This window comes from Magallana gigas, chromosome 7 (genome assembly GCF_963853765.1).
Source record: "Magallana gigas chromosome 7, xbMagGiga1.1, whole genome shotgun sequence".
In the NCBI taxonomy this organism is placed as follows: domain Eukaryota; kingdom Metazoa; phylum Mollusca; class Bivalvia; order Ostreida; family Ostreidae; genus Magallana; species Magallana gigas.
In genome coordinates this window covers 36477443-36549531 of record NC_088859.1, presented here as the reverse complement: position 1 = coordinate 36549531, position 72089 = coordinate 36477443, and the positions used below count along the sequence as shown (strand labels likewise).

General features: G+C 32.6%; 6 protein-coding genes, 1 long non-coding RNA gene and 1 other non-coding gene across 13 annotated transcripts in view; 5 read left to right on the top strand and 3 right to left on the bottom strand.

Moving 5' to 3' along the window:
* Positions 1–15891, top strand: part of LOC105325425 (substance-K receptor) — a 17976-nt gene extending 2085 nt beyond the window's left edge. The window contains exons 2-4 of one of the 3 annotated variants that reach the window (XM_066066704.1): positions 4088–4476; positions 14839–15042; positions 15494–15891. In XM_066066704.1, the coding sequence (XP_065922776.1) occupies positions 4088–4476; positions 14839–15042; positions 15494–15799 (899 nt within the window). In that variant the 3' untranslated portion in view covers positions 15800–15891. Of the gene's footprint in view, positions 1–2881; positions 4477–9643; positions 9830–14838; positions 15043–15493 lie in introns of those variants that run through there. The other 2 variants (XM_011424983.4, XM_066066705.1) reach the window with 2 other exon arrangements.
* A 2167-nt stretch (positions 15892–18058) lies between these two features.
* Positions 18059–21145, bottom strand: LOC105325423 (uncharacterized). 2 transcript variants are annotated; one of them, XM_011424978.4, is made up of 4 exons: positions 20883–21145; positions 19293–19973; positions 18436–18494; positions 18059–18308 (listed from the first exon to the last, which is right to left on the bottom strand). In XM_011424978.4, the coding sequence occupies exons 1-3, from the start codon at positions 20950–20952 to the stop codon at positions 18478–18480; spliced, it is 768 nt and encodes a 255-aa protein (XP_011423280.3). In that variant the 5' UTR covers positions 20953–21145; the 3' UTR covers positions 18059–18308; positions 18436–18477. The 2 variants fall into 2 exon arrangements, with proteins under 2 accessions (XP_011423280.3, XP_011423281.3); XM_011424979.4 differs by having other exon boundaries at positions 19293–19970; positions 20883–21144.
* A 20-nt stretch (positions 21146–21165) lies between these two features.
* Positions 21166–24543, top strand: LOC105325424 (ATP synthase mitochondrial F1 complex assembly factor 1). 2 transcript variants are annotated; one of them, XM_011424980.4, is made up of 9 exons: positions 21166–21290; positions 21946–22243; positions 22395–22560; positions 22654–22716; positions 23114–23164; positions 23442–23489; positions 23794–23956; positions 24137–24177; positions 24327–24543. In XM_011424980.4, exons 2-9 carry the CDS (start codon positions 21963–21965, stop codon positions 24501–24503), a joined length of 990 nt encoding a protein of 329 aa, XP_011423282.2. In that variant the 5' UTR covers positions 21166–21290; positions 21946–21962; the 3' UTR covers positions 24504–24543. The 2 variants fall into 2 exon arrangements, with proteins under 2 accessions (XP_011423282.2, XP_065921337.1); XM_066065265.1 differs by lacking the exon at positions 21166–21290 and adding an exon at positions 21510–21530.
* Positions 24544–26077: 1534 nt separating this feature from the next.
* LOC105325422 (voltage-gated purine nucleotide uniporter SLC17A9) lies at positions 26078–38107 on the top strand. The gene is made up of 12 exons (XM_011424977.4): positions 26078–26233; positions 28606–28732; positions 29395–29614; positions 31253–31352; positions 32456–32529; positions 32986–33160; positions 33342–33438; positions 33670–33757; positions 33940–33974; positions 34279–34450; positions 34865–34894; positions 35226–38107. Exons 1-12 carry the CDS (start codon positions 26151–26153, stop codon positions 35363–35365), a joined length of 1341 nt encoding a protein of 446 aa, XP_011423279.2. The 5' UTR covers positions 26078–26150; the 3' UTR covers positions 35366–38107.
* A 112-nt stretch (positions 38108–38219) lies between these two features.
* LOC105325421 (uncharacterized) lies at positions 38220–40034 on the top strand. The gene is made up of 3 exons (XM_011424974.4): positions 38220–38483; positions 38895–39084; positions 39807–40034. Exons 2-3 carry the CDS (start codon positions 38903–38905, stop codon positions 40000–40002), a joined length of 378 nt encoding a protein of 125 aa, XP_011423276.1. The 5' UTR covers positions 38220–38483; positions 38895–38902; the 3' UTR covers positions 40003–40034.
* A 2763-nt stretch (positions 40035–42797) lies between these two features.
* On the bottom strand, positions 42798–42869 carry Trnae-uuc (transfer RNA glutamic acid (anticodon UUC)). The gene has a single exon. It is a non-coding gene; the product is annotated as a tRNA-Glu (tRNA).
* On the top strand, positions 42864–44745 carry LOC105325420 (uncharacterized). Of its 2 annotated transcripts, none has more exons than XM_011424973.4 (3): positions 42864–43005; positions 43657–43842; positions 44101–44745. In XM_011424973.4, exons 2-3 carry the CDS (start codon positions 43661–43663, stop codon positions 44297–44299), a joined length of 381 nt encoding a protein of 126 aa, XP_011423275.1. In that variant the 5' UTR covers positions 42864–43005; positions 43657–43660; the 3' UTR covers positions 44300–44745. The 2 variants fall into 2 exon arrangements, with proteins under 2 accessions (XP_011423275.1, XP_034314116.1); XM_034458225.2 differs by lacking the exon at positions 42864–43005 and adding an exon at positions 43072–43213.
* A 25208-nt stretch (positions 44746–69953) lies between these two features.
* The window catches only part of LOC105325418 (uncharacterized), a 4388-nt gene continuing 2252 nt past the window's right edge, over positions 69954–72089 (bottom strand). Inside the window, exons 2-3 of the long non-coding RNA XR_899712.4 lie at positions 71870–72089; positions 69954–70862 (exon numbers count right to left, since the gene is read on the bottom strand). The exon at positions 71870–72089 is cut by the window's right edge and continues 135 nt beyond it. This is a non-coding gene — a long non-coding RNA (uncharacterized lncRNA). The remainder of the gene's footprint in view (positions 70863–71869) is intronic.

The window sequence follows — 72089 nt, the reverse complement described above, 5'->3', positions numbered from 1 at the left end:
GTAGTACATTGCGAAGGCTTCAGCTACACCTTCAGGGTCTTTGAAAATAGCACCATCGTCTCCGTGAATTTCGGGATACGTGCGTGAAGTTCTCTTTTTCTGCTTCTTCACCAGTTTCCAGAAGAGGCGTATATCGCACTTGGCTGCTGTGTCCAAGTCGCGATGTACGCCTTTCATATGGTTCTCGAATTCCATGTCTAGGACAGTCCGAAAGTGTCTCTTAGCGCGTTTATAATTGCGGTATGATTCGTGTATCATCCCCCTAGGCCTACCCTCTGATATCCAGATTTGGCGCAATTGTCTTTCTTTAGTGTGTAGTTCTTTGACATCTCTAGTCCAGCCCGGACGCGATTGATTGATTGATTGATTAATTGATTGGTTGGTTGGTTGATTTATTGAATATAGATATCATTTGAAAGGTATCGAGAAAGCAGGCGATGGTGGCGATAACAACAGCCGCCAGATAAAATACCGACTCAAGCCCTTGGATCAGGTTAGCTAAATAAATACACTGTGATTCATAATTTGGGTACTACATGCGGAATTAGAGGAACTTCAAAATAAATCGTCGTAGAAATGCAGCCTTGTTTTATTACAGTACGTTCTATAGATGAAATAAGAATGAGAGAAGCAATTTCCGCGATTACAATAGATGACGTCATGTTGTAATTATATGCCCGCTGTAACCTGTCCGATCCAATCACAAACTATCCTGTTCATGACAGATGAGGCGCAGTTACAAGATGAACAATTCAATTCATCTGAGGTTTTTTTTAAAGTCTCCACGTTTTCATGATAAATTAACTCGCTTTCTAAAAATGAGGTGTCGTAGATCTTGACCATTTAAGAATAAATGTACTGTCAACAACGGAGCAGTAAATATATAACTGTTCTAATGATAAACATGCAAAATCTCTTTTTAAAAACATTTAATTGTAAATTGAGTATTTTCTTTCCATTATTTTTTGACGTGAAATTTTATTAAAAGTGTTTCAAAACCGTGTAATTTGTTCAAGGTTCTTTCAATGCCGCATTTTTTTTTCTAGCAGCCAATGCCGCATTTTTTCTAGCAGTTAGTTTTAAAATTCGAAGTCACACTTTACTAAAGGTAGTTTGGCCTAACAATTGGCGTATTCAAGCTCAATTATGTAACGGAATGCAGTTAACACAAATTCTTTGAAGTGTGCAGTTGCGTTGAAATATCTTAGCTGCTTTTCATAGGTGCACGTGCTCACAAACGAATCAGGTATTAAAAAGCCGATACAAAAAGTATGAGTTTGAGATATATTTCCCACGTGTTGGTCATAAGTTCTGAGCAACACACTCGTGCTTTTATACTTTGATATTATTGTAATATATATACTGTGGTAATTATATATACATGTAGAAATCTTAGGGGTAAAATTATTTCATGAACCTAACGTTAGTACTAGTATGCGAAAGGTTTGTTCCTAAAATTCATTGTCAAATATGATTGAATTAACAGCTCTTGGTGCGTTAAAATCTCAAATCTTTACCGTGCTTTGGATATTGTTACGCGTGTATAAAACCTCTAATGAAAATTATCCAGCTTAAATGAAATAAAGATATCTTAGCACAAACTGGTGTAAAAACACCAAGAATACAATACGTTTGTTGGAGGGAAAACGTCACGCATCGAGAGAAAACAGCACTGTTTGCCATAACGCTGGCAATGCTAACAAAGAATTCCACCTCCATTGTTTATCAAAGTATGAAAGTCGATTGTTTAGTTTTTTCAGAAACCATTAGCTGGTATTTTTGTTCCGTACAACAAATGAACGAACTCGCAGAGATTAAGATGAAATCGTTGAATGTCTCATTTATAATTCAACAAATCAGTGAGAGATTGTTTTATATAGTGAGTATAACTTGTTGGAGGTGTTCGAAGGAGCGAGAGGCCGCAGGGATTAATGGGGATTTTAATGTTTGTTTTTCAGTTATCTTGTAGCGTGAAAATAGAATAGGGATTCCAAAGCAGCCTCAAATTTCACACAGTCATACAAAGTAAATTAAATCCACCGTGGTACATCAAAATTAAGTTTTCTACCTCTAGTGACCATACATGTATTCAGCTTGAAAAAAATAGAAATTTTGAATGGTTTTTTTTCCTTCGGGATATCGTTCTTTTTGAAATTGTTAAATAATTCCATTTTATCATTTTCAAAAGTGTTATATTTAACATGTTCTAACAAACTGAAAAGTCTTTATATGGATTATCTTATTTTAAAATCTTGTTGTTTTGTTTAATTATTTTCCGTGGAGGATAGGTATCAAACCAAAGGGAGGACATCGCAGACAGCCTTAATACGTTGGGTTGGCACGACATTTGAATCGATACTAAAACATACTGGCAGTGAGACTTCTATCAGGGAAGGCAAACGCATCAAGGTTTTATAGCGCTTTCGGAAGTTAGTCATAAATGTTCCAGTCACATTGCTTTCAATTTGGAACTTGTGGATTGTTCGAAAATTAATCTACTTTGTAATCCAGCGAGGAAAGACATTTTTAAAGGAAAAATTTATCACATTCATTTCTGATTATTAAAGTGATTGGTTTTACATGTTTCATTTAATTACTTTGGTTTCAAAAATATTCTTTAGCGAGAGAATGGTTTCCAATTTCTCTCTCATCTGAAATTGTGTATGGGTTGATAAACAGGTATAAAGGAAAATTGTTCGTGCACGCTATTCAGTTTTCAATGTTTTTGGCCCTTGGTCGTTTTTTTTCTCCCCAAGCGCATTGATTTTATATCTTACATAATGCTGAGGAATAAAGCAAATTGGCTACAAATAGTTTTAAACATTACTTGCACGACATGTTTATACTAAATAACTAATAAGCAATTTTTCGTGGAGAGTCTTAAAAAGCTTGTGAATCCATATCTGATATTGTTTATGTACAGTGTAATACCCTTACTACAGATGTCTACATGGTAATGGGGTTGTCAACACATTCAAGAGAACAAATACTTGTAGCAAACTCTTGAGATGGTCAGAGATGATATGAAGTCCACTGACGCGGCTAGCTCAATAGAGCAATCGCCCAATATCTCGTTGCTTGTAAAGCTATAGCGCACTCTTGGGATAATATTTTAATTACTTCGCGATGAATAGAATTGCTGGTGAACACTGAGTATGAACCCATTGGTATTAATTATGTTTTACGCGGCAACACAAAAAGCTAAATAATGTTGAACTATTGTTCGGCAGGTTTTAATCAAATTAAAAATATGTTTTCTTGGAACCCGAAGCACCATTACGCCTTTGCAGTTGTATAACCATGAAGAGTTTAATGTAAGAGTTATTGGAGAATATCTTGACGCTTGTTTATATTGCAGAGATAACAGGTTCTATATGCCGTGGATAAACGCTACCAAAGGCTAAGATCACTTACAATGAGTGACGGCATCTTCATCATCACCAGTCGTCTGCGTTAAACGTTGGCGGGAGATCGCCATGCCTTGCTTTATAGAGAGCACACTTTGCTCTTATGACAATATTGGTGATAACGTCGATGCGGCGGACAGGTTTATTTAAATCCCTGTTCAATTTGACGAGCCGATCAGTCGCTTAGCTTGCCAATTGAAGCCAATCACACTGGCGCTGTGCTCCTTATGTTTCACTACAAGGTATGAGGAAGGCTGAGGAATTCGTTCCATTTTATCGATGTGTGAAATTTGATTGGTCAACCTAACTTTAAGAAAGTCCAAAAATGGCTTCCTCTCGCTACCAATTCTATGAAATTTGGAACAACAGTCTTGAAAACAAGACAAATAAGTCAGAGCAGACCAATTTGAATTTATCGGGAGAAACTTTCATTGGTCTTACAGTTTTGTATGCATTTACGACTTTTTTAGCCATAGTCGGCAACCTTTTCGTGATCGTGGTTTTTATAAGAGGAAAGAGGTCAAGGACGGACTTGCGTCATTTTCTTATTAATTTAGCTATTGCAGATTTATTAATGGGATTATTCTGTATGCCTTTTACCTTTGCAGATGCTATACACAACATGTGGATTTTTTCTGAGCCTGTATGTCCCATAGTTTTATCTATTCAGATTATTTCAGTTGCAGCAAGCGTTTTTACAAATATGGCCATAGCAGTGGACCGCTTTCTCGTGGTAACATATCCACTGAAACATCGCTTTACACAAGAACGTTCTAAGTACGTCATTCTCGTGATATGGACAGCAGCGACGGCTTTGTCTTCTGTACAGTTCTTTGTGGGGCGTGCCCACATAGACGTGGACAGCGGACACCTTGTGTGTGACGAGATATGGCCGTCTAAAAGGTCCAGAAAGATTTACACCATCACTGTGTTACTGTGTACCTACATCGTGCCGTTACTGATCATTTCAGTGGCGTACGTTGTGGTGAGTTTCTTACTATGGAAGAGGACACCGCCTGGGAATAAGGACCACTTCAGAGACTTCCTACAGTGGAGATCGAAAATAAAGGTAAATGTATGGTAATGAACAAACAGATTCACTTTGAAACGAAGCAACTAAACGTAAAAATATCAACCTATGATTAAAAAAAACTTGAATGTAAACCACTTATCTGAATGAAAAATATATTAAGGTTTACAATAAATATCAACACAGGTAATATTATATAATAGATGCATGAAAATCACTTCAGAATATTATGTTTTTTATCCAAGTTGACTATTGTCTATTCTTTTTACACTTCTACTCATTCCATTTCAAAATTATAAATTACCAATAATAACTTAAATAATATTTAGGATGCCTGAGATAAGAAAATCAGTTTAGCATTATTTCTTGATACAAAATATATTGATATTTTTCAGTTTATATTACTCAACTTACAATATTCAATAAGGTCAAATAACTTAATGTTATAAAGCATATTGACTGAAATACGGTTTGTTTTTTATTTTCAAAGTTATAAACTTGTAACATTAGAACTATTGCCACCATAATTATTATTAACTTACATTTTTTAAACTTTGTAAATGAAGTATTTCAATGGAAAATGAATTAACGCTGTTTCATGTTTAAGGCCATTGTCCAAAAACAAGTTCAATACTCTTTAATAGTTTCACTCGGCTTCTGCCTTCTCCAATTACAGTCTTAACTCTGTCCCGAGTTTTTGCTTCCTCCACTTTTTGCTTGATATTTCAATAATAGTAAATACCTTTGTGCTCAAACTACGTTCATCCACTAATATGAAAAATTTCCAGATTATCTGTTTTGAAACACTCCCTCTACCGCTTCAGGTTTCAATACACATCCCAAAATTTAAAGTCTACGGAGATTTTGCATTGCATCAGCCATTACTAAGCCCGGATGATAACGTTAAAAAATTACGCGATGTATTCCGAGTGTATTCCGAATGGAGAAACGATGTAAACATTTCCCGTTATAAATCTCCGTAAGAAAATTGTTTTCGTTCCTGTGAAATTTTATGAGTGAAAAGGGATAATTGTTCAATGAAGATATCTTGGATATATTCCCTTTCATCGAAAATGTATTTCTTTCACAGGTATGTATATTTTTATTAAAAATCATCAAATAGTGATGGAAGCAATAACTTGGGACAGACTTTAGTGTAGTTGTGGAAGGTCTAACAATACACATGTATTTATTACATGACGTGTCTCATAAATAACCTGTAGTTCCATGCAGACATACTGTAAACGTATTACATTTGGTTGTGCATTCTATTTAGCGTTTTTGACGGAAAACGGCGTCCGCTAAATCAAGTATATCGATCGCCAAATGCGAAATATGCAAGTAGATAAACAAGTACATGTACATTCAGAAATGCGCTAAAACAAATCCACGCTAACTTGTTGAAAAATCAAATTCCGCCAAATATCGCAATATAGTACGTTTACAGCACGATAGGCACGACCCTTTTTGGAAGTCCACCCCTTCCCCAGCCTTCAGTCCGTCATTCATAATTTTGCATACATCTCCGCTTCCCTTTCAATTCCCCATACATTTGAGATAAGTAATACTAGTATAACTTAGTTAAACACCTGAAAACCATCGTAAATAGATATACACAGCCTCTAGAGAGATAACACTTTACCATCCAGAGATCTAAAGAACGGATACCCTTAAGGTAGTATTATCCTTTTTTAAGTCCCAAAGTAAGATGTATGCCGATGATGTACTTTAGAATAGCCTACGTTGTCTTCCGGAATACGTATAAATAATGCTTGTGAATTTGAGTACAAGAATTTATTTCGTAGATTTATTATTTGCTATCATGCAAAGAAACGTCACATATACAAGCTAAGTGAATCAGTTTAATTTCAGAATCTCATGATCAACATATTAATTAATAAAGATTAACGAAAGAGAGTTCAATTAACCTTTCTATCACTTCTCACTTTTGAATAGTCAAAGAAAAATCAATGATAGATATGAAATCTAGCTGTTTTAATTTTATCGCGCCGATGGCATAAAATAGCACTCAAACTCAGGAAGTGCGCACTAACTCAGGTTGACACTTATCAGTTTCAAAATTATATCACACTACTCCAAATATACGCTTACCTGCATTCACAAATCTTTTGGCTTGACTGGCTTGGTATATAGAATTTAAAATTATGAATTTATTTCAGGTCCGAGTTCTTGGCGTTAACATTTACATTTTGTCTCAAACGTGATGTTCAATACCTGACCATCGAAGTAAATTTTTTTAACGAGAATTAAGACGTTACTATTGTCTAGATATCAGTGGTCTCATACAAATAAATACTCTAGATATCACTTAAAGAATTCACTGAGACTGAATTGAAAAGGCTTCCATTGAAAGGGCAAGAATGTGTTTCCACGGTTTATATCTTTTCAATTTGTAATATGATATAAAACTTATACATACTGATTACATTAATAAATTAAAAAAGCATTCAATCATACGCATAATGTCTTAAACAAAATTGTTCCGCGACATCAGAGAAAGATAAGCTGTTGAGATCTAACAAACAAAAATGCAATTTTTCATGGTAATGAGGCATGCAGGAAACAAATGTTCAAGGGATTTGAAGGACTTGGATACCAATCATCCTTTGTAATCTACATACAAACTCAATTCATTCTCAGACGGCTCACTTCCGGAAAGAACCAAGCTAAGATTCCGGGCGGGAATTATTGTAGTTCCAGTGACCATTTGATGTGTATCGACATGGTCAATCATGAAATCGGTCTTTGCTGTTTTTGAGTTGACCGATCGATAAATCTTTGCAATCACTTTAAACTTTGAAAAAATAACCAAGGTAAATACTTTCAAGGTTTGTGAAAGAATTTTTTAGAGAGTAGAAAAAATTTCCTTGTGCAGGAGAATCCTGTTTCTTTGAATATCGCTTAAGGTCTCAATGAAAGAACATAGTCAGGTTTTATTCTTACTAAACGATGAGAGAGAGACTGCATATGTAATGCATAAAATTCCGATTAACCAAATTATTTAGCCACAATTTATTACCGCACAACAATTACTGAAATATTTTGCCAAGAACAGAAAAACTTTTATGATCTGATAACAATATATGTCATCTGTATCTCGTATCAATTACCATAGAAATCTGGAAAAAAATTCAAACTGTTAATGCAATTCCATGTGTATTTAGACATTTTCATTGCAATGATTATATACCTCTTTGAGTTGGATATTCTTACTTGAAGTTGCTAACAGTTTAATGATAAACACATACATTTTCATTATGCAGACGTGTATCTAAGACCTTGCTTTGATTACATGCCTTCATATCTTCCACTTTACAGGAAAGCACTTATTGTCATTGAAAACGGTGACAAAGTTGGTTTACTAATAAATGACAATCATAGATTTGTTCAAAGCCAACGAATCTATGAAACCTATGAAACTAATACAAACTCCACATCAGGAGAATACATACAACATGTCGCCTTACGTTTCCCAACATGGGATTCCCGCACAAATGGAAATAAATGAAGTCGTGTCCCTTTTATCTTCTTCCCCGCGCAAGTTTAATTTTCTATCGGAAGCCCCTTTCATTTATGAATTGATTACTATGACGCTCCTGGCAACGCTTAAGGTTCACTGTCCCTTGTGTCTAAAAATAATTCGGTGTAAATTACTTTTATGCCATTATATCAAACATAATAAAATCGTTTTATATTTGGCCCCGTAGTATTTTAAATTCTAAGACAAAACAATATTTGTTCAATTCGACGTATATTTTTTTAATGTTGTTTTGTTTAAGCTGTTAATTAAAGAGAATCACCGCAAGGTTATTCAGGTCATGAACGTCGACGAGAAAAAACTATAGGGACACGGGTTTAGTATATCTAATAATGTTAAACAATTTCAGAGCTCCTTTTTAAAACCCAAAGAATCATAGTGCCTACGTTGTGTAAAAAAAAAACTGAGCAGCATTATATAAATAGTGCCTGTTTGGGAGGGTAACATTTGAAATTGACACTCCGAGAACACCATTGTCAACCGACGCGAAGCGGAGGTTGACAATGGTTTACGAGGGGTGTCAATTTCAACTGCTATCCTCCCAAACAGAGCACTATTTATTTTATTATACCGAATATCTAAATATCAGAGAAAATTTTACTGCTTTTATATAAAAATGACGTGAATTCTACGGCGAACCGTACGCGCATAATTTACGCGCATGTAACAATTCGTCGTGTTACCCGTTGCCAAGTGTGTTGCTAACGTTGAGGGTAATAGAACGGATTATCAACTGCATCTAAACCAATCAGATATCTAACATGAAAATATAATAATATAAAATGTTAATTTATAACTGACGTCAGAGCTGGTCAGTGGAAAAACATATTCACACCCACCCCAAAAATAACCCTTGAGTGAAATGCTACACATTTCTTACTTAATTCTTTCTTGTAACGTTGAATCAATGTTTATACAGGCTGTTAGGGATGCTGAGCACAAAGTCGTTTTGTATCTTTAATAGTTATGCATTTGTTAAGGTTCTTTCTCTAGCGTCCAAACAAAGACCATCCGGCGTACAAAGCCTGATCCAGAAACACCTTTCATCTCAAACTGTTAAACTGTTTATCAATCCTCATTTTGCAATTTTGGAGCCATCTTTTTTTTCTACTATGAACGATCTGTTATGAAGGGAGCGAAACTGCATGCAGTACCTCTGAGTCGGTGATCATTCACTCAAACACTCAGAGAGAGAGAGAGAGAGAGAGAGAGAGAGAGAGAGAGAGAGAGAGAGAGAGAGAGATATTTGCTTGCATCTTGCAAAATGAAAACATGTTCAATTATCCAATACAATCCAATAACTCTGTCCATATCTTGGTTGAAGACAGGGAACATAAATGAGATAATTAATTGAGTTTCAGTATTGTAAATATTTGATCAGTTTGTTACGTTTTAATTAGTCTACTTTGTGAATCGATTGTATTCCATCAGTTGGTTTTGGGGGGTTCATTGTCCTGTGTGATGACAATTTACTCAAACTCTTTTATACGAAAATAACAGAGTCAAAATAATACACGAATATGTAAAGATAAGTTAATGTTAAATATGAAACTCTCTCAGATTTTAAAGTTAAAATTTACCCACTGCAGGCAATTATGAAATTTATCATTGGATTTTCCATTAAGCTGTACAATTTTTTCCTATCAGAATATGGAAATTTGCACGACCGTGCATATCTTTGATCAAAGACACGACCAGACGCATGCAAACAGACCATTAAAGCAGGCTACACTTGATGTGGAAATGTGATTATACGTTGCCAACGTTATTGACGATATCAAAATTATTGTCGATATCTGTTCATATTTATTCAACTCGTTATCTATAGGGAAATATTTAGTCATTTCCCTTTGTGACTGAAACTGTAACCTTTACTATGACACCTTTTGAAGTTATTAAAAATTCCACATCATTTATATATATAAATATACTGTGAGACTGAAGTAGCGCTCTCATTTATCCTATAACTCATTGACGTTAAAACTATAACTCATTGACGTTAAAACGTCAAATTTTACTTTTCAGTTAATTTCGATAAAATAATGATGAGCTATAGAATTTTATTAAATCAGCCGATATAGGACCGTATGCCATTTTAAGTTTTTTAAAGCTTTATAAATACATAACATGATTTCCGAAGGTTTAAGAAAATTTACATTTTGAACTATACATTCAACTGAAAACCTTTTGAAATCAAGAGGTTAAAATCGAAAAGTTGAAAGAAAATTCTTAAATACATGTACATGTACACAATCTTATGGAAATTTTTATTAAGGAATGGAGCTTGTCAAAATACTAAGACATTTCTTAATTTAAATAAATTGCATCATTAACCAAAAAAATTCTTTTTGGCGATTCATAAGACGCAATTACCTTAAAAGAGTCTCGGTAAGATGAAGACGACCCTATTTAACGACCCTATCGCCCTACTTTTCCTCCCCCAGACTCGATCTGTCCCCTTCATTAATATCCTTTAAGAAATCGCTAAGCATCAGACAGCTTTACGATTCGAGGCTCTGTCGTAAAAGAAAAAAAGTAATCATTCACTAAAAAGAAACTTTGGCCAGCGACCCCGTATACTTGATAATTAACTTTCTTTACTTGGTTTATGTTCTTTTTTGACAAGTAAGTTCATATTTTACGGGTGATCATAAAGAGAGCTTGTGTTGAACCCGTATAATTCTAAGGACAGTGGACAGGAAAATGAAACTACTGCAGCGAGATACGGCAGATAAAAATTATTTCCAGGGGTATGGTACCAATATATCGATCAAAAACATTTTTGAATTGTTCATAATAACAAGTAAATGAAAACAATGCCGAAGTGAAAATTACTAAGAGATTTATAAACACCTGTAAATGAACTTTTTATTATAAAACCGATATGCAATCATATATTTCACTCAATTCGAACTTGGTATTCAGTTTTATGAATAAGGCAAACAGCTTCATGCTGATGAACAATGATGCTTAATTACAACATTGTCTGTCTATTTAAAAGGCACAATGTGGATTTGATTGCACATACGTCACGTGTAATGAATATGAAAACTAAACTTTTCACCGTTTGTGAATTCTGATAAATGTTCAACGGCATTCAACTACAAATATCCATGATAGTTTCAATAATTTGAACGAAACATGACGATTCAACACTGCTGCACCTGAGCGAGGGGAGAACAGCAGGGGAACAAGTGTGTTAGCATTCTTTTCTCTACGATATTTTTGATGAGATGATCATTCAATAAATACACTTGAAAACAATCTTTGAATGTTGTTGATAATCCATTGTTAGAATCACGTGAACAATTATAGGCAGAGTTATATCTTAAAGAATTTATTTTGTTTTTTCGAGTCGGAAAAAAAATTGTAAAGCGGTCAAGTTCAAATGTGTAATTGGTTGAAATTAAAGGTCTATCTTTACGTATGTAATGAAATGATATAAAGTATTTTGATCGTGAAAGATATGCTATACATATCACCCATTAGAGAACTACTCTGGAAAGGCGTTACACTTATTTGCAATATATAGTTCGATTCGGTCAATTTAAATTAAATAACGTGTACATGTATCTCTATAAAATTAAAAACAGTTTTTCTTGATGCAACTTTGTAACACCTTACCTATTTAAGAATCTCGATCATACGGAAGACCCCTTTCCACGTCAATTTGGAAGGATTATATCTTAATCTCTCATGTAAATATCGATTCAGAAATCATTAGCTAACTGAAGGTTTTGTAAATTAAATACATAATTTATAAAGTCATTTTGGTTTCTCGTTTTTTTCCCTAATAGTTCAGAAAATTCGATCGGTAAAACTCAACATTAAGCTTCTCTCCTATCCTTTTCTTCTACGCTTACCGATAGATTTGTAACTTTCTCCCATTTACTGGTTTAAAAAGGCACAAGTCGCCAATAAATTGAAATCTTAGAGAAGGCAATCCTATAGTTGATGTACGAAGGATGTACGAGACAAGCACTGATTGCTGATACCGTGTCCTAATTAACTTGTCATCGATTCCGTTCTCACTAGCCTCAAACACCATAGTTTATACTCAGCGCTATATTCCCAATTATCCTAGAATACATGTGCAAACAATTTCAGAAATCTATTTTGGCTTTCAATTAATCGAAAGCACTCGTCAAAGATGCGGGGGTATATTGAATAACTGTGTTGTTGTTTACAGAATGATGACTATACTTGTTGGTCCTAGTCGTGTTATTAGTGGGATCAAATTAGATATTTGTTGGGAAACAATTTAAAAAGGACACAATCATATAGATCACCTTTATAAACAATATCGAAATGGTGAAAATAAACATACCGGAGACAGTCTAACATTGAGATAGTCAGTAACCTTGTGATCAATATTAGAATATCAATTCGAGAACTTCAAGAAAACGTTTAATTCATGTTGTACAATTAATGGATATGTACGAACATGAAAATTTACTGTAAAGTTGTTTGAACTGTAACTTAACGTATTGCGAAAGTAAAGGAATGCTTTCCCAAAAGTGTTGCAAATAGGGACTGGTGAATCAATATAGACTCATTTTCTTGACAAGGTTGCAAGTTAGGTCATTCGTAGACTGGCTATGATGATGTTACACAATTCTGTTCTTCGGAGAGATATATGATGGGAATTTGATCAGATTTGATAGCAATAGAACGACTCGCTGATCTGCTGATAAATTCACCCATTCCTAAAGCAAATAACGCTTTTTGGGACACTTTAATGCATTTCCATCAACGTCAACTCGGAACGCGTTCCAGTCAGCAAACCATGAAGATTATTTGCTGCAGATTTTGGTAGAAGTACGCTGTCAGGCTCAGCAATGATAAATGGAATATGTCTGCGATTTAGCATACTATTTTATTGTTTGCTTCTGTGTAGACAAAGCTGTTTGTTGATATATGGTCCAATTTCCCAATAATTCACATAATAAGATGAATATATATGAGTGACCCTGTAGCTGTTTTAGAAAATTGGTCTATCTACATAACTAAAATATTTTTTTTATTTGAAAATTTTAAAAAAAACGAAACAAGGAAAATGTCAAGCTATCCTTTAAGTGAATGTATCGTTCGTTTAATCTAATTCAAGTTCTATTTATTTGAGGTGCATAAAACGTTGATTTACCCCCCCCCCTCTCTCTCTCTCTCTCTCTCTCTCTCTCTCTCTCTCTCTCTCTGAAACGTTGAACTGTATCAAGAAGAGTCCAACCATGAATATCATAAAGAATTTTAAGGGAAATATGAATCATCGAAAGTTTGTGTATATTAGGGCTATTTTCTTTGTTCATTATGCATTTAATGTTCGGTATTTCCGCCGAAACAATTTTCGAGCTGTTCAAAAGGATCATCTCTTTCAGGGGGAATTCTAGAAAAATTAGATCAAGGCCGTGGATCAATATGCGGTAACCCAATTTTTATAAGAAGATTACAAAACCTTTACGACTAGATTTCATCGAATAATTTATGTGGCGAATTTGAAAGCTATCGGAAATTCCCGACAGGGTGTGGCATCGATTAATCAATGTGTATATGAAAAATATAATGCAATTTTGATGTTTTTAAAAGAGATAAATTAAGTTTTCTTTCTTTAAAACAAGGCTACATGGAAAAATAAGGAATCAATGTGCAAATCAAACTACCCGTAATTGTTTGCGAATTAAACGAGGGATTAAGTGATGCAATTAGATAAGAACACTGCAATAGACAAACTTTGGTGTTACTGTCCTTGAAATACTCATGCAGGGACGACGTATCAAGAGATAAGCACTCAACGATTTGCGATTTTTTAAATACCCATACACAAGCAATAAAACATGCCATAACTTTTACATAACAAATTAAACATGAGGTCCATGGGCCACATCACTCACCTGCAACGATGTCCAACTGACTCAAGAAGCTAATTCCAATCTTCGAACGCAAACTCTCTGAAACTTAAGGGGGGTACTGTATAATTAAATGTTTGAGTTATTGAATTCACATAATTTTGCATCCATTCATGTTATTTCATAAGTTTATAAATACTTATTAATAAAGTTTTATAATTTAATTCTGGTTGTAACGCGGCATTTGATTGGATAGAATAATTTAGTTAAATTTATTTAACCTGGTTTGCACGTCAATGCACCAACGTCAAAAACGTACTAATCCGCTTGACGTTACGTTTGAATTTTGAAAGATTAATATCATTTTTAAAAGTAAAACGGACTCAATTTGTACAGCAAATTACAGAAAATTAAATTATAAGGAATGAACTCAATATCTACCCAAGTTATACTCGTATAACCTGGGTTGGAGCTATTTACGCTTTTTTATAATCCGCTTCGCGGATTATAAAACGTAAATTGCCCCAACCCAGGTTATACTTGTAAAACTTGGGTAGACATTGAGTTCATTTCTTAAATAAATTGCCACCATGTTTTTTGGTTATATGATAAAGAAGATATTGAAAACACAACACACTACATGTATTTTCATTATTTCATAATCAAACCAGATCATAGCCCAGTCATCATATCGGATATTGGTATACCCAAACTACAGTGAATGTGTTTCATTCCTTCTTAACCAACTACCTTGACAATATGCCTTACAACCGTTGCACATTCACGATAATTCTTAATGATAATGTTAGAAAAACTTTAGACAAAACCAAGTTTCTTTGATTGGTGACAAAAAGTTAGGAAGATTGATGTTATAATCAAACTACAACGTATTTTTGAAAATACGCTCATAACTAAACTTTGCAACTACTAAACAACATAAGTCTTAAATGTTGATCCATTTTAGTTGATGGCTCGTTGAAACTGGTTTTCCATTGACAGGTGGTGAAGATGCTGGTGATCGTGGTTACAATGTTCGGGGTGTGCTGGCTGCCCCTCCACACCTTCATGCTGGTCCGTGACTTCCATCCCTCCCCCCACCATGACAAACTGGAGCTGGGCATTTATCTCGGTGTTCATTGGCTGGCTATGTCCAATAGCTTCGCTAATCCAATCATCTACAGCTTCACAAACGACAGCTTTAGGGTAGGGCTAGTTGTCGAATTCTATGGAATTTGATTGATTCAATAACGAATTTTTCAATTATTACCAACCTAAAAGCATTTGGACAATGCAGACCGTTAATATTACCTTGATTTAATAAATGTATAATAGTAATCTCGGCAACTAATGAACTGCATTTCCTTTATATAGCTGCTTTCTTTAATGTAGTTTATCGTCAAAATAAATAAATGAGACACAAAATGTTATTTATATACAATGGTTTACAAGATAAACCATTTAGAACACAAATTATGTCTCTATAAATGTTTGCTAGAGTTGAGTTTGGTATTTTATCATCAGAGTATCTTTAGAGGCCTGCAAAATGTAGACCACAGTTTATTTTGAAGGTTGTTACCTTCAATACGGGAATGTTTCTACATCGATCGTGGCACACCATCTGTTCAAGATGAACCATTCTTTTTATCATTTCCAGGCAGATCTTCTGACTTTGTTCTACATGTGGTTTCCCTGCTGCACCTGTCTCAAAGGTATGATCAATCGAACTTACAGTGTCGTCACTAAAGAGAGCTACTTAATACGTCACCAGAGCAAACCGAAAAAGACGAACTCTAACCGCAGAGACAAATTGCAGAAGAGGTTGTTAATAGTAGAGAAAAAGCCCGGATGTTCCGGAAGTCGCAATATGACGTGTGACGAGGAGCAGCTGGAGTTGGTGTGTAAACTGTTTGTCGACAACGTCTCAGAACTCGGCTCTGTGCAGGCTTCCAACGACCAGTGATACCCAAGGCTTCGTGTGGCTTATTGGCAATATTGCGTCTATTGTTTATGAATTAAGTAATTATTAGTAAATAAATGTAGTGGATCATGAAATGCTCTTCCCGTAATGATTTATTTCTTAAAATCTGGCTAATGCAATCAAGAACAGAAGGCGTCACTTAATCATAAAATAGATGGCACAATTACGATTTATTCATTCCTCCTTTAATTAAATCTTGTCCCTTTTCTCTCAAATATTCCGAATCTCTAAACAAATAACAACTGACATTTCATATGTGAAAAGGTCCTCACATTACACAAAGCTATTGGATGCTTGCTGCATTATATAGCAGATACAGATCTCATCAGAGAGCTATCGAGTACACCCCACACATAAAATCACTGAATGCAACATTATTCTTGGAAAAACAAGTACAATAACTTGCAAAAATTCTGAAAATAGCAATATGCACGAAACTATACATAATATTTGGAACCATTTTAGTCAGTTCAGTTTTCAAACGTTATTTCATGTTGCTATATACAGTTGTTTGCCTTTTTAATCTGAATATATAGAGAAATATAATTTTGTGTTTATAAAACTTGTGTTAGAAAGGAGTGATAAAAAAATGAAGCATTCTTTAATCGATCATAATTGTAGGCATACTGCTAATTAAATGGAATGTTTTGTTAGCTTTATCTTGTACAGTATTAAATTAACGTCAATAATTTTAAATGAAACTGTTTGATCCTACCTTGGCCTGGCTAAAAGTAGTTATTGAAATCAAAGGCCGGAACGGCCACGAAGGCGTCGAGCTGACATTTTTTTCTTTTATATAGAATGATACCAATAATTTGAATTTCTGTACTAATAGTCATATCAAATGATATTAGACTTGGAATAGAAAAATATATGAATTATGTTTTCTGCTGCTTTAAAAACAGTATATGTTCTAATAAAATAGGTAGTGGTGCTTTTTTAATACAATAACTCATCATAATTGCAAAAATCGAAGAAATTTCAAAGTTCAAATATAATTTGTTTCTTTCTGCTTCAAACAGTCTTTGAACAACTTTCACAGGTTCATAATTTAAATACATTAACAGTGTGTCCCTAATTATAATAATAAAACATACATTTATTTATTTCAATTCCCGTTTGAAACAAGATTTCCTATGGTATGGTTGTTTACAAACAAATCCACAACACGTGCTATCTAAAAAACTGCATTATCGAGTTTATTTTTTGCAACGAAATTACTATATACGTTTATCGCTTACATTTATTTTGGAGACCGTGTCCGATAACAAATAAATTTACATCTAAAATGTTATTTCTATTTAAAATGTAAGCGATAAAATAAAATAATATTTAGTGAGTCTTTACACTTAGGCCTGATTGTATTCATCCGCCATTTCTTGATTAAGCAAATTTATTCTTATGCAATGAGTTGTCAATCACCAGGGAGGCAAAGTTGGGTTTTTTGTACACAATTTAGTTGAATAAATGGAAGAAAAAAATCTTGTAATACGTTTAATACTTTAAGGAACTTATTTCTTATGCGCATTTAAAAGGCGGTGCAGAGCGTGAATTTTTGGACGATTGCCAATCCAGACGATCGCTAGAAGGCTGCCGAGCATTAGCTCGACGCCTTAAAAACTATAAACGTTCTTTCCAGTATACATATTAAGGTAGCGGGCATTGCAGTAAAAATAACACGTACGGCGTCAATGAAATTGGTTTCCGTTGGAGTTTTTTCTTCGATAATTATTACATGTACCTCATAGCCTGTATTTTTTTACTGTTTAAATATATATTTACACCATTAAATAAATGACCTTAAGACAATAAAATCACTCAAAACACTGGATGTATGATCAAAAATAGATAGATATAACCTTTTCCTTTGGAGTATTTACATTTTTCAGCATCTTAGTTTCAGTGATAACAATGCAAATCGATTCTGTAACGTAGAGTCCAAGAGTTCTGAAGCGCACGCGTGATTTGCGTAATAATACGAAATAAAATTACCATAAATATGTCAATAATTTAATATTTGAACAATACCTGAAAATGATATAAACATAAGTAAATGTAATAGGGAATCAGTTATTGAATGATATGACGTGACCATATGCGTTGGGTGTGATCAAATTTATCATAATTATAAAAGCCCTTCCGGCGTTATTGGATTTGATCACATCCGTATTTGATCACCTTATACAACTCAAAGAATGATTTCTGATTTCTTATTCCTTAAATATATCAATAACTGTGTGATGCTAATATCTACAGCTTTAAAGTCAAACTATAGCTACACAATAACAGTATTTTCTCTAAAACAAGTTTACATTTCCGTATATTAACGGTGACTTTAACAATAAGACAATTGTTCAACACTGAAAAGGAATAGATAAAAATACCACATAGCAACTGATAACATTCTATTAATTTCAGTTGGTATGAACTTTGTGTACCACCCGTCTTTTGTAAATCTTGTTAAGTTGTTTCTTCTTAAAGAACATTGTCTCTGGAAAAAATCAATAATATATCAGAACAAAGTATATTTGACATTAAAAAGACTAATATGTTGTTTTTTAATTAGTACATTGTATATGATACTGATATGTCACATATTCCTACTAACAGTTGCTTACATTCACTGTTTATGAGATCTGTTTTCCACAAATGGGTTGTATTCATCTTCTTCCATAAACTGTAAAATAATCCCACAAATCATTACAGTGACTCAAAATGTCACGCATACATATTCAATATCTTTTCCAATTTACAGGTGAATTTTCCTAAATATGGGTGAATACTTTCTTAATAAGTTCAAAGAGAGAGGGGTAAAGAAAGAAATATGACAACAAGAAGTATTAGAAAGATCCCTATGCTCTAAATAAAGGATATTTCAGTGCTTTATTCCAACATGCATGTAAATGCTTACTATAAAACATGGGCAGAGATTGTTTTTGTATCACATCACAAAAGTTTTTGTTCTTTTTAAGAAATCAGTTTTGTTAGCAATATGGTGAATATATTTTACATGTAGACATTTAAAGAGTTTTTGCTTCTCCTGTGGTATAAGGCCAACCTTAAAAAAAAATTGATATTGTAGCTTGGGGTTTCTAGACCCAGAAGGGAGGGGGTGAATTTTTTTTTCTACCATGAAGTTTAACTTATTAAAAATTGTTAAAAAATAAAAATCTCCATATAAAAAATAAAAAGTTCTTAATTTTTGGCCATTAAAATTTTATCAGCAGGGTGAATTGGTGAATTTCAATGAGGCAGGAGGCAATTCCAATCAAACAATAACTTTATTTTGGCCCTATACCTTAGCATGAATTTCTTTGATCAGACATGTTGTAATTACATGTAGGTTCTTACAATTCTCATCCCACATACTTTTTTTCTCATTTTAAAATTGCTGCAAAAAGCATCGAAAGAAGAAAAGGGGCAAATACATACATGTACATATTGACAAATTAAAATGTATAATTAATTTCCAAACCTTGTCTGCACGAGCAGTGGAACTTTCCTCCTTTTAGTGGTGTACATATATCTGTTGACAATGGACATGGCCTTGGTATACATGAATTGTTTCCCTTGCTGGTTTTTGTTGTATTCATCACAGAGGTACTAGTAGAACTAAATACTGAGCTGGTAATAGTCATGGCTGCAAGTTGGCTCTGAATTTCATGAGAGTCCTGAGTTTTGAGCATAGTGTCATACAAAGTCCATTCTACGGAATGCAATGGTTCTGTGCCTTGAGCAGAGGTTTTAGATGAGACAGGGTCTTGAGACAATGAAACATGAGGTTGTAATGTGAGCGATATTGGTGAACTTGAACTGATTTCAATGGCAGATGTCTTTTGATGAGCGGTTTTTGAGGATCCAAGAAGTTTAGTTAAATCATAATCCTCCCCAGTGGTTTGATAAGGGTCTTGAGCAGCATTTTTGGTTCGGGAGGGGTAAATACTTCTGTTTAATGTTGCTTGATTGATATTCTCTGTTCCACTAAATGACTCTGTAAAAGATGGTTGTATGACAGATGGGTCTATCTGAGACTGATCACTGGACGGGTATAGAAGAGGGACATATTGAGCAGCAGTTACTTCCCCTGGTGATTTGTCTAAAGACAGAGATTCCAGTGATGACAATGTGGTTGGTTCAAGGCTAAGAGCCAGATCTACTAAAAGAAAGTCCAATTCAAGAAATATAATAGTACATGTGTACATGGTACGTGTATGTTCATATAATTAATCAAATGAAACATTAAATTAAATCATTTGTGATTAACTCATATACAGCATAAGTGCCCCAAATCCTCTTCTTTATACTTTTACTGTATTGTCTGCAAAACATTTGTATGAGAGCATCCATCATCATAAACCAATACCCATATGTACGATCCTCTCCCATCTGGCCATGGTTGTATGATACAAGTCTTAATAGAATATCTCTTAGTTCTTTAAACTATTGACCAAAGTGAGTAAAGGATAGGTGGAGAACGAAATGACCTTAGAATAGATGCGACCTCATTGATCATCAAATCGCAGTTTACGTAAGACATGTTGCTTAATGCTGATGCAGTAACAGCACGCTGTGTGTAAAATTAAAACAAGTTTAAACTTAGCGTAACAGATGACACGTGAATATTCAGCTTTACAGTACTTTGTGATGAAGCAGCTCTTGGCAATATACAGACTCAAGACTATGGCTTGAGAGAACGTACATCATGATAATTTAAAAGTAGATTTTCAGAAAACACCAACTCTTCACAAAAAGAAATATCTACTCATTGACAACTGGATGAAATAATGAATCAAGTACATGTTGATTACAGTACGGTACATGTAAAACCACAAATACCTTAAATTTCATCAGTGGGTAGCAAATTAAGTCAAAGAAGAAATAAATTTAGATAGATAAGATTTAGGCATTTTTTGCATCTGCCTGATAAAAATTCTGGTCCCCGTGGTGTATAATGTATTAATACAGATACATCAGCAAAAAGAAAAGTATTTCATGTGCAATGCAAATTAAATAAGTTTCTAGATCATGTTTATTAACGTGTTAATTTACAAATTTTAGTACATACCTGACTGTACTACACCTAATAAGACATAGGAGTAGATCACTAAAATGCTGACACATTTACTCAGTTTCATATCAACTGATCAATCTCTTGTCGGTTTTAAAGTACACTTAATTTCTTGGTTGAACATTGGCCAGGTAATCACAATTTAAAAAGACATCTGGGAATATATTAAAATTATGTTTCTGAAATCTCGAATTGCAATAATACGTGCTTTACCCTTATTTACCAAATTTCTACGTCTCAAAAATATTGATTCTGCGTGTTTACTTTCATTTTCAAATAACTCTTCAGTGTTGAAGGCGTATTTTCACTCTGACTTAAGCTCGAATTTCCTTTGAACGAAATAGTCATTATAGTGGTTAGTTTACAGTTACGTCTAACTTTGAAATTGGATCATGATTAGATAAGGTAGGCTATATAACATTAAAAATCCATCGATGGAATGGTACAATTTGTAATTTCATGTTAAATTTTATATTAACTTCTTTTAAGAAGAACAGAAATAACTGCAGATCTGTGTAGTTTTTCGAGAAAATTCGGGTTGACATGCCCTAGCACTACATTCCTCACATCGAAAACAACTGTAAGATTGCGGTGTTATTCATATACTCAATTTGATTTGCTGCAATCAAGTATCGAATACATGATGTATGTGTAAGATTATATAAATTAATTTGAATACCTTTTACAAAAGAATGTTTTACCCTGCTACCCTCTACTCTACTATGCTTTACATACGATCTGATCTTGCATGCTTGTTATTAAAAACTGAGATATTATGGAAATTTGAACTTGTACCTAGATAGAACATTTAAAATTGCCTTACAGACTCATATGTCTTAAGACACAGGTAAAATTATTATTATGGATAAGCCGTACAATGTGGCCAATTTATGTATATAGTGTGTACACTACTAAAGTGTGACCTATTCTCGTCAAGGATCATTTTTCATATTTAAGTTAATGTGTTGATAAAATGACGTAACAATGATCTTGCGGGTAATGGTCCTTGGTGAGAATTGGTCGTTTAATTGCCAGTATACATGCATTCTTTAACTTATAGGAAATAAAGAGAACTGAATGAACTACCACATAGATACCGCCATGCTACCTCGCTACAGTTTCTTCAGGATTTGTCTTTCATGTTGGTCTCCATTGCCTTCCTGTGCTAGGGTACCAGCTGAGTGGTGGAATAGGGGCTTCAGGGTTCCTATGGTAACCTGCTCAAAGACCTGTGGATTACGCTGGATCACAGCTATGCATAGACAGTATTGCACCTCATCAGAATCAGACACAGGATTCAAAGTGGAAGAAAATCCTTACTTTGATAAATACAAAGCAAAATTAGAGTCATTCAAACAGTAATCATTATTTATTTATTGTTTTAAAATATCAGCCCTCACACATATTAATTTTACTTTTACACTTGTATTTCAATTCATTTAGCAATACAAAGAAAATACTTGTATGACATTTCTCTTTTTATAAATTTAATTATATTGTTCCTTTTAGATCAGATCCACAAAAGTATGCTGCCAAAATAAAAGAAATTGAGAATAAAGAAAAAGAAAAATTACAACAGATGAAAAAAGACTTATCTACACCTCCCAAAATTGATAAGGAAGCTTTGGATGGGGATGGAGATGATGAAAAGTTTAGTGGTTCCTGGCCCCCAAAGGTTGAATTTTGTCATAGACTTAATATCTGTGGGCATAACTCAATTAAAAGTTGTTGTATACATAGAGAATGTACTTCATCTTTATTGTTTCAGAGCCTAAATGAAATAATGAAAGTCGATTTAATTAAAGACAAAACAGCTGCCGAAATTGAACAGGTAGGTAATTTATGGCTTTGAATTAACTTTTTTCCAGATACATGTACATTTATAACATTATTTTCTATGTTCTAGTACAATTTTTAATAGAAGAGAGCGGTTTTGTCTAAAATCTCTCTCTCTCTCTCTCTCTCTCTGGAACTAGCACTTGCGAAAAAAAAGATTATATAACAATTTTTTTAGGAATCTGATTTTGTTTGATTGTAAGAAGAAGGAAGTTAAAACTGTCTATAGATATGATATGAATTTTGCCAAGCTTGAGTCATAATCCAACTGAATTTACTTTATGTTGCTTTGAAAGCTCTACTATAGTGCACGGTCGCAATGTGCACATTACTGCTTGATATTTCTGTAGTATATATTTATACATTTAGGGTTTTCCATGTTTTTATTGTAGATTTGGAACGAGCATCATGTAACCAAAGATTGTATATTTGGTGTAATACAGGTACTTTTACCCCCTTAAATTCAATAATGTATGCAATTATATAATTGTGATATTTGCAGAGTTTTCTGCTATCCAATTTTTTACATAAGGGGCTAACAATCAAAAGTCTCATTCCTATACATGTTCTTACAAATACATTTATCAGCTATCCTTTTCAACTCTTGATAACAGTTTTTTCCATCAGATTTAACATTGTTTCTCTGGCATATGTTACAGCTTAGGCTACTGGTACATGTACTATATTTTGCTATATAACTATATAATGTTTTCTTTCCAGCAAGGTGATTTTGATGATGTGAAGCTCAAGGCTAAACTGTGTCCTCTTGTAAGTTTTTCAACGGTTTCCGTTGTCTTGTGGAATTTAATTGAGAAAAGTTTTAATGAATTTGCATTGTTTAAAGTGATACCATTATTAAAGGAAAGCAATTCTAAAGGTTACCTTTCTTATGACTATCAATTTTTTTTTTATATATATACTCAGATCCTTCTATATCTTACATGTACGTGAGACTTGGATGCAGTGATATTTGTTACTGTGATTTTCGTTTGCATAAAAAAATTGTATCTTTTTTATATGCTCATATATATGAAGTGTGCTTTAATTAATACAATGTATATTCATTTTGTAGTTTATTTACCCCTTACCAAGAGGTGATGGATATGAGTTTATTCTTTCCCAGTTTGATGGGAATGTCATCTACTTTACTCCCTTAGTTGTGTACCAGACACTGAAGGAGAACTCTCCTCCATGTTTGACAGTCGCACACTTCACTGAATTCAAAGAGGACAAAGGTGAAATGAAATATTGTGTACAAAATTTAATGGAAATTGATGTAACAGATTTCAGATGAAGTTATAACAACTAAAAATGAAATTTAGAGGGGATTGGGAATATTTGGAATATGATTGAGAAATTACGACAAAGGTTTATGCATAACAGTATGAAATTGATATCTTTTTTTATGGTAATAGGAATAGTTTTAATGGCTGGACAATATGATGAGAAGATATTGGTGAGTATGATTGATGAAATTCGAAATTTCATTGCCAACTTTCAAGTAGATTGAATTATATCACTTTATGATCATATAAGTATTTTCTAAAACATTTTTTTCAACTTTTTACTGATCAATACAAGGACAAATGTAATTTGTATTTACAGACTAAGAATGAGTCTTTGAATTTAATGAAGCAGATGTCGATATACTACGGGAAGTCCTCTACAGATAAATATAATGCTGTCAGAGTCTTCAATCATCTACCAGAAAAATTCAATCATCTGGACTTAATAGAAAATTATAAATTCATGAAGGAAGACTTGGAAGAATATTATACATGATTGAGTTTTGTCATTAAAATAAAACATAAATAACATCAGATGTCAGCGTTATCTTTCTTTGTGCATCATTTAGACAGTTATAGAAGAAAAAAAGATTAAATATTCATGTAATGGTCATTACATATCAGTTATTCAATGCCAGATATAGTGTGCTGTACTGCAGTATGATCTACGTATAAATCTGAAAATAATGTACTGGTAATTTTGAAGTCGCCACAGCTTCTTTAAAACCCCTATAGTGATGATCAAAGGACATATTCAATTCAAATCATTTAATTGGCAGTTTGAGAAAACACAATTACCGTAATAAACCTTTTAGTTTTATTTCCAGGCAAATAACCTTTATATTAATATGTAAATAATGATGCATGGTATAGAAAATTTGTTTCACTGTTAATGTAATTTACTTTGACCTTAAAAGATTAATATCTTGAGAATATTTTGTCATCAATTGTTAAAAAATTTGATCAATGTTTTTTAATGATATATTCAAGCTAGTTATATGTGCAATAATGTGATGAATACTATTCTACTAGAACATGTATGTACATGTACCTGAGTTATTTGTATAATGAGTCTGTATACTGTTATAAAGCTCACACAGGTGTTCATTGTTTCAGTTCCAGCAAAGAATAAATGACATTTTCTCCTGTGTTGTAAGGTTGGGGAGAAGGTTAATTTTGCTCATGTCATTTGCTTCGATCATTTGACCAAATTTTGTCCAGACAATATATTTTATTTGTACATGTATAGGAATCCAGCGCTGAACAGATTTCAAACTTGGTTAGCAGGGCCATGTATATCTAAAAAATTAGAAGGACACCCTATTGGTTTTACGATTTTTCAGTCAGAAGGTCCAGGGTCAATATACGGTAATCAGCTAGAACATATAGGCCAGTAAACTGTTAATTGTGCAATCAATATTTTAAGAATCCTTTACTGGACAGACATGTATTAAACTGAAAAAAGAACTTGAACTTGAAACTTGGCACATACATTAAGCCCCCCCCCCTTAATAGTTTATGACCTCGTTTAACTTTGACATCAGAAGGTCAAGGGTCAAGTTTGAACATTTGAAAACATTGTCCTCTTAATTAATTTAAGAACCCTCTGCTTGATAGACATTGACCAGGACATTTAAATAATAGAGAACTCCTGGAATTGATGTTAAATTCAAATGTTGAAGATGAGGTCAAGGGGTCAAACTATGGTTCATGGTAAAAAAAATTGTTTCTATTGAAAACAACCCATTACATTGTGAAAACTTGATTGAACTTTTTAAAATCGAATTTTGATACAATGGTTGATATGGGGAGGGGGTATATAAGACATTTGTGTTTATATTATTATTTATTATATATTTTTTAAAAATGTAATCATTAAAAAAGGCATTAACAAAATCTTAGATAGACTAGATCTAACGTTAGAGAGATGGGGCTATCAGCAGGTTAGTTAGCATATGAAGGATTATCATATATCTTTTTAAAATGCTTGTCAATTATTTAAAATTGAATTCTTGTAACCAACATCCAAAATACATTGAACAGCGGATTATTGAGACTTTTATTTGATTAGTGTCCAAACGGCACACCATACATTGACAAACTTCAGTGTTAGAAGATCAAGCGTCTTCACGACAAAGATGATATGGCGATCAAAGATGACGTTTACATCCCTCTAGTCACGAAAAGATCCGATTTAAAGCCAGTGGAGGGCAAATATTGGACCAGGTAGAGTGTTACTCGGCTGTTGCTTTATGTTGAGCACGAATGATGTGTAAAAACAATCGGAACTGAAAAAGAATCGATGTTACATGTTTTAACTTGAATTTCCTCGTAAACTATGTACTAATCGCATTTAATGGATCATAAGAAATTTAAAGTTGTATTTCCTCTTTTTTTACATTGTGATATAAGACATGTAAATTTTACAAATATGCCTTGGGTATGATCCACTGCATATCGACCCATTTACATGTACATGTACTATGTAAAGACGTATGTATTTCGACAGATGGAATAATGAATTTTTATGTTGATAATGTAGAAACTTTAAGGTGTTGTAGGCATCAAATGCTTATTCATAGCAACATTAAATTTTCGTATATTACATCTCTAATTGTTCGTGAAAAGGTAGCATAAACAATAGCTGCAGGTCTGTAGCTCCCCCGAATCATAAAAAAAATTGGATGGACGACCTGGGAGCTTCAATGCCACCCATTGGAAATGTGCACTTGTTTTGGACTGATTAACATTATTGATACGCAAATTGAAGAATTTAATGGTACTAATTGTTTTTACAGAATTTGTGTATTGATAAGATTAATCAGTCCAAACCTAGCGCAAGTTTTTTCAATGGGTTGCACTGTAACTCCCAGGTCATCCATCTTATTTTTTTTCACACCGAAAGCTACAGACCTGCGGCTACATAAACTAACGTATAGTGCCCTCTACTGTTTGTTCACTTGACATTTTATGACAATGGTGACAAAAAATACTGTATACAGCCTACTCTGGATATATTGATATTCAGGGGACCATGCAAATTATTTCAATATATCCGTAATTCAATGAAAGCGAAATCAACTAACGTGAAGCCACCATTTTTATAAAATTCAATCAAGATCTAAAATAAAGAAGAACAAACCCGTACAAATTATTATAGGTCATCGTTTATCAATTACAGTGAACAGATAACATGAAATATTAGTCCTTAAAAGTTTAAATTAAATATCAGTAAGTTTTGTAAGTTTCATTTTGTTACAATCTTTAACATGTTTAACCTCATTCAACAAAATGCTTAATTGCATTTTTTTACGTTTTAATGAAAAATCACCAGACTCAAACGCTTCAATTACTGCTGAACACTGCTTGTTTATCATCGTAGGTCTACTCGGGTTAATATGAAAATCCTTAGTTCTTTCGAGTCAAAGCTTTGTCTTTTTATCCATCGCCTTACTAGTTGTTCGTTATTAGTGTCCAAATATATGTTTTTTTCTGTGTGGTTTCTATATAACGTCTAGCAAAAATACATCCATATAGTTAAAAATATAAAATTCAACAGTGAATAAATTTTAATTTTAAAAGAAGCATAAAACCACATAAAATGAGAAGTTATCAATTCACACCTTTATATATCAACCGGTCAGTCCGGCATAATTACTGTCACCAACCGTATTAATACATTTGTATAACCGTTATGAAAACAACTCATTATCACCTCTGGGGACCTATCAGTGACTTCTTTAAAAGCCGATTTCATTATAACCGTTAATTTCGTGCAAAGAATATGAGAGGCTAAAACTGGGGATTTATTTCTACTTGCTATATATAAGCAGAATTTCAAAATAAGCGATTTCAATATAAGTGGAGTAAGCTGTATGTACATTTGAAAAATTACTTATAGATTTTGTATTGATATATTACGTACTATAATCACCATTTTTTTTCTGTAAGATGAGACTCTGGCATTTACTGAAATTACAAGTATATGAAATGTTGTATATGTAAATGTACATTTACAACAATTTCAGATAAAATAAAATGAACATTTCTATAGTTCATACAGTTTTTTGTGTCTGTTGATATCACCTATCAACTAATCAATGATTGTGAATTTGATTTTGTAAAGAATTAAGGTGGGATTGTTTACTAGTATGTACTGTTCTGTTGTCTAATTAATCATGACGCAGGAGGAAAAGTCACACCAAAAAGGAATTGCTGATATTGTATAACATTAAGTGATTTAAAAAATGTTTCACAGGAAAAATGTTTATTGATTTAAATAGTAGGAGATTTGAAAAATATTATATGATATGGTCCACAAGATCTTGAAAGATTTAAAGAAACGTCAATCTCTGTTATTAATCAATTCTCTAGAACTAAATGTATGCAGTACATGTATTTCAATATACATGTAAGTATACCAATCAATTTATTTTAGAAAAGAGAATCTATATTCTGTGAAACATGGATTTGTTGGATTGCTATATATTTTTGTTACAATCATCTTAAATCTTGCTCATAAATGACAGCTATCTACTGTTCTACTACACACTATTGGTTGAAATCTATAAAATAGAATTTGTTCCTATTCTGTTTAGGGCAGAGAGAAAACAGTGGGCAGCAGGTTTATTTACAGGATGTGCAGTCCTGTATGCTTGTCGAACTGTGACTCCATTATGTGTGGCAGCCATGGCCAAAGAAATGGGGTGGGATAAAACTCAGTCTGTAAGTTGTCTTTAAATACTTGTTACTGAATTATCTAGGGGCATGGAAAGGGTAAAAAAACGTTAATGCAAAACGAACAGCAAATTTTTAAAAATATAGTGAAATATGTCCAGACAAGCTTAAAACAAAATCAACAGACAGCGATGCAAACAAAATGATCACAGATGCAAAACAATAGTCATTCACTGAATTGATGCTAAAATGGCATGCAAAGACATATCAGGAAAACACGTACACTGAAGAAAACGTAACCTGGTGAAACGTATCCTTGCCATAAGGTTGACTTAGTATGTTGATAAAAATTAGTTGTTTGTTTTGCATTATTGTCTTTTTTACCCTTTCCACCTCCCAAAATTAGCCTCTAACAATCATTCAGTAAAGTTGGAGGAATACAAATTGTGCTTAAAGCGTGTTTGTGAGTGGGAAAGTTGTTAAGTGCAATAAAGAAACAAAATTGATTACCTAGCAGGAGGTCAATGTTCCATGCTTACTCTACATCTTGTGTGTATTTGGGTTTAAAATTCCTTTTTCCTGTAGTAATATGTTCCATTAATTGTTTTTTTCAGTTTTTCAAAATGATTTTCTGTTCACCACTGTACCTAATCTTAAGAATATTACTTTCTATCCTTGTAATTCTTATGTTCTTGATTTTTATTCCATAGGGGTCAGTTCTTTCTTCTTTTTTCTGGGGCTACACAATGACCCAGTTTCTTGGTGGCTACTTGGCTGACCGAATTGGAGGAGACGTCATTTTACCAATAGTAGCGGTGTTCTGGTCCATGATAACATTCTGGACGCCGCAATTGGCTCACTTATCAACAGACAAATACCTCACCATTCAGTTCATCGTATTATCTCGAGTTTTTCTTGGCATGTTTCAAGGTATGATGTTAAATTTTGTGTTTTGTATTGTAGTTAATCCACATTTCAGTTCTTGATAGCAATTGAAACATAGTTTTTTCCTTTTTTTTTATTAACAGTATTGATTTTGTCTGATATCGGTACTTTTTTGTGTAGTAAAATAAGTGCACAATGGTGCATAGAACAACATGTTTCTGATTAGCACCACAACAATGCTTCCTCAATTAATATACATGTACCTTTCAAAATTAACATGAAAGATCCATGGTTAGCACCATGATAGATATTTATTTCCTTTTTTCAAAGCAGACTTATCTTTTAACAAATGTGTCTCAGTTTGAAAAAATGCATGCATATATAAAATTAAAGATTACAAGTACAAAATATTTCCAAAAAATTTGAATTGATTGCAAAAGTTATAGATATATTACCAACATTTAGTTTCTTCTCATGTTTCCAAAGATTAAACATGGTATTACATGCATATATATTCAAAAAGACTACACAACATATATGCTAATCATCATGCACAGGTGGTTACATGCCCAGCTCCATAAGTCTGCTGGGTCAGTTCATTCAGAGCCCCAGCAGGTCTTATTACAGTGGTCTGATTACAGCGGGACAGTATGCAGGGTAGGTCGTGGAGGGTCGTCCAACGCTTCATGTTACGTCATGCTATATACTCATCTGATCTCCTATACTCTGTTCCGAGTTTTTGCTTCCACCACTTTTCACTTGATATTTCAATAATCATAAATACCTTCGTGCTCAAACTACGTTCATCCACTAATATGAAAAATGTCCAGAGTATCTGCTTTGAACCCCCCCCCCTCTATTGCTTCAGGTTTCAATACATAACTTAAAATAGAAAGTCTACACAGATTTTGCATTGCATCAGCCATGAAATCAGCCTGATTATAACGCTGAGTGGGTTCTGAATGGTAAAGAGATGTAAACATTTCCCATTATAAATCAAATTTGTTTTTTTTTCCAGTGAACTTTTATGAGTGAAAAACGATAATGTGTCAATGAAGATATCTTGAATATTTTCCCCTTTTTTATAAATGTCAAATGTATTTCTTTTACAGGTATGTGTATTTTAATTAAAAATCATCAAAAAGTGATGGAAGCAATAACTTGGAACAGACTTAAGTAGTACAAATACCTATATTTCAGTAGTCTACTCAACTACAATGATCAGACAAGTCATACCAGCCAACCAATGATTCCTCATTTGATAACAATGATCATTTTTATATTCAAATTTAAATCAAAAGAAAGAACGAGAATATTCAGAAATATTCTTAGCAGTACATGTATTAAGAATACACAATACTTATATAGTTACATAACTACATGTTTTAGTACTAGCAGGGTACACTGTACCCTGATACCATGTACTATAATGCAGTCTGAGATTGATTAGAGGATTTATTTCAAAGCTACCCACGTTTAAGTTATACCAGTACATCTGAAGCACATTTTATTCAAGACATGTCTGATAATTGGGACAATCTGAATAACACAACATTTAGTACATTTCTTTGTATTCTGATTTATTAGCTGTTTATTTTCACTTTTCTGTGTGATAGAGACCTTGATCTTGTTTATCATGTAGTGCTATGCTTGCCTTTCTTACCATGCTTTTCTTGTTGACAGGTTTCCATTATCCCAGTTTTAGCTCCATTATATCCAGGAAAGTTTCTGAGCAGGAGCGATCCTTCACTTATAGTTTTATATGCTCAGGATCTCATTTAGGGTAAATAGCAGCACCTGTTGTACATGTATTAATTGTGTTTACATTTATTGGACATTAATTTTGCAAATCACATTAATGTACTTCATGAGAATCAGATTATTTTTTTTAGAATCATGCACAATAATATGTGTGATAAATGAATAAGTATTTGACCATATTACAAATGATTAATGATAATTTTAAAAGTTGTGAAAACTCCTGGAAAAGTTTTGAGGAGGAAAACAAAGCTTAGCTAGTTGGAGCAGCCTGTGGTTTTCTTTATCACCATTTTCTTCTCCTTTTTTTGCATGAAAAGTTCATTACATGTATTACATTGAAGATATATTTGATGTACATGTATATATATACTGGTAAATATCTTTCTTTAGTGGGTCATTTTTCTCCTAAGGTGTAATTTTTTTTTTTTTTTGGGGGGGGGGGGGTTACGTACCCAGTATGATGGGGTTTTTTTTAAATCATGAAACAATATACACAATTTTGTGATAACATGTACATCTAGCTATATATAGATGATAAAACACATACATATATATTTTAAATCAAAGTTTGAAAGCTAAAACACTTAAAATTTTACATTGAATGATACATCCCGTTTACTTTTGGTGTAAAAGTGTTGTTTATTAGTATATATATGCCAAATATCATTAAAAAAAAGTATAAGGCCATATTTTTCAAACTTGAAGTGTAAACTGAATTTGTGAAAAAATAAAAATCTCCATATTAAAAAAGAAAGTTCTGAATTTTTCTTTTGATAATTCATTTTATCGGGTCTAAGAGGGGGGAGGCAATTCCAAACAAACAATAATTTTATTTTGGCCTAACCATGTATCAGCTATATACAAGCACGTCTATACATGTACATGTGAAAATGTATATACTAGTATATTGGAGATGTGTGGGTAATACAATGTTACAATTGTCACAATGACATATCATTACAAAATAAATACACCCTACATTAATTTTGTTTAACTAAGCATGAAGCTTATTTTTGTGTTTCATTCATAATTAAATGAAAGATGATATCTTAATTATATTTTTTAATGATATTATTTATATGCTGTACCTAAGATGCATTAAATCAAATGAAAATTCATTTTCAGCACTCTATTGTGTGGAAGTATTGGATCTATTTTGTTGGAAACATTTGGTTGGCAGAGTGTGTTTTATTTTGTTGGTAAGTACAAAGGTTTGAAAAATTCAGTTTTCTCACCATGTTCAGCATTCATCATTTTGCACTCTATCAATTGTGCTCCACATTGGCAAAACATTCATTCTTTGCTCAGTCTTTCAGCGTATATTGGTTCAGTACTGGTATTTATTTCGTATTTTCCCCCCACCTCTCTCAATTTTAACAAACTTATTTCTGTTTTAAAGATTTTATAATACTGCATTAAATTCATTTTACTCAGTTGCATAAATAAAACAAGATACATAATCAAAGGTACACCAACTTGCATCTTCGCTAGCAAAAGGTTTTTTGATCCACTCTGCCTTTAGAGGAGCAAAGTAGATCGTAAACCCTTGGCCTTTGGCCTGCAAAGATGACCAACTTGCTGGAAAATTAATTCCTGCCAAATAAACCACACACTTAATACTGTAGATTCCTAACTAGATGCGTTATGAATTTCAGGGCTGTGTAGTATAGTGTGGATGTTGTGTATGAGGTACCTTGTGATAGAGAGACACAGGAGGAAGTATGCCCAGCCCCCATCTGTCTCAGTCAGTGACAACACGATACTGGCAGAAAAGTTCCCCGAGAAGAAAGCAGTGCCATGGCTGATGCTGTTTGTTAAACCAGCATTCTGGTAAGCCAGCTTATGTTTCAGTATACCAGGTACTCATTTATTGAGATAACTGTAAAATGTTTTGATTTTTGATATACACTTTAAATAAGTTAAAGTGCCTCTGTAAAAATGCAAAAGTAAATTTGGTTTGTATATTCATGTAAAGTTTACCACCACCGAAAAAATGTGTTTTTGATTTTAGGTCTCTCCTAGTTGGACATTTTTGTGAAAACAATGCCTTTTACATCCTATTGTCATGGTTACCCACTTATTTTCATGAAAATTTTCCAGATGCTAAGGTAATAGAATTCTTTCAGCTGGTGTAATTGTGTGTCAGTGTAATTTTTAATTTTTTGTTGATTACTATTTTTTTTAAAAACATCATCATTATTACCTTACCTTAGTTTATTTTACTTAGCATTTACCAGTCTTTGTATTTGTGATGATGCATGTACCGGTATCTATTATTCATGGAAGACTTTGTTGGTATGTCCTGGGGGATATATGTTTAGATTTTGTTTCTGTTTCAGGGCTGGGTGTTCAATGTGGTGCCATGGGTGGTTACCATGTTTAGTTCTGTCTTCAGCGGCTGGCTCGCTGACCACATGTTGTCCAAAGGTCAGTATCATTAACACTGTACTGTGCAAAAGTTTGACTATTGAAAATAAAATAACTCAATTACTGATTCCTGGAAACTTTTTCTGCATATCTTTACTTATTACTATTGAGCATTTGCTGCAATGCAGATGTTATCACATGTATCTCTCTGTTTTACAATTTCTTGTTGATTGTATCTTCAGGATGGAGTGTAACATTTGTAAGGAAATTCATGGAGGTAAGATTTTCTTGCTCTTAGATTGTGAATAAAACTGATGGCTAAACATGCAAATTTGTCTGAACTGTTCATGAACATAAAGTTAATGATTTCTGAATTTTTCATTAAATTTATTTGTTGCATTTCAAAAAAAAAAATTTGGGGAAATAAAAGGAATGTTCAAGAAAGGTTGAAATTTCTTGGAGTTACCAAGTACATGTACCAGTAGATCCTAAATATTGCTAACAAGACTACTGGCATATTGTGAACGAAACAAGCTTCCACAAAACTTGATGGAGTCCCTCATGACCTGCTTTATTTTCAGTCCATTGCCCTGTGTGGTACAGCATCAGCACTCGTATTCCTGTCCTACACCAGTACTTATGGGTCGGCCCTGGTACTGATGGCTATAGCAGTCATGTGCTGTGGCTTCCACAATAGTGGGATCCTGGTCAACCCCCAGGACATTGCACCCACACACGCTGGCTCCGTCTTTGGTAAGCGGTCTTATCTAGCAATATAAATATGAAAATATGTCATATAATAGATTTTGATTTATAGTTTCTGTAGATTCCTTTTTGAACGCGAGGAATTTATACATGCATAAACTCGGCAGAAGGGGATTTTAAAACATCGCTTTTATTTTTCAGACAGATATAAACTAAACAAAACTATGACAAAGAGTTGGAGTTCGCGATTTTATATTCTTGTGATTTTGAGTAAAACGGTTGAATCAAGGAATTAAGTACTCGTGTAAAATAAGGAATCTACAGTATTTGGTGTAGACATTTTGTATATAAAATATACTGTTCATGTATTAAGCAAAATTAATACCTTTTAATAAAAGTCCATTATATTAGACTTGATTATACATGTACATGTAATACAGTTTATTTATTTCCACTCTCTAGGTATCATGAATATGGCAGGTGCTGTTCCTGGTATGTTGAAAAAATTCATTTTCTTTGTTTAGATTTTCACAATCAGTATGTATTTTGTTGGAAAATAAATTTTCATGGTTATCTCATAAACACTGAAAATAATACATCAGGAATTTTCTCATGGAAATAAATGAAATAATTAAACGTGTATGTATTATCAGAATTTTCCTTTAAAAGTGGCAAATAAAGTTTTGAAATACTTGGTACAAATAATGTAAATTTCCTTAATTGCAAAATTTCTAAGGCTGTTTTTGCATGACTTTAATTTTTTTACTATAGAATTTGATTTTGTGTATATGAACTTCATTTTCGATGGTCTATCATCTCCTAGGCTTTGTGGGGGTGTACATGGCTGGCCATATACTTGAAGCCACCAAGAGCTGGAGTGCAGTATTTAATCAGACGGCGGGGGTGTGCATGTTTGGATGGCTGGTCTACATGATCTTTGGTACAGGAAAGCAAATTGTTTGAGATGAAGCTGCCATCATGTTCACATACACTACAAAATCATTGAAATCATTGGGTCATAATAAAATGTGGTTTGTATTTATAATGTAATGTAAGAAAGTGAGAGTGAGGAAAGAAAAAGAGGGCAAGTTTAGCGCAGTGCTGATTTCATTCTTGTACAACTGTGATAAATTGATAATGTTAAAAAATAGCTGTTTAATATTATTACGAGATCTGTGATTTTTGTGAGAATGTGTACTTGTAATGCATGTCATACAAACTTATATGCATTTGTTAACTTTATTTTTAAAAAAAAAAGACAATCTTTTTAGAAACTTAATGAAATCAACTTAATTAAATCATATACTGGTGTTATGTATCAGTTAAGTCTTGAGAATTTAGTGCAAGTTTATTGAAAGACTTGCATTAAATGTGATACTTAATTGTGCAGGGTAGTTAAAACTTGTTAAATAAGCGTTGAAGTAAAAAATGAAAATTATGAGTATTGTTGGGTGTTTATGTTTTCGTGGCCAAGAGTTAGGTACATTAAATACAAGTATTAGCAAAGATTATATAATTCCTTGATCTAAATTACAAGTCTATACTGTATAGTATGCATGAATGTGTTTATCAAAACATGATACTGATTACCTAATTTATTTCACATGAAAATTGTGTACACTATCTTGTAATTCTGCTTGAAATGTTTGATATATGTATACCGGTATGATACAATTGTTATGAGTGCAATTATTTGATTTCTTTTTTTATTAATATTATTTAAATATGTATATTATTAATTTTTTAATGTTTAATAACATATATGTCATACATATATATAATATAAAACTTGCATTTTTTGCCCCAAGATTTAAGATTTTGGGAGGGTTTTTTGTGTACTTTTCTGTCCTCAACCTTTCCCCCAAACTTCAGAATAATTATTATGAGATATGGTTTACTGTCATCAACCCAGTTTGATCTACATGTATTACCTGTATAAGATCTTAGTCACTTTTCAGTTTCCAACTCTGCAAAATTGTTGTTGTGGGGGGGGGGGGGGGGTATGTGTTTGCATTTTAACCTGGTCTATACAAAAAATATTTTGATCTTGTCTGATGTTTTGCCTATGTGTAGCTTCAGTCACATTAAAAATTGCTTTTACAAGACAAAGTTGGACTTACAAATGCAATTACTTTACTGTATTTTGTAAATGCAAATGCAAGGGATTTACTACATACATGTATAAAACTTTATCTGGATTTTTTTATGTCTGTTTCTCAATCACAAATACTGCATTTAAGAGGTACGTCTAGATGGCTGTGGCCATTTTTGGGCTATTTTTACCTCCTTTAGATGAAGAGCTCTGTATGAGGATATAGGAACCTGTTTAAGTTTTAAAGCTAAAATATTCAGATTTTTACTTTATTAAATAATAGTTCAAGGCCTAAAATATCATTTTTTAAATTTTATGGCAGATCTGATGGGGTTTTTTATTGGTTGTTGACCATGCATCTAGCCTCCTTAATATACAATGTTCAATAATTCTTTATTGCTCAAGATTTTATTTTTAAAAAGTTTCACCTCAAACCCACTATGTTTAGGCAGCAAATAAAGGGTGCAACGAATCTGTACCTAATGATAAGACTTTAGATTGGAAGGTGGCTGTTTGCTGTTTCATTTCATCTTCCAAAGTCAACAGGTCAAGGGTTTCTGATCCGCTTCACTGCTCACAAGTCGCGGATCAAAAACAATTGACTTGGGAAAATGGTTTCATTTATGTTTGCAAGTTTCCAGTTCATCCGTCAGTGTAAATGTGTATGAATAACTGAGGGAAAGATTCCACTCATAAATGTAAATGGGTACAATGTTGTAAACCGTCCATTGACCGTCTTAGACGTTATCATTACGTAAGTTTTGGGATTACCATTGATAGAATGGGTTTTACATGTTTTGGATTTTTTTATTGAATAAATAGGTAACAATACAGTAGCGTCGGAAGAAAATTGAAAATGGGGTGAGGGGGTGAGACCTATCAGAAATCTTTGCAAGAAAAAAAAAGGATCATAGGTATGGTTGTCTAACTTTGCAAAAAAAACCCAAAAAACATAGGGGGGTGTCCGACGCCTATGCGATATCACATGACTGCGCTTGTGTAGCATTTTCTTTATACCTAATCTCCTACATGTATATCAGTGCGGTATTCTCAGAAAAAAATGCGGGTTTTCCTGGACATGGTTAGAAATCTAATTGGTAGATCGGTTCTCTAAAAGAATTAACATCTAACGTAGTTAAATTTTAGCGTCTTTTTAATCTCTGGATATTTTTTCACCCTTTGAATGTTATGAAACGTTCTACATGTATATTTCAAATACGATTGCATTTTTCTTTTTAAATTAATGCTGTAAAATAACATTTTGTGAGTTACAGAAATATTTTAATGTCAAACGTCTATTAATGTACTTTTTCCTACTCATTTAAACGTCTGCTTGCTTCAAAGAAATCTTGTTATCAAAGGCATGAACTGTTCTTTTTTGTTATTTGTGAATTATTGCGATCATGCGCACCGTTTACGAGAAAAAAGGGCGTTAAAGCCCTGCACTATTTGGAAGTCCAAGTGTACGAGAATCTTGCCGTATCTGTACATGTCCTTGTACATGTATCTTGGGATTTACTAGTACATGTATGTGGTAATTCTGATTCTGAGCATTTTTATTGTTGTTGTTTCAGTATTGATGAAATAAAAAAATAAAGGGGATTTCTTCACAACTTTGTCTTTTCATCTTTTTTTTTTGGCACTTTAATTTGAGAAGGGTATGTGGAGTATTTTCGAGGTCGGCATAGTTGAATGATCGGCAGAAAAAATATTTTTGACGGGAAACCATGACCCATGACGATTATTGAAGATGTGGTATTATTCCTGAAAGAGAGTTCTGTGTTAACATCATCGAGCTAAAGTAAACACGAGCTGACCAAACGCTGTTGAGCTGAATGGTCATCCCAGTAATTGATTGTATAGGAATTCGATGACCTAGATTTGCTAAGTGCAAATACTGTTGTGTTGAGAGGCACAGAGAATACCGCCTACGATTTAAAACCAGTTGACACCCGAGAAAAAAAAGAATACTCCACCCAAACCACAGAGGCAAGTATTTACTTCATATATCTGGTACCTCTTATGTTTTGCACTGAGAAGATTTTTGTGCATTAATGTATGTTTTATCATCTAAACAGCCGAGCGATTGCAATTTTCTTGAAATTGTAGGGTAATACAAGTTAGCATATTTGTAACAAAGAACTAGCATTTATGATTTACCTGATAAACATTATGGTGGTCTACGTTATCTATGCTGAGTTTCACTTGTCTGTCTCAGTACTAGTTTGTTTAGCAGGAAACAGAAGAGGAGATATCCTGTTCACTCTTGGCTCATCTTGACAACAAGTGCCATTTACAAACGAATCACGAATATTTTAGTACACAATGTTTATGTTGAATCTCATAACTACATGTAGTTTTACTATAAGGAAAAGACATATATTTATATTTGATTTGTAGACTGAAGGATGGCCGAGATACGGGTGAAGTTTAACATCGCCATGGTGCTGGCGGTACTGGCCGCGGAGATCGTGAGTGTGGTCATGTACACACACTACTCCCCCTGGTATCACTCCCTGGGTCACCGCAACATCATCGCCGCCATCATCGCCGACTGTGTTCTCGTCTACATACTGAAACTCATCAAAGAGTAAGTGATCATCAGACGATTTCGTGTCTTTGCGCGGATTGAAAGGGGTGGGTAAGATCCCTCTCCCCCCATCCACCCACCCACACACACATTATTAATGCAGACTAATTAAGGTCGTGGTCATTTTTAGACTTTATAAATCTCCCTTTAAAAAAGAGTCATATAAAGATAAAGAAAAACATTCAAATTCTAAAGTGAAAATATTTTTTAAAATTTTCTGTACTAATTAATAGTTTACACATGTAGCTATTAACAACTTCAAGTCATTTTTTTTAAATATGAGGTAGATCTGGTGCTTAATTTGTTGACCACCCAGCCTCCTTAAATTCAGACTGTTAAGTTGCAGAAAAAAAGACGATACTACAACCCCCATAAAAAAGGCGATACACCCATCCCCATAATATAAATTCCTCCCTTGAACCCTATGAACAAATTCTGGATCCACGCCTGTCGTAGGAATTAAATTCCTTGAATAAGCCTACAGTCGTACATGCTTGTCTTTGTAGAATAAGCCCTATTCTTACGACATGGTTACTCTTTCTAGTCCTATGTGAAGTCGTATGTCATTTGAAGCATGCATGAAAACCAACTTTTTTAAACAATGGATTCAAAGAATATTTTGGTTATATAGCAAACACGTGTTAGAGAAAAATTAGGCTAAATGAATACTGTTAATGTTTTGTTGCTATTTCAAAATCTGTACTTTTTCTCTTTTTGAATAGGAACTTCTGGGACCCCAAGAACTGGGAGGATACTGCAGTACTAAGCATGTGGCTGGCCCTGCTGTATCTGGGGTACCAGATGCCCCACGTGGTTCACAATACTCACAGCTTCACCTACTTCTTTGTCCACGTGGTCCACAAGTTCGCCATCACCTTCGTCATGTTGTTTGTAATGGAGAGATTTAAACGATATTAGTTCAATAAATTAATACTTACTGTAGTAATTTGCAGCTTTTTGTTGTTTTTCTTTACAAGATGCACTATAATATTATACATGTAGCTGTACATGTATAGGTAGTACTTACAAATTGGTAGGTGTTATTCAATTAACGACCTCAGGTTCCCAGCTCAAAGAAATCTGCGACCTATAACTAGTTTTTTTCCATAATTTACACAGGGCGAAAAACAATCTTTAAGCAAGTCCTTAAAGGTGGCTTAAAGAATATACAACCTTTAAGTCACCTTTAAGCTGAGCTTATAGGTCCTTAATGTCCAAACTTCTTTAAGTCACCTTTAAGCCATCTTTAAGCCATCTTTAAGTGGCATTTACGCTCCTTTTAAGTTGTCTTTACACCATCTTTAAGGTTCCTTTAAGTCAAGTTTGATCAAGCTGAACAGATTCATCTTGAATATATAAATTAAATGCAAAAGCTCTTTTATAGGAATGGGAGGGGGTGATCCGAGTGATGATATAATTTCCAAGGAAGGGTGGGGGTGTTCCAGGCGGTTTTAATTGTCGCTCCATTGAATTGAACACGGGTCGCTATCATCAACACCGCTCCAATGGACACAGATTACCGTTGTTAAAGTCTTTTTTTTTGGGGGGGGGGGGGGTGGTTCAAAATTATTGTAGGGGTGAGCGCAGTCTCTATATCTAAATCTGCGCATGAAATTATATTAAAGTATGTTTGTTTCCTATTATAAATTAATAGAATATGAACGAATAATGCATGATTTGATTTAATAATCGGTTTAAGATATGTATTTTTTTCAATTTTAATTATATTTAGGTCTAATTCTAGATCTGCTAGACACATGTTAAAGATGAAAAGACTCTCAACTGCCTTTGTTATATCGGGTGGGGTATTACTGCTTTGTTTGTCCAGACATAGTTTTGTTCGTTTGTGTATATCTAATTAGAGCCTATTGTTTGTCCAACGTAAGAAAACCCCTGGAACTAACACAGAATATACAAGATATACACAACAGGTGTGTCGTGTGCCCAGGTGCACGTAAGGGTTTCTAATGGCGTTGAAATCTCAGTATCTACGTGTATACGAAAAGTCTAGTGAATGAAAGTTTATTTACATTTGTAATTCATTCTCAAAGTATGATTTCCTAACTCTGGGTTTTAAAAATGTTACGTCTACAAATTAAAGATGTATGTAAGAGTAAAATCTAGAGGCTAATTAATTACTGTACCGGTGATCATAAATGGGGGTTAATTATTTAAATACATGTAAATGTATAAGGGTAAATATGTCGCATACCCGGCCTTAATACCTTTTCTATCATAAAATTTATACATTTTGTTGCTAAATTATGCACAGTATTGAATTAAATTTTTTTAATGGCTTAAAGATGACTTAAAGATGACTTAAAAGGTAACTTAAAGGTGGCTTATAGAAGTTTAGACATTAAGGACCTACATGTATAAGTTGTCCTTAAAGGTGGCTTTAAGATAGTCTTTAAGATAGTCTTTAAGCTGCCTTTAAGCCATCGTTACGCTTTTTTAAGTCACCTTTAAGCACAATTGTAGCTTAAAGGTGGTTTACAGATCGTCTTTAAGCTACCTTTAAGCACCTTCAAGCTGTCTTTAAGGAGAACTTAAAGATGGTCATTCATCCTGTGTTAAGTACACGGTGATTGGACGCCGTGTTTTTATTTATTTACATAAAAGCACATCTAAACTTGAGCACCTATAATATACCAGTCTATTGTTTTTTTTTGTTTTAACAGTACATTATATATCTAACGTTTCAGATACCTTTGCTTCACAGGCTGGCATATCGAAAATTGCAAAGTCTTTAAAAATAAAAATAAATTGACATTGCCAGAGAATTCGGCTTAAATTGCCGCGTCTGATTGCCGGGTACATGTATATCGTTACTCTGAAACCTGTACATTTTACATGTACTAGTACTTGCATTACAAATGGGTTCATCATACAAGCAAACAAACCTTGATACAACTACGTCAGCTGAATTCTTCGGGTGTTTGGAGACAGCGCCAGAGGAAAAAATCCGGTTCATGTAGATATCCGCCATCATGAAAACATCCCCGTTTTTAAGTGGTTCCATGGTGGTGGTGGTGGCGGTGGTGGCTGCTGAAGTTATTAGCTGGGGATGGCAGTGGTACCTGACCAGATATTTTTACACCGGGGTTTTAGCCAATTGTGCACTGGCCTGTGTATTGAAATACACTAAAGAGTAAGGCAATATATTAATATACATTGTATTACCTTATGATGGCTTTAAAAGTATATGCATGATCATTTTTCATTTGTATGTTTTTGTGTGTTTAAAAAAAGGTATGATACACTGTATGTTTACTTATAATTATATATATTTTAAACCTTGTTAATAAGCTGACTTTTACGTTTCAGGACTCTGTGGCGGGCGCGTGGACTGAAGGACTCCGCCCTTCTGTCGCTATATGTGACCACTCTGTATGTGGGCCTTCAGGCACCACACGAGGTCAGCGGTGGTGTCCTTAGCACGATGTTCTTTCTGATCAGTGCCTTCCAGAAGTTTCTCGTCAGTTTGGTTATTGTTGTGGTGTTAGATACAGTTCGATTTTAAAAAATCATACACATACATCACAATATTTTTTTACTGTGTGTCTGGGTAATTAAAGTTGACTTTTGTGAATTTTTAGCACTGGAATTAAAAGGACATCAATTTGAATAAAACTAAATTGTACTATACATTTTTCAGAAATATGTTGATGTAATAAATGGCTATTAATAAAAATTAAAGGAAAAAAATGTCGTTCCGATGCCGGGAATCGAACCCGGGCCGCCTGGGTGAAAACCAGGAATCCTAACCACTAGACCACATCGGAGCTGTTACAGTAAAGTTGATTAATATAGGATAAATCCCTGAGAAGCAGTGATCCCCACTTCGTAACGCCCACGCTAACCTTTCATTGGTTTTCATTACCAGTAAATCTAGGTCACGCTGAATACAAATTTCACAAGGTAAGCAGGACAATCATTATCTAGTAACTTTTAGATGATAGTATTAAAGTAGGCAATAACATAGATTTGGTGCGTGTTTAATTCTGCACTTTAAAGTTGATCGTCCTTTTTTTATAGTTTATTGTGGTCTTCAATCATGTCAATTGATCCACATTTGAACTATAACCTATTGTGTGCAGAGTGGTTTGTAAACAGAACCATTGATCATGTAACTAAATACTGTCGTTTCGTTAATATTTTATCGGTTACAAGTTTTGAATTTAAAAAGTCACAGATATTGAACTCATGTATTCCTATACAGTAATGGTTATCAGTTGTTATGAGATGCACCCTCTGCATCATGTGTAATACCCCGCCCAACGCGCATTTGTTTACAATGTACATTCTATTTTCTGAGTTATCTCGCTTGTCATGCAGAAAACTAACGAGTAAAGGTTTTTTTTTTAAAAGTCGGTTTATAACATGTGTAATGTTATGAAGAATTTTCAATAAGCCATGAAAACTAGTCACTTTTCCCCCCTTTTTTTCTTGAATTTTTTACGATTTTGATATTTGACGTGTCCGTCAAATAAAAGCCAGGAAAAAGGCAGATAGTTCGAACTAAAGTTCGATTATGATCATATAATAGGAAACTTTTATAAATCTTTCCAGAATCATGGCCGAGCTCAGAATCCAGTTCAGTCTGTCTATGATTATAGCAGGCATCCTGGCAGAGGTGGTCAGTGTGTTTTGGTACAATCACCACTCCCCGTGGGGGCGCCGCTCCGGGGACCGCTACATGCTGGCAGCCATTGTCTGCGACGCCGGGCTGGTCATTGCTGTCAAGTTCATTATGGAGTAAGTCCAGTTACCTACTGCTTTATTGCTGCTACCCCTGAACATATGTAAATATTTTAAGCCCTTTTACCACTTTTCATTGATACAAAAAAAGATATACATGTATTTTCTTCTTAACAATCTTATATCAATATTTTCACTGTAGAAAGGATTTTAATTCTTTATATAAAGCTTCATATTCTATTGGCCCCATCTTGTTACAACGTCAACACTTTGCTAGGTGATGAGTTTATACACGTTTTTTTTACTTTATTACAGCTCCTTTTGGTCCGTCAGTCGCTGGGAGGACGCCTTTGTCCTCGCACTCACGTTGGCGGCAATCTTCGGCTGTCTGGAAGGACCGCACATGGTTCACGACTCTCGGAGCTTCTCGTGGTTTTTCTTCCATACCGTCCACAAGTTCCTGGTGGTATTTGTCATAGCCATGGCCTTGGTTTATTTCAGTTACCTTGGATAACTAGATCTTCGCAGTCAATGCATGAGTTATTTACCTCATACTGTGCATTTAGCTTTAAGAAATTAGAATGCCATTAGTGAATAGAATTTGTAGTGTACTCCCTAAAATTCTTACCTTTGTCCGACAATCGATTGGTTCATCTATTACAATTCTTTGATATTGTAACCATATCAAATGAAGTCTTTATTTTGCTGATATGATAATTGTATTCACTATTTTACATAATTCTTAATACTCTTAATGATATATATTCAATAAAAATTTATATGTATCTATTATTTTTTTTAATTGTGCACATTTCCACGCAATTTTTACAATTTATAGTATCTTTTTAAGTACTCTTTTTATATCAAATTCTCATTATATAACGGGTAATATAGTTGTATATTATATCATAGTTATCCACTATAACAAATAACAATATGTATTAAATGTTGTTAAGAAAAGACCGTTTTGTTGTCAATAAAATAAAGACTGGTGTATGCACGTTATTTACGTGTAGGTTCGGTTATCCTGTTCCGTTCTGTTTTTGGTGAGCGGAGTGGAACGAATACACATGGCAAACATATACGGTTCAAAGAAACGTTTAAAAGTGCATTTATTTAACCAGCTTGAACAGGGAATATTTTAAAAAACACAAACACATTGCACAATCTTTATATGTAATTTTCACATGCAAATAAATCCCCAACAAACCACGACCAATATGGAATCCTCTCTGCAGACTTCGGACCGTGACTTGAAACGTTGGCAAGTTTTGTTTTATTAAAAGTGCTTAAAATAAGACTTTAGCGCAAAATCTTTAACAAGAATTCGTGGGGGAGTAAGAATAATTAAGGTAAAAGTTCGCGCGAAGTTCATGGTTATGTTTTTGTACGATATAACATTGTGCACAAGAATTTAAATCCGCCACTGTCTGTGTGTACATTGGTCCATGTCTTTGCCGAATGACTCGATACAAGAGTGACATATAGCTACACGTATAAAATTACCATAGACACATTCTAAGAATGAATGTAATATGATGGCTTTTTTCTTACTTAGAAGGATTGCGCGAAAATTATCCTGGAAGATCTTATCTTGTCGAGAGAATGAAAACTATGGTTCTATTTAATAAACACATAAATTATCTGCGTTACAATAATTAATATACATGTATAAATTTTATGAAATGAAATAATCAAGTAATACTCTCGCATGCATTTCTTCGTCCTCCGAGTCTTTGCACTATTAGAAATGGTGCCTATCAAACTATTAGAGTTATCTCCCTTAGCTCGTTTTACCTATCTGACATATGACAAAATATATACACAAATGCTGCTGACTTAGCATCAACAATCCACCTACATGTGAATTAAAGGATAATGCAGCAGAAGATAATCGGTTTTATCGCCACCTGCAGACGCACGCCGGCGTGAGCCTATCCCCAATTCACCTCCTACTTCACACAGTTTTCATACCTATTTACAAATGTTTTGATATGTGAATACGTGTTATGTTTAACAAATTGTCATGGAAAAAATAACTGCGGTTGAAATGCAAGACGGAAGACGTCACTAAGAAAAGAAAACAACTGATAAAGCCACTTAGTTGTTTTTTAGGTAATGAAGGGAAAGTATGGATTTTCTGGTATTGAGTTTCCCTCTTTTAAAAAAAATAGATGAAGAAAGTACTCTGCTTTCTTTCATTTATTTCTTATAAGCATCGTGTATCTTCATGAAGTTGTTCAGCATTATTCACCATAATGATTTACCCCCTTCAGTCTTAGAGCCATTATTGTAGAAAATTTTGTATTTACACCCACCCTGTAGATTCCAAATTTACAACAGGACAGAACACCGAAGAAGTACGAAAGCCGAATAGGGCCACATAAAAAAATATTTTTATCTCGTAATTACGAGAAAAGATCTCGTTATTACGAGTTAATTATCTCGTTATTACGAGAAAAGATCTCGTTATTACGAGTTAGTTATCTCGTTATTACGAGAAAAGATCTCGTAATTACGAGAAAAGATCTCGTTATTACGAGATAATTTTCTCGTTATTACGAGAAAAGATCTCGTTATTACGAGATAATTTTCTCGTTATTACGAGTTAGTTTTCTCGTTATTAATTTTCTCGTTATTACGAGTTAGTTTTCTCGTTATTACGAGAAAAGATCTCGTTATTACGAGAAAAGATCTATATAAAATGGTGCGTTTCTGAAAAAGAATTCGACTGGATTACACTTTAAGTCTATCTTTTTCATTTCAGAAACGTTGATTCAATTTTGATCAATATTTAAAAATAACAACGATCATTATTCATTTATTTCTACATATCAAAATGATTGGTTTCGACATTTTATCTGGTATTAATATAAGGAAAGAACTTTATGTAATTTTTCTATTCAACTTATATATATTATAATTCCACTCCGAAGTAAATACCAGGTAGTCCTATAGTCGTAAAAACACAGTTTTATTAGTTACAGATAACTTTAATGACTATATAGCTTCAGTCATGGATATGGATACACAGGATTTACCCGAATTTGTGTTTTATATGTTCATACACAACCTACATGTATATTGAAAATAATTGATTTTATATAAACATTTTGGAGTCTGAAAAAAATAACACGTATCCTTCTTAATTATTGACATACAGTTCAATGAATTTTTTAATCAATTTGCTTTGCTAATTCTTCTGAAATTTCTTTAAAACTGCTTGGTCCGATTTTATATCAAATTATGCGTTTTGAACGATGATCATGCTAAGTAAGTGTATATTAATAGACATTGCAGTAGTTCATACACTTTATATAAAAAGAATAGAATAATGAAACGCGCCATTTCAAAACTAGATCTTTTCTCGTAATTACGAGATAATTAACTCGTAATAACGAGATCTTTTCTCGTAATAACGAGATCTTTTCTCGTAATTACGAGATCTTTTCTCGTAATTACGAGATCTTTTCTCGTAATTACGAGATAATTAACTCATAATAACGAGATCTTTTCTCGTAATTACGAGATCTTTTCTCGTAATTACGAGATAATTAACTCGTAATAACGAGATAACTAACTCGTAATAACGAGATCTTTTCTCGTAATTACGAGATCTTTTCTCGTAATAACGAGATCTTTTCTCGTAATAACGAGATAATTAACTCGTAATTACGAGATAAAAATATTTTTTTAAGTGGCCCTATTCGTCTTTCGTAAAGAAGTTTTTTTTTATTAAAAAAAACTTTTATCGAAAACAAGTCAACTTTTTAGACATATCACCAACACCAACAAATGGTAGATCATTGGTGCATTATAATCCTATTGCGTTATGTCTATAATATTTTTTACTCGGTGTTACTCTGTAGATTAAGTCAGACTAATGAATTTCCCGGATGAATTTCGTTACTTCGATTCCCCCCCCCCCCCCCCCCCCCGGAATAATCTTATACTAATAAATATCAATTACATATTATTGTTATCATGTGATAATTTTTTTTTAATTTGCGATGTGTAAATTTACTTTAATTTTTAATTTTGTTTTCATTGGAATGTGTTAGGCCATAGACTTATATGCTTAAACCCCATACCAGAAAAATATATACTTTCTAAGAATAATTCTATCCCATTAAATCATATTATGGTTTTTTTTTTACTTTATAACTCTATATTTGAATCAGTAAACAGAAAATGAGAAGTAAAACCTTGTAAGGTCTCTGTATCCGCTTCCGCTGTCAACTGGTTTTCCGTGTGGACGTGTGTGTTTTTCCTTTTAAGATATTTAGTTAAATTCGTTTTAAATTTATGGATACATATACTGTTCCACCAATAATTTAAATTCTTGTTTGTGCGCACACAGTTAAGGTGGCTCTATACACCACTTTTTGATGACGCAGTACGCAAAAAAGTAAATCTGGAAGCATGCAATTCCGATACTGGCTGATTTAAACTGAGGCGAATTGTGCGGGGACCGCTCTTTTGAAAAATTTGTTAAATGAATAGATTGAATTTCATAATTGGAAAATTCAGTACTTAAAAGTAATGTGGTATGTGACACCTTCACGTTGTGTTGTATTATTTATCAAAATAAACAATAAATCAAGTATATTTTTATAAAATAGTTTCTTTCCCATCATCGACATGTTACAGCGTAGCGCAGTGAGTTAGTGGGTTCATTACAAACCTGTAGGTCATGAGTTCGAATCCCATTGAGGACGGAAAATATTTTTACTTTCTAAATTTTCTAAAACGTATTTTTTGGTTGAATACTGTTAAAGAAAATTCTAAACCGATGAAAGTATTTCAATAATAATTTTCTTTAATCTTCATTTATATCAATTTTGACAGATGTTCCTTACCACCTTAAGGGGATGGGATGGTGTCTTTGAATTTCTCTCAGGTTGGGATATATATATAATTCCTATAAGTTAAGTGTCCCCTTTATTTATTTGACTTAGTTTTGCATTAAAACGAATATATTCACTTATATATAGGCCTATAATGAAATATTATGTATTTATCATTCCAACATGATATCTAGGAAAATTTCTTGAGCTCAGAAATGAAAAGTCCCCAAGGTGTTTGGGCCTTGGGACTTAGGAACGATAACTCTTACCTGAGGAACTTTCATACCAAATAAAATTTAAAATAAATTTTGTTTTTATTTGCAATGATTTTCATTCAATTTTTAATGTCACATTTATTAAAGTACATTTTCTCATAACATCAAGCAGCTTTTTCAGGTGATTTGTGAACAGAGTAAGAAAATATGACAAATTATGTTTTTGGGAAATACTAAAAAAAATTGCAAAAATAACATTTTTGAATGTTAAGAAGTGTTATATTTTTTGTTTAGATATCCAAAGTAAATATCCATTATATGACAAAAAAAATTCTCTCAATTTATTATTAGTTAACTTTTTAAAAATTATTTTACAAAAACACAAAAAAACAATAAAAAATTCTTAAAAAATACCTATAGTATCCGTATCATCATTTTAATATTTGATAAGTTTATGTTTTGTGGTATTCTATTTAAAATTGGAATAAACTGTGGGTGTATAGAGCCACCTTAATGACAAAAAAAGGAGGGGAGACCCTGATCAGAGTTCAATTTAATTAATGATAATTTTTTGACAAAAAGGAGAATGTACCATATTTATATACATGTAGATATAAGGTTTGTTAACCAAAGGTCCGAAGACTGGCCTATACACATTGACCAACAGACGGTACAGTGGGTGTTTACAGAGAGGCAGCCATGTGCACGATATTGGATTAGACAGGAGACAAAAGCTGACCGGTCGGAGTGACACATGTAATACTGTATACGTGTCCGAATTCCGTGGGTCGTAATCCCCTCACATAGTCGTCAAAAGCCGCCCGGGGGCGCTGCGAGGACAGAGCACCAGTCCTCCATTAGGTAACCGGAACTAAACGTCCTTTGCAGATTTCGTTTTCTGTTTTTGTTTGTGTTACATTTGTAAAATGTTTAAAGTGTTGATTCAAAAGACGGCAGGTGTAATTGAAAATAAATTGAGAGGCCTATGGTTGGGTCTCCTTTTCTTGATTTGTTATTTCTGGGGTCTTACAGGGGTTGGGAGTTCTTTAAGGGTCCTCTCAATCATTGTGAAACGATAGAAAAACATATTTTAGCTGTTTAAATAACTAATATTTAAATCCTTTAAATTTATTTTGTAGATTAAATCCGTAATTTTCATTCTCAAGTAAATGATATAAAAATATATTTTCAGTATACATACAACAGGACAAAAGCATGTATTAATTTAAAAATATATATACATTTTCATTATATTTTTAGGGGGAGGGGCGGCGAAAGACAGCTATTTTATTTTTAAAGAGGTTAATTTAGAAAGGCAATGAAAGCATTTTCAGCGTTAATGTTTTTGAATTATTTTCCTATGTTGCCATTGTTCAATAATTTGTTTAATTGACGTTCAATGGAATTCTCCTACTTGTAATTCTGACTCACACAGGTACAAGGCCAAATATTTGCGGACAACAAAATGGACATTAAAGTTAAATGGTCCACCCCTCCTCTATAGTGAGATTAAAATCAGGAAATGGTCACTTCTTTAAGAATTCGTCATCGAAAGGATAAAAGTAGCATATTAAAAGGGAATTTCGTCATTATCTTTATCAGTCAGAAAGTCATTTGAGCGACGTTATATATGATAATAAAATATTTATAAGAAAATTTTGTTCATCCCATGACTTAAAAACCGCATTTATCTAATATATATCTCTCAATAGAATATATTAACAAAAGCCACGTTCGTCATAGAAAAATTGATTAGTTTTCACCGAAAGCGGAAACTACATAATTTTCAAAATAGTCTAAATCTAATGTGGAGTCGGTTTATTTTGTCAAAAGGACAACAGTGCTGTCAATTTCGTTCAAAGTTATTTTTTTCAAGTTTAAATCCTATATATTGATAAACATAAAGTTATAAACAGATATGGTTTTGTGGTTTTGGTTAAAAACATGGGGCAAAATTGATTTCTATCTCATAAATTCAATTCTGACTTGCATGCAATCAACTATAATTCCAATTTGGTCAAACCAGATATACATGTATTACAAATATTTTCTGAAAACCTTTTGGAAAAGGTAATATAAAAAGTATATGAAACTTCATTAAAAAGTAGCCCAGGAATAAAAAAAAAATGATGACAGAAGGTAAAACAATTTGACGAATTCTTTGCTGCTTCTCTAAACACTCAACTCAATTCATCCAGATTAGTATCAGCATCAGTTGTGTGGGAAATATCATCAAACCGCGTATTGCATATATACTAATGAGGAAAACTGCATTATCACGCTTCCAAAATTATGCGTCGGATGTTGGAAGGTCAATTATCAAAATTGAAACAAAAGAAACATCGAGAGAAATTATTCATAAACATTTTACTAATGAAAACACCGCTGGCAATTCATTTTGAGTAAAAATTCTAAAACCTTCCTCCTTCCGTGCAGTCTCGGGAGACCGTTTAGATTAATACAGTTCTCCACATTAATTTCTAGATGAGAGGCCCCTGTGCATTGGACGTCTGTCAAGTTCCAAAAGCCGCGTGCCCAGACCGCTTTTACCTGTCCCCCGGTACCCAGGTGGGGAAGTGGTCTGTATCATTCTTCTGTCGACGATAAGAAAATTATTACATATTTAAAAAAATTATCACATCATTTCCAGATGTCGAAAACTTTTGGTAGAATTGACTAAATAAAGTTGAAACGAAACAAAATCGAAAAGATGAATCTCTCTCTCTCTCTCTCTCTCTCTCTCTCTCTCTCTCTCTCTCTCATCAGTTACAAGAGACCAGCATTCGTAAACTATTAGGTGTAAACATTAATGAATTATTCATTTTCCGGGGCATATTTTATCTCATATCGCGCTTTTATATCCACTGTGATAAATGTCGTGAGAAATTCTTTTCTTTTCTTTCAAAATAGAATTAAAAGATTTTTATTTGAAATAGCCAGAAGCTTGTGAGATGCTTGTGTATGAGTACATTTTGTTTATTTCACCATCTTGACATGCGCAGTGCATATTTACCTAAATAGTTTCATGGATAAATCATGAAAGAAAAAGCAGAAACTGCGAAAATATTTTTCTTAACAGATAATCTGATAGATGTTGATAAAGACTGCCGTGTTTTGAATGAGTAGGTGTATGTATATTCAATAGCGATACATAGATAAAATGCATGGCTAATGATAAAACATACATAAGTGCTAGTCAATCAGCCTCATCGACAGTTCTGGATTCGTGACAAATAACGTGAAAAAGAAGAAGTTGCTGCACTGTAAATGTGCTAAATGTATGAGTTTTGGTTTTCTTAGTTGTGCAAAAAATTAGCAATGATAATGAATAGAAAATTAGTTTATATAATTTTTCAAACAAATACACGACGATCTGAATATTCTTGATTGAACAGTAAAACTCTGAAAAATAATCAAGAATTTCCTTTTCTTGGGGAAAAATGTCTATTCTGATGCTAGAAATAAATGATTTTGTAAATTATGTTTGTACTTTTAATGCTCTTTTTATATTGGCTACTAGTATTAGATATCATAACTCGTTATCATCTATACCATTTGACGAAAAATTGGATCTTTCGGTTCAATTAAAATTTCACTTAATGTAAAATTTCAATTGTGTATCTTTAGAAGATTAACAAATTATCAAACAATGAAGACAGTGGAATGGGTTGGTGGGTGGTGGGGAGGGGGGGGGGGGGGGTGATATGCTATTTTTCTTCCTTGATTGATCAATATTTTTCATAACAATAGAAATATCATTATGTCTTTTAAGAATAGAGACAAAGCTTGGTGGTTAGAACTTTTCTAGTCAATAAAAGTATATATATCTAATCAGATCGAGGACACTGTTTATTTCACCGAGTTCAAGTCATCGAGGAAATGTAGAATGTAATCATTCCACCCCGAGATTGGTTTCATGCAACAGTGAAAATTTGACTGATGTCATTACTCATATTTTTCTGCCAAGTTGTATTTTATTGAATTAATTTTCAATATCTTTCTGAAGTCAAGCCTAAACTTTGGTAGCTATTGCGACGAAGACCTCCAGGCAAGCAAAAACCTAAGCCTAATGAGAAAGAGCATGGCGCTCGAATTCAATTATTTCAAAAAGATAGAGTGATATTCATACGGTTCAGGAACGAGCCACTGCGGGTTCTCTCATTTGATCGGGTTTTTTGTTGTTGTTGCAATAGATATCCAGCACGTGTTTCCACTGATGAATGTTCTAAACTTAGTTGGTTCCATCGATAAATTGGCCTCGTGATCTTTTCTTTCGAACTTTTATTACCATATTTATTTTAACTTCATATCTCCGGAGTTATAAAATACGCAATTATTTGACTCTTGTTCTAAAGAAAAAATGCCAGAAATGATTGTCTACAAATAATAAAGTTAAAATAGAATTCATTTTTCGCATCTTAAATTCAAATTAATTTTCGAAGTTACATAACAAGTTATAAGCACCGAAATTGCTTGAGATATATAATAATATAGATGAACACAAGCAACTTTATTGTTTATGGGTGTCAATGATCTCAAAGTAGCTGCGTTTACTACCTAATGGTGGGGTGTTCTGTGTACCTGTTCACCTTCTTCTGATTGTATTTACCATATATATTTTAATGTCATTTACATAAATGAGATTTTTTTATAACATCATCTGAGATTTCCATAAAATAGAGATATATCAAACAGAGTACATGTATATACATTGATGACAAGATATCATGTAATTTTGAGCTCATATGATATTGATACCGAATCTAAAAAAAGAATATCAACAAAAAAGCAAACAAACAACAACAAAAAACAAAAACAAAAAAAAAACAAGAGTTTTTTTTTACAACATGCTTGGGGGTGAAGTTTTTTTTTTAACGTAAGACTTTTCATGAAAGAATCGGCCGTGTTTACACGTGATGAGCCAAAAGCAAGTAAGGGAATGCAAGCCTAACACCCCACCACCACTCTCTAGCTTAAAACGGGCCTCCAGAAAAATCAGATTTAATACTTCTTCACCTTCACCCCCCCCCCCCCCGGCTGCAATAAAAATTCAAAATGTTTCAATATTTTGTATCACTTTAATTTAGGTTTTTCTGATTTTTTTTTATTTTTAGGATTTTTATCAATTACTTAAAAGGGTAAATGTTTATTATGTTCATTTTGGTTTAGAATTTATTTGTGGAATCTTAAGTCCACGTGAGCACCCTATAGCTCTTATTCTTATTGTAGAATGTAGGTGACATCGAATTGTTGAGACATTAAATTTGTACTATCTTTAAACACCCTGAATCACGCAGTGTAAAACTATTTTTGCATGCTATTATTAAAAACGATGATAAGAAATGCTATATTTGTTGTTTCTGTACCAAAAATAAATTGTTTCTTGAAAATTTACACCGGCTAAAGCAACTAATGCTTGAACTGAAAACCTAAAATGAGACTCGGCCTTTCAGTAGCCCCAAACTAGCGACAACTCCTAGAAAACTATTCGAATAATTTCTTTGTTTCTCTGGAAACAGCCTAAGGTACCGTATTCTCCTCTGCTTTCTATATCAGCAACCAATTTCAACGCTTCAACTGCCGTGTAATTTTCACTTATGCTAAGATTCACACAATTCCATACTATAATTATTTTGTTTTAAGGAGCTTTTTTTTTTTTTTTTTTTTTCAATATCGATTTTTTAAGTTATAATGCTTTTATGGTATTGTTTATCTATCATATATTTTTTTATTATTTAGTTTTGTTTGTTTGTTTGTTTTTTGATATTTTTTTTACAAAGATAAAATAAAACACTTACGGATGAGAATTCTCAAAAGTATTGACGATTCGTATCTATTTGACAGTGCCGCTGAGTTTCTTAAGGTTGTATCAACCACTTTAGGATATTGATAAGTGTACATCATATTTAAAATGTAATCACCTTTATAAAATAATCAAATCGTCCAATATTCAGAAATTCTCAGTACAAATATCGACCTAATGACTTGACGCTTTATTTTATGTTGCACTAGATTGTGGCAATCGGTTTTTGGAACGCAGTTCACAGTTCGCAATTGAATAGTGAACTGCGTTCTAGAATGGGGCATCTACTAGTGATATTTCACTACCACTGTGAAAATATGGTGATGCAGTTATCTATAGTTTTTGAGAATAATTTTTTTCGAGCTACTAGTAATATGCAATTGAATAGTGAACTGCGTTGTTAAGTATCAGGAGAGCGAAAGGAAAACCATATAAGATTAGAACCATTTTAACAAGAGCTTGGACTTTCGGTAGTTGAGTCAAACGGCAATTTGACGTAAGCCTGTCCATTTCATTGTAGGCCACTCAGCTATGGCTCCTTGAAATCAACAGGATTTGTCTGGCTTTTGAGCGAAGACTACGTCATTTTAACTTGTTTTGACGCAATGTAAGAAATAGATCGTTACATCCTACCGAAAGTCAAAGGTCTTGTTAAAATGGTTCTATAGTTAATTTATTGTTTATAATAGAAACATCCCATACCTTCTTAAAGATGTATTGGGCACATCCATATTGGGACGTCCATATACCTTCATTCGAAATTACCAATAATAGCGTATAGCAAGATTCCGCTACTAATCTGAAAGTTAGATGTAAGGAATTTAGTATAGGTTTTATTAATTTTTATCTTTCTTTATTATATATCTAAAATGCATTTTATGTTAATATATTGTATAATTTGAAAATCGTAAAATATAGATTATATTTTGATTATGATGTACAGTGCAAAAAACGAATTAGTACTTTTATACACCTTAATATTATCTCAAAGTGTCTCGTCTTCTATCATCTATCTACTATCTTTTAAAGTGAACAAACTCATTTAATCACCCCCTACCCACACTTTTTTAAAAGGGGGCCGGACACCCAATTTGACGTAAATATTATAAGACAAATACAAGTACGTGTTAGGTATAACTGCGTCGTCTGAGGCGATAAAGTCACATTCCTGACCCACACGCAATTTACATATTACTCACTTGTCTAGTATTGTGCACGCGGTGCAAAATCGTATTTAAAAGATAAACTACAGATTACGAGATTACCAACTGCCCTCAGCCTTTAATCCACAAAATAACCGTTTAATAAGCGGTACATCTTGACTCTTGACGTCTCACTGAAATAGTACAAGTTTAATCTAATGGCTAGATTAGTAACACTTTTCATAATCCGAAATTAATCAATTGGAGAATTTTGTTACACCTTCTTATTTATTCTTACCAAAGATTTGGAGCTATTGTTTAATTCCTAATTTTGACACACTTTTGTAATCCAATCACTCGCGTTGTTACCTTTTACAAAACAAATGGCATGTAAAGCGCGTAAACCTGTTAAGTTGTCCCCTTCTTGGTGTTAGGTTTTTCAGTGAAATGTTAAGACTTAATGTTTTATAATCTGCAATTAATTACACAGAATTAATAGGAATAGTTTGGACTGATTGCATTTCAAAGATGATAGATTTTCTCTTTATTCGCTTTCACGTTTACAATTTAAATAAGCGATGTATTGATGATACATTTTTATTACAAAAAGTGGAAAATAAATTTGCATATATTTCTTCGAATCTTATAAATTCACTATAAACTCGTGCATATTCCTTGAAATATATTTAAGATTTTTAAATTAGTAACTTATTAATTATATAAACCTTCAATTTACGAGGTTTTAAAAATTAATAAAGTTGTATAGATATATGCATTTTGGAGCTAAAATTGAGAGAGAGAGAGAGAGAGAGAGAGAGAGAGAGAGAGAGAGAGAGAGAGAGAGAGAGAGAGAGAGAGAGAGAGAGTGCGGTAGGGTCATGTAGAATTGATAGCAAACTTGACAAAGACGCGCAATAATTGATTTCTAAATGATAAAACTTCGATTCATTTCCACGACATCTTAAAAAGATGTGTCGTCGAATAATAAGCGTATGATCAGAAAATTATAGCTATTCTTCCTAAAAATCATTTAGATGATTATCTATTAATTCCTAACTTTTTTACTTTAGCAGACAAAATTTATGCTTAATTATGAACATTTTGAATTTCCGTGGAAGGAAGGGGGAAATCTTTATTCCTTTCATCCTTAACCCACACTTCGTCTTATCTGATGTGGAGTTTCTGTAGAATTCCTGATCGCAATGATCTGCCTTAAGCCAAACCTGACTGCTTTCATGTCAGAAGACAGCACATTTAAAATGTAGTTATCAATTCTGCAAATTAAATGCAAATGTAACTTTTTCGAAGGTAAAACAATGTGTTTAGTAACAAAATAATGGACAATTATTGCTTCTGAATACTAGAGTGGTTACGCTTAACAAATGAATATAAAAGTCATGAGAGGAAAGTATATTTATCACTATTGAAACAATTAGGGATCCATAAAACTGTAAATACCCTTGTTTGCATTTAATTTCATACCCTCCTTTTGTAGCAATTTAAAAGTGACATCGTTTTCAATATGCTGCAAGTCACTTCGAAGTAAACCAGGCTTTTATCGTGTTACTACGTTTCCCGAGAATTTGTGCCAACAGTCGAAATACATGTCATTACATTTCATTGAAACAGCATTTTGTACAATAATTAATTATTACCAGGACTGTATGAAAAAATGTTTGGTTGCTGTTCAGTAGAATAATATTTTTGATGTTTAAAACTCTACATGTATTCGTTTTAAAGATTTTATAAATTAAATCGCAACAATTTGTATAAACAAGTTATCGGTCTATATATATATATATATATATATATATATATATATATATATATATATATATATATATATATATATATATATATATATATATATATATATATATATTTTATTGGTGGTCAAAATATCTTGAAATATTTAATATCGCAAAAAAATAACGACAAGTATTACGAATTTTGCAATTCACTAAAAACATACGTATTATGTAAATCAACTTCAACTATTTTATCTGAATTATCATATATTATTATGAATTATTATGAATAAGCATTCATTATTCTGTATTTTTATCTATTTTATTCAAATATATGGTATTTAAAGCCTATGCCTATTTATTAACTGCTATTGAATTTAATTAATGAAAATACTTTAAATTAAAAGTCCAAGTCCAAATATCTATATGATGCAAACAAGCACCGAACTCTTAATGTGAATAATAAAAATTGATTATGTACACTTTGTATATTTTCTATCCTATTGTATTTAATATGTATGTTAACATGTACAATATGTATAACCTATGAGATATTTGTCTCTTGGAATAAAAAAAACTTGGACTTGAAGTTTCAGTTTCATTTTCCCCTGTAATTATGGAAGTAATTAAGACATTCAACGAAAATGTTTACCTTGCACAAATCTTGCATTTGTTATTATAATTCATATTTTTCAAAAAAAAATGTATGGTGCTTTTTGCTATTTGCTGATTAAAAGGAATATGGTCACGATTTTGGTTAAACTTTATTTTTCTATTTTTATTGATTAACAATACTTTAGTCATGTATTTCTTATAATCAACATTTAAGTGTAAGTCGTTGAGTTATAAACAAAACACAGAGCTTACAATTCAAGACTTGTTTACAATGGTTCAATCTACCAATAAAAGTTCTTTATAAGCTGATTTTTCTATCTGATACAGGCACGTAACATCAGGGGGACCAGAGGGCCCCCATCCCATTTTTCTTTAATTTACATATAAGAATGTTAATTATAATGAAGTTACCCTCCCCCTTTTTGGGACCATGTAAAAACTTGAAGTGAAAATGAGAAAATGAACAATGAAATTGAAGGAATAATACAAAACGATGCTACGTGCCCGTGCTAATTCGTTTTGAACATAAATACACAGTTTTTAGCGTTTGTCACATTCATTTCAGGTCTAAACCTGGAATTTTTAACATTCGAAAAGGTTTGTTTACATAAGCTTTGTTAACATAACCAAGGGTTGTGAGCTCTGTATCTCACTTACAACGCAACTACTGATACTGGAATGGATGACTATTAAAAATGCATTACTGAAGAATTATATACACTAAAACAGAAATATAAAATTTGACCAAAATCGTGACCATGCCCTTTTAACATTAGACGATAATATGAATAAAAATCTTAAAAGTATTTTTTATCATAAATGTGAATTTGTTCAATACATGAATAATACATGAATAAATAGTTACTGTGATAATATCAATAGTTTATTTAATATCTTGCTTAGTTCATTTTCCATTAGAAAGTGTTTAACGGAGCTGGACTATCTTGACCACTTTAAGGCTATATTTACCTCCTTTGTATTAAGACATATAGAAAAATGTTCAAATTTTAAAGCTAAAATTTTTGGATTTTTTTTCTTTTCTAAATGATAATTAATGGCCCAAAATATCATATTTAAAAGTTTCAGGCAGGTCTGATGGTTTGACTTGTTGACATACCAGCCAACCCAGCTTTTAAAATTTTCAACTTTATGAATTAATACAGAATTTACATATATTTATATCAATCTTTTTTAATTTATGTATTTTTTAAATTTTATGTTTAAAATATGTTCCTAAAAGGGATAAGATTTTTATGATTAAATGAAGAGTTTTAATAAGCTAAAACGAAAACTTTTCATTCAGCATAGATCAGGTAATTCCACGTTTAGATTTTTTAGTGGGAATTAACTAGAAAAATAAAAATCCTTTTGGTATTGTATTGGCTACATATTTTTGAATGGTTATATGTTTTTTTAAAAACTTGTTATAGTTGCCCATATTTTTATAGGTTCAAGGAAATGTCATTTTGTCCCATTAAATTAGAGAAAGATTCATTTTAGAATTTTTAGTCAATATTTAGCTTCGATATAATCAGTAATTTTGAGATTTTCACGATTTGGTAATTCGTTACCATTGTGATCGTATTTTATGTTAGCAAACCACAATTGTGGAATGAATCACAAAGTTAACATTGTTCTGATATCAATCTTAAAATGCCAATTTAGCTCCATTTTATTTATCTTTATTTATATTTACCTCCGTTTTGTTGTCTTTGAATATGAACTAAAACAAATATGCGTAATTATTCATATAATTTTGTGTATATATAATAATATAATTTTTCCCTACCCACCCCCTTTAAAAAAACTAAAAACTAAAAAATATAAACACAGATAAAAATAACAAAACACACACACAACTAAATCAATGAATGTTTCAATGATTTATCGTCACAATAGTTTATTAGTAAATATACATTTTATTATAAAACCAATTTTAACAATAATTCACAAGCGATACAAGAATATGTTATAAAATACACAATCAAGTGAAATAGTTTTGTCTCATTACACGAATAAGGGCACTCCACAATATAAACATAAAATCGTGGCTTTGATTTTTTTCCCCTCGCTTTAATGATATATTTTTAACATAAAATGACCAGAAGAAGAGTTGTAAACTAACCAAACACATAAACTGGTAGGTCTACCTAATAATCACAAATATTTTTTATGCGTTAAAAAAAGCAGTGTCTATTCTCCAGTTTTGTAGAATAAGAAAAAATCCATTCTTTGCTAAGATTTTACAAAATTGCTCAAACCATATAACAGTCATCTGAAAGCTATTGAAATGTTGAATACTGTTTTAATCTGTCAACAACACCTTGTTGTCAAATCAATTTTGAAGTCACATGTTGAGAAAACTCCCCCTGAAGAAAACTATATTATAATGTGAACATTACATTTGATGGAAAATCATTAAAAATAAATCGAGAGCTAAAAAAATCAAATATTGAAACAACAGTTGAATGTGACATTTTATCAATCAAGCGAGGTAGCGCTCTGGTTATCAAACGTATTAATTTGTCACTGGATTGGTTTCAACTCTTTTTTGTTTGTGCATTGTCAAAAACTTTATTTCCCACGGACAAATAATACGACAAAGTAAAAAAAAAACTAAAGTGTCCAATTAATTTTAAAGATTAAAATGCTAAGAGTTCTTTTTTTCGCTTTAAATAATTCTGGGGGGAAACTGTTTTGATAATCTTAATACTTTTTATGTCTGAATAAATATTTTTTATTTATTGTAATGATAGCTTAATGTTATGTCAATGTTCCTTCATTTTATTTAAACAAACAGCATAATTACTCCAATTTTTGTTATGAAAAATTGGATTTTAAAATTTTATAAAACTAAAATTATGGTCAAATTTAAAGTAAATATTTTTAAAAAGGATTTATTGTTAACATCATTTCATCTAACATACCATAAATACAAATATTTGAATTGTATTCTTTAGCTAAGCTTATATATTTGCCAAGGCAACATCATTTGTTAAGGTAAAATTGAGTTTAAAAATATTTTTTTATGAATTAAAAATGGAAAAACAAACAAAACAAAAACAAAGCAAAGCAAAAACAACAACTACAAAACAAACAAGTAAAGAAAACCAAACTTTAACAAGTATGATTTTGTACATTTCTAATGACTTAACTATGCGGAATTTATCACAAAAACAGTTTAGGTTTTTTATATAAAATTCTATTTCAAATCAGGAATAAAATAAAATGATGTACAATATATGATCACTACCTAAACAACACTATTAAAGGAATGCCAACAATATCCAGAATTTACTAATAAAAGTGTATTCCTATAAAGTTTACATGTTGCAAATAAAACAAATACAGCGTGAATCATATACATATTATCTTTTAGCTTCGTTTAGCATAAATGTGGGAAAGTGGCTAAGATAAAAATCACAGGATTCTGTGTAGCTCTATTGGTTCTTGAAACTGGGAGTTATATCACATCGCCCGAGACAATGACATAGACAAGAGTCATTAGATGATTAGATTGTAGAGTGGATACAGAGAGGTAACTATCTCAGGTGGGTCCTACACACAGCGTACGGCCGACAAACCAGGTCCCATAAATCCTTATCAAACCTCTACCCTAAGGAGCACTGTCACAATATCATTGTTGTGATGATCGTCAGGAACATTTGGATGATTGTTTTAGTCATTTCAGGGACCAGATTCCAGTGGCCCTGGGGGTCTGTAAAGGTGTGTAGGTACACTCATGTGGTTGATGGAGAGGTCTTCACTGATAGGGGTCCGCGGGCTAGGTGTGGTATATTTCTACTTATATATCTGGTCCAAGTTGCGGTGAAATGATATACAGCAGACTTAATGGCGAAACGGCGGAAACATGTGTTGAACATGTTAAACGGTTTATCGTCAAAAATTATTTGAAGTTAAAAATTCATGGAAAAAATGTGAAATTGACAAATTTTTATTATATTTTAGTACGTATAGCTAGTGGATGCCATCTGAATAAAAACTACAGCAATAAATTCAGCAAAATATACTACCTACATGATAACAAAAAAAAAAACAAGTTCACAAAAAGTTACGTATGCTAATCAAACTAAAATAAACTTATCAAATATGTACTTATCCACAATGCCTTTGGAAATAGTTACTTTCGATATATACATGTACCTACCTTGTACTGATCTAAATTTAAAAACAACTTTGAAAAATATTTTTTAAGAAAAACGATCTGCAATTTTTGATGAAGAAAAATGACAATTTCGTTTAGTTTAAAAGCATCATTATGTGAAATTTACAAATATAATAATTAATATATTATTGGATATATTCTTGCATATCATATGACATAAAGAATTATTATTATCATAACCATAGTTATTTGACATATTCATACTATTTATATTTAAAAGATATGTATAAAACAACATATTGATTTTTTCCTACTGACTATTTCGTTGACATGTTAAACAGAAAACATCGATTTAAATCTTTGTCACAGATTGTTCTACGCAAAATGTATTTTATAATCAAAACAAGAATAACAGACATTCATAAATCTTGCATGGTTCAAAATTATGCAGCATGTTCATTTTGTATCTTCATACAATTCAAACCAAAAATGAATACAGTGATAACACTATAATTTCCATAAAAATATAACATTTTTTTTACAATGAACACAGTTTAGTAAAAATCTCTTTTTAGGGAATTTAAAAACTACTTACCTATGTAGTGAATTATAGGAAAAAAATATCCGTCGCAAATACAACTAAAATAAATTACAAAGCCTACTAACCTTAAAACATTTTGTCACCATTGAAGGATCTGTCATCTGTGCAAGTCGAGTTTTATATTTGGATATTAAAATACCTTGTGCAAGGTATTTAATGGTTTTTCTGATAACTGGAAGCTAAACTAATATATATAGAAAGTCACATACTTGTATCATTTTGCAAATTAAAATCAAACATGGGTACCTTCGAGGACATTTTTCACATTACTTTGTTCTCCAATAACAGTGATATATTGGAGATTTTCGCAGGAACTGTGCTGACTTTATGCTTCTACAAGTATAAGCAGGTACTTCAAAGATAGAGCTTAGAGCTTTCTATTTTTTTTTCTACACTTTTGCAGATTTCTTTGCATACGATTGCATACAGTAACTTTTTTTTCTTATTTTTCCAATTGCATACAATAAATTGAATTGATTTAACTTTACTACACTTATGTTAAGGTAGCTGTTGAAATAACATTGTTGCCATATAAATGTTTTGTTCAAAACATATTAAGCAACAAAGCTTCGTGTTACGAAACCTACGCATTTTCATTCTACGTAGTACTTTTCGTCAAAATAGACGTCAGCGTTCAAATAATCCAAATAAAAAAGAGGTCTTAAATGTCAATATTTCATATGAAAATAATAAATTCTTTCTGGAAAATTTTTAGAATTCAAAATTCATTTCCTTTCTGTCCACACCATTCTCCCACTTCCTGCAATCAACCTAAGACTTAATATCTTTTAAACGACTTATTTTTTGCAGAGTTATGCACTGCTATAAACCTTGGACCAACCGTCTTCTGTTGGTTCTTGCAAGCCGAATGGAAGCTGTGAAAAATAGTTCCGGAAGAAGCCAGTGAAAGCCTGCCCTGCAGTCTGTGATATCTTGGTACAATGTTCTTTTAATTTCTGTTTTGCAATTCTATGATTTATAGCTGAACATACAGGGTATAATCTAGAGTTGTCAAATTAAGTATTAAAATTCTGATATATTGCATATAAAAAAGTAATCAATGACAACATTTATCGTCTAAGATAGGTTCTCTTAGTTTTTGAAAGTACACCGTTTCATGAATCTCAATTGTATGATTGAACCAAATCACGTTCAAAAAAAAATTTCTAGTACCATTTTGCACCAAGGGGAAATATGCGGACAAGAATAGTATTCTGTATACTGTATTTCTCCCGCTGGTTCTTTATTAGTGTTTGCATATAATGCTGAAATTTAAAAAAAATGAAAATTTGTTATTGAAATCTTGAAAGATGTATAACATTTTAACTATCTTTTTAAAAATCTCTCATAGAAAATCTATAGCAAAAATGTCTCAATTAAATTTTTTTTTATAAAGTGTCTTCAGGGAAATTTGAAGTAGCGCATGGTTTGGCTTCGTTGTTTAGAACAAAAAAAGCATCCGTTTCTCTGCTTTTACGGCGTCCAAACAAGAGGTCTCGGCGATTCCTCCAATTATATAGCTTTTTAGGTTTTGGTTTAATTAAGAATGGGATTGATTTCGGAACCCAACCTTCCCTCTTCCTTCTATTGTGGAACCTCCATGTCTGCGCAATTATATTCAGGGCTTCCGGGCATTTATGGAAAAAAACTATAGCTTTTCATGTTTAAGAATCTGTTGTGAGAACGTTGAGCGTTTGGTGAGTGTGGGTGATTTTCTTGTAAGTGTTCTTGTGCTGAAAAAGACCTGGCATAATTATTTCTGGAGAGATATTTGATATTAAAGACTACCTTGCTCCTGGAATCAGAATTTGGCATAAAATCGGGCTGCAGAACATATACAAGTCATATATGAGAAATGAAAAGAACTGATATAACATTATTTTACAAGATCCGAATATCCATGTATTTCTGATACTCAAAGTAATCTTTATTTAATTGGTATTTAACATTCCAAGACTTTATTTACCTTTTAAAATAGGAAATCCTATTTAGTATAATTGGTTGCAAATTCTTAACTTTTATTAAGTCGTCGCATTCTTATTCCTGATAACTCAAAGTTATAAATGTGTACGCAATATATGTTACTGAATGCTAAATTTGCTATAATCGGCTTAAACACTGGAAAAGTAAGCAAAATTGAAATGCAGAAATCAATGCAAAGTTTAACTGTAATTGGCCCATTATATCCAAAATACAATTTATAATCTCCACCTTATCCAGTTGATTTAAGATCGGTTGAACAGGAGCTAGATTTGCTTCGGGGTCAGTTTTTGTAAAAATTATTTCGCTAATCCGAGTCGAGTGGGGTTGAAGACTAATACCTAGTCTGAAAGTCATTAGAGACACCTAAAGATTTTAAAATTTGGAAGGTCGTTAGCATAGAATTTGAATGTTTCACACCACAACGACTTAAGGATTTCCGTGCGATTTGTCAAAGTGAAAAGTTTTCAAACTTTGATCATTCGCCCATAATAGGTATTTCATAACAGGTATTTCAAATTAAAAACATGCATTTTTTATACCAAAAATACTAGTATCCAGTGTACCGCAATATTTCCATGAAATAGATCAATAATTCTTAATAAAAAAATAAAAATGGAATTGGCTATTCATGTAGTTATTTTTGCACTGGACATATAAAAGATGAAGACCCATACTCGTTTTAATGCAATATATGATGCCTGTTAGAGGAATAGAAAATGTATGAAGGCAAAATAAAATTCAAGAAAAGAGATACGATGTGATATTTTTATTTAATCTGTATTATAAAATCTTTGGATGCTCGGTCGGAGTTCCAGTATATGAACACAACCACCTTGCAATATTTGCTGGACCATCTTGCACAAGATTCTATTTTAATTCTCGAGTTGTCAAGGACAATTTTTTATCTTTGTTTTGAATGATATATTAAGCTCTTGTGAGATTTGGCAAATCCGTATAACAGGATTATCTCTGTAATTTACATATTATTTTCTAGCGTGAGTTTCATCTCCAAACGGGACCAGACAGGATAAAAGTCAATCAGACAAGCCCCTTCTACAAATAAAGTTCATAAGATGTTTATCAAAGGTTATGCGTTTTTTAAGTTTGCGGATTGGATCGATAATTTCATATGTCTGCAATGCAGATTTTTATTTAATCAAGTAAATAATAGACCATCTTCATTTGTCTGGGGAGTCTGTTCCAAACTCTCCAAGTTTTTAATTCATATTTATCAGACTATTACGCAATAATGAGTTGTCTCATGTGATTTCCAAAAAAGAATTACTATAAATAATTTACGATAGAATACGAAATGATGAGGCCCATACATTTTGTATTTGATATCGAAGTCCGAAAGCTCTTTGAAATGATTCAATGCAATGCCATATTAAATTTCAATTACGGTACACCATTTTAATACTTTGTAAATCTGAGGAGGGGAGGGGGGGGGAGGGGTCGGCGAGATATGTTGCGTTTATTAGGTGGATCATGTAGGCCTTGGTTACTGTTCTCTGTGCTTCCCTGCTGAGAGTATGCTACCCAACGTTTGTTTCAAAAAGTGGAGTGTGCTCTTTGTCTTTTTGACCCAGGGCAAATATGAATCTCCTGTCAGATGCATTAGCAAGGCATGAAAGAGATCGTGTAAAAAGCAACACCAATTAAGTTGACATTATTAATAAGGTTATTTTTACTGACAAGTAAACCGTTTGGCCTGACAGTTTGGGTGAGAAACGCAATGGCTCTACAGTTTTATGATCAAAAGCCATCTAAGATATCTTCATTAATATCAATTATTGTCAATTTAGAGAGAGCTTAACAATATAACGTTTTAACTCATGTGAAGATCGTAGATAAAAAAAAAACATCGGTAATACCGAGACATTAGACATTGTTACAATAGGAAACCATAGCCTTATGATTCATCTCGACGGAGACCATTCAAAAAACCTTGGTGGAAAAGGTTCAGCGAATATTAGTTTATAATAGGTAAAATAATTCTCATGATATTAACATATTCACATTATTCTTTCACATTTATTTTGTCTTCTCTGAAGAAAAACATGTGTTATTACGCCACAATTAACGGCAATTTATAGAGTTTCAAATTTACCTTCCGGAAAAAGCAACACCGTTGTTACTGTTCGCCAGTAATTCCGTTTCAGATTTTTTTTTTTAGAATACCCGATAATCACGATAAGGCAACATGCAGCAGCAATCGTCGGGAAACTCGTTAAAAGAGAGATGTCCAGGGGCCACTTTGCTACAAGAGTAATTGGTACGATAGAAACAATTAAACGATCAAAAATATATAATCCTTCTTTGATGTCGCTGTTCATGTAATGTAATTAAGTGGCTGCACTGTCGTTGATTTTTGGTACTTGAGATTTAGACGATTCGATTGCAAATTTATCTTTATAAATGTCAATGGTTGCCTTTTCCTTTGAATAAAATAGTATTATTCGTTATTAAATAGGTGTCAAATAAGTCAACTACGCGGTCATTTATGACACTTTTTTCGACAAAACGCACATTAAATTGTTTTCATATACTCAGTACACCTAGTTTGGTAGAAATGATATTTATGTGATAAATAAGGTAATTATAAATTGACCTCTGAATTTCGACTGAAGTTATTCAGGTATTAAAACTTACATTATGGTAAGTTATTGGGACAAATATAATGAATGTACTCCGTCTCCATTGGTAATTTACAAATTACTACTAGTGCATGTTGTGCACACAATACCATTATGAATAAAAAAAAAATGAGTAAAATCTTTGATTCGAATTCATTCAAAGGACTTACTGTGGTTATAGTTATAATCTGATTTTCAGTAAAATGAACAATTAAAATAAAGCTTTATTTCATGTGCCTTGAATCAAATTAAAAAACTTATTTCAAGTAAATAATTAAAAATAAGAGTGTTGTTGAATTGTTGTTGGAGTTTTTTTAGAAACATTTTTTAGAAACATCCATATTGAACGATTCCTGAATATATCTTGATGTGATAATATATATCTTTCAAACACTTTAGAAATATAGCTTTAATCTTTAAATGGACTTTTTTTATTTGATTCAAATACATGAGTTCTAAAATTTTGTTTGTTACTATGGCAAAACCAAATCTCTGTACAGTTTAGCAATAAGATTAATCCACTTGACTTCTTGCTGTCTTGCGCAGTAGGCATCAGCGTTGCAATGCTGGATTTATCTCCCCTGAGGGCGGGAGATTGCCACTTGGCGTCTCTCGGTATAGCACATCTAGTTATACAAATCGCCCTGTAATTTGTATCGGGGAGATCTCGCTGAGAGAGATTTCGCTGACCACTCACGCTGCTGTTTGATATATTGTTGTTCATTATCACTGTGAGGATAAAAGATGATAACATCGACACTAACTTAGCCATAATAAGATAAAACAGATTTACAGGGTTATTCGTCTGATTTCTTATAGGCTCTGTAATGTTTCAATTTCTATCAACTATAACATTTTCTTTCTTTAAAAAGAAATAAAAATAACATGAAATGTGCTATTTATTTTTCAAGACTTGAGAGGAGAGAAAATCTCCTTTGATAATTGATTTCTTTGCTTCAAATGCTTTCAAATCAAAGTATAACTTAAATATTTACAAAGGCCGTTTACAAAGACAAATAGGAGAAAACAAAGCGTTTTGTTACAAAAAAAGCTAATATGTTTGTGAAAAGACGAAAAAATTAAGCTGTACAAGGAAATTTCTGAATAACCAATTTACAACATTTCTTAGGAAAAAAACCCAAAAGACGACAATTTTACTCATTGACTTCTAATTCCAAATTCAACTAAATTAGGCCTTCGGAAGAAAAGCGGAAAGAAAAATAGTAACGCTAAAATCCAATTTACTTTACACAGATTTTATAACACAGCATTTCATAAGGAAACAAAAATCCAGTCATCATCACAGAAATCTGATGAAACGATATCTGATAACTCTATGTATAATCTGCAATATCCAAGAAGAGACACGGGGAAACATCATAGCATGGGCCACGTGGCCTCCTACAACAGCTATAGATTGGTCTACCTATTCCAATACGCAGCCTGATTCATTAACTTTGGCATGAAACTATAGTTATTAGATCCTACAATAATATTAAAAGTTCTGGACAGGTTTCCTCTGATAACTACTTCATAATAAAATGCCTTCCGGAAATATTCATCGTCAAGGAGACTTCAAAAGCTTCAATCTATTTGTACAGTGTATTACCGATCGAGTTCTTCCTTTTATGGGTTTGTTTTTGTTCGCAAATTAACAGTTAAAACAAAACGTTTTCATTTATTTACAAAGTATTTATCAAACAAGAAAAAATGACTGCAGGGGATTTGTTTTACCGATGTGTAGCATAGATGCAGTCACCGTGGTGATGAAAGAAGAATTCATACCTTCCGATTCAGTGTAAAAATGACAGAATTTTTCCATTCGGAACAAAGATAACAAACGTTCGACGAAATAAAGTCTTTTTCAAAACTATGAATTAGCGTTGAAAGTACAAATTTGACTCAAGGGTATCCTACATGTCGAATTTGAAAGTGCGGTTTTAATACATGCTGTAATGAAGCTACTGACCTTTTAATTGCTGTAATAGGGTGTAATATGCTTTTACAAAAGGGTGAAAATTTTATGCGTTGTTGATGTCTCTTTGTTGTGCGATCCGAATCAAAATAACCGTAATGTTCAACAATATAACAGGTTAAACTACATCAGTTATGCCTTATTTAACTCAAATAACATTTAAGGATTTTTAATTTTTTTAATGCATACTACCCGTACAATTTTTTTTTTCGACGTTAATACATTATTCAGGAAAGAAATGTCTAACATGTAAATACTTCTTGAGAACTTCTTCATTGTAATTTTATGTACATAATTTTCTTTTCTTTAATTTTCTTTGATACCATGTATATAAATGTGACCACTCATAAGACTATTTTTTCTTCTTTCATTTTTCAAATAATTTCTTATATTTTGATTATTAAGCTATTATTAAAGTGACTAATACCTCTTTTTGTTCCCTATGATATAGCGTAGTTATTACAAAAAATTGAAAACCAAAATTGGAACAACACTCCGTTTATATCCTAATGGAAATGATATGACAAGTGATAAATGAGATGACAAGGTATTTTGTATTTTGCAAAATTCCACAATTTTTGGGTAAAATCAATAGAAGAAAGAAAAATAAAACTTTTCATGGTATTGAACATTTCTTTATCACTAAACAAATAATAAATACAAATATTGTCACATTTCAAACAATTATTAACACTTTTACATATAAATTCCAAATAGAATTTTAATTAATAACCGCAAATCTATCTGATTACATCACAAATATAAAAAGAATATCAACAATCTTTTACAAAACAATATCAATTTTAAAAATCCGTGACCAAGTATTGAACAGACAATTATGAAAAACCCAATCTAAAAGCAAAGTGAAAAATATTCATTAATAATTGCACCAATTCATAAAAAGAAAATAAAAAGTCAGTATTGCTTCAAGTATCATGAGTTATAAAGTTTTTGATTTTTTTTTTTGGCTGCATTTCCGTTAGAAGGAACAGATCCAGGAAGGCCAGAAAATCAGGTAATGTCGTCCTTTCTTTTTATTGTTGTTGCTTCCGATGAGGAGTCTGTTTACAGGAAAAATATATTTGCTTCTACAGCGAGAGTGAAACTTCGTACCAGTCACTTCACTATATGAAACCTTGTCTAAAAATACCCAACATATCCCGCAGTACAGGGAATGTGTATGCACGGATCATTATTTTAAATCTCGTCGCCCTTTGAAGTTTTGTTTTAAGTAAATAGACAGAGAAAGACAAATGCACTAAAAGTAGCCTTCCATTAGGTGAGCATTTGGAAGAGAAGAAGTCAAACGGGGACCCACCACAACACGTGTTAAATAAATAGATTTGTCTAAACAGAATGTCAGAGACCATCACTGTAGTATACCGACTGAAAAAAAGAAAGAAATCTTATGATAAATTCGGTGTCCAAGGTAAACAAGTCAAAACTGTAAATCTAGATTAATTACACAAGGGTAGTTTTATATCTCTTTTTCGCATTTTCTTAATTTTTTCTTGTCTTTTGAATATAGATGCAATTTTTCACTTCAATAAGACATACTTTTTTATTTTTTTAAAACCTGTTTTTCCCCTGAGTTGTATTTAATTTCTAAAATAACATTTGTTCAGATAATCTGTTATGTTTGCAATATTAAAATATCAACAAAATATAGATTTAAAATTTAAAAATTAATAGATGAGTAATGATTGGGTAAATAAATAAATGATAATTACAAGAAAGATTAAAATAATTATTGTGAAATATGTTTTATTGAAGATTCTGAATTTCTCGTCTAAAATAAAAGTTTATCTTGCATTGAAAATATCATGCAGCAACAGATAATAAGTATATGAAAGTAGTAATAAACGCTTTGTTGCTTAAAGTACATGCATCATTAATAAACAAACTGGCTTACAGGGCACGTTTCTAGTTCAAGTGTATATCAAATAGTTCTTATACTAGAAATTGATTTTGTATTGAAAAAAAATAATGATGAAAATAGTTCTTTGATATTTTATACAGCACATCAACTTTATTGTTCAAATGTATTCTATAATTTTAGCTGCTTATTTACCAAATTGAAAAAGAATTTTAAATATCATAAGTAGCATATACTTTTCCATTTTCAGAACCGATGAAAAATATATTTAAAAAAAATGATATTATGAAAAAAATGGTTGGCATTGAAAACATTTACGATATATGAAGGGGGGGGGGGGGGGAGTTAACTTTAATTTGTAAAATATTTTGACGTGGATTCCTTCGAGATTTTGTGTAAATACGGTGGTTTTGTGTAATGTGTTTATAAAGATGACTGGTACTTCTAAACAATGTAGGAATTAGATTTAAATACTTTGACGGTGTCTAGCCCCGCCATAGAACACACGAATACCAACCTTACTGGACAACGTCCTGTCACCGATGCAGGGCCACGTGCTTGGCTTTCAAATGCCCAGATCCAAGCCTCAGGACAGAGGGTGTCTTGCAGAGACAATCTTCTTTCTAGCTCATATCCATAACCAAGCGCTTCAGATTTGCCGATCTCTTTGTGTAATCTGTTTTATTCTTTTGCATATTTCTTTAAAAGCTTTGCGGCGAACGACTCCAAGATTGTCT

What these genes read in the sequence shown, in the direction of transcription:
- LOC105325423 (XM_011424978.4), bottom strand. Translation starts at nt 20,952, where the DNA reads ATGAAACTGAGTAAATGTGTCAGCATTTTAGTGATCTACTCCTATGTC. An exon ending in ATTAGGTGTAGTACAGTCAG is followed by an intron (nt 19,974 to 20,882) that starts GTATGTACTAAA and finishes ACTTTCTTTTAG; the next exon opens with TAGATCTGGCTCTTAGCCTT.
- LOC105325424 (XM_011424980.4), top strand. Translation starts at nt 21,963, where the DNA reads ATGAACTACCACATAGATACCGCCATGCTACCTCGCTACAGTTTCTTC. An exon ending in GTATATTTGGTGTAATACAG is followed by an intron (nt 23,165 to 23,441) that starts GTACTTTTACCC and finishes TTTTCTTTCCAG; the next exon opens with CAAGGTGATTTTGATGATGT. An exon ending in TGAATTCAAAGAGGACAAAG is followed by an intron (nt 23,957 to 24,136) that starts GTGAAATGAAAT and finishes TTATGGTAATAG; the next exon opens with GAATAGTTTTAATGGCTGGA.
- LOC105325422 (XM_011424977.4), top strand. Translation starts at nt 26,151, where the DNA reads ATGGCGATCAAAGATGACGTTTACATCCCTCTAGTCACGAAAAGATCC. An exon ending in TGACCACATGTTGTCCAAAG is followed by an intron (nt 33,758 to 33,939) that starts GTCAGTATCATT and finishes TTGTATCTTCAG; the next exon opens with GATGGAGTGTAACATTTGTA. An exon ending in TATGGCAGGTGCTGTTCCTG is followed by an intron (nt 34,895 to 35,225) that starts GTATGTTGAAAA and finishes ATCATCTCCTAG; the next exon opens with GCTTTGTGGGGGTGTACATG.
- LOC105325421 (XM_011424974.4), top strand. Translation starts at nt 38,903, where the DNA reads ATGGCCGAGATACGGGTGAAGTTTAACATCGCCATGGTGCTGGCGGTA. An exon ending in ATACTGAAACTCATCAAAGA is followed by an intron (nt 39,085 to 39,806) that starts GTAAGTGATCAT and finishes CTTTTTGAATAG; the next exon opens with GAACTTCTGGGACCCCAAGA.
- LOC105325420 (XM_011424973.4), top strand. Translation starts at nt 43,661, where the DNA reads ATGGCCGAGCTCAGAATCCAGTTCAGTCTGTCTATGATTATAGCAGGC. An exon ending in GCTGTCAAGTTCATTATGGA is followed by an intron (nt 43,843 to 44,100) that starts GTAAGTCCAGTT and finishes ACTTTATTACAG; the next exon opens with CTCCTTTTGGTCCGTCAGTC.